Below are 60,948 nucleotides of genomic sequence, written 5' to 3'. Positions count from 1 at the left end.
TTGCTTGGCCTCCTTGGTAGAAGCCTTTTGATTGGCGGCTTCAACCTTGTCGGCCCAACTCTTGTTTGGACACATAGCCCACTCATGTCCATACAATCCACAACCATAGCACATCCTTTTTCCATGTTTCTTGCTCTTGGTTGTGTTGGCCTTGCTTGAGATGTGATTCTTTTGTTGGGCTTTGGAGGAAGCAAGGTTTGAACCCTTCTCAAGCTTCTTCACCATGTTATCACGGTTATCTTGAGAAGGTTGTGCTTTCTCCTTACCCTTCAACCAAATCACATCTTTCTTTAATCTTTGCACTTCTTCTTTGAGCTCTATGTTTTCTATAAGATTTAGCTCAATCGAAGATTGGCTTGCTTGAGGAGCACACTCATTAGTACAAGAAATATTTATTTGAGATGGTGTACTAGTGAGCGGATGTGTGAGAGGTTGAGAGAATTTTACCGATGTAATCACAACCTCATGAGCCACCTCAAGCATGATGCTTGATTCTACTACTTCCTCATGAGAGCACTTTAGATGAACATAATTTGCTTGTAGCTCATTGTACTTGCTTGATAGTTCATCTAGCCTTGCCTTGAGCTCGAAGTTTTCCTTCTCTAGTTGTGAAACACTAGAAGAGGAATTAGTAACTAAAGCATGCTCAATTGACAATTTTTCATACCTCTCATTTATTGCCTTTAGCTCTTGCAATTTGGAGATGAGAAACTTTTCTTGATTTTGAAGCGATTGCTCTTGCTTCTCAATCTCTTCTTCAAGCTCATCATTCTTTTCAACTATCTTCATGATGATGAACTTGTCTTTATGGTTGAGATGATCAAGGTTGTAGTTGTCTTCAACTTCAACATCACTCTTATCTTGATCATCTACTTGTGCTTTCTCCTTTTCTTGATCTTTCTTGTTATTCTTCTTCTTGTTTTTCTTGGCCATGAGACACAAGTGATGAGTATCATGAGATACTGAGGTTGACTCATCACTTGGTCGCCATCGGGCTTGAGCATTGCTGCAAACAGCTGCTTGCTGGTCTACTGCCTCGGCCATACCGGACACGTCCGGTATGAATACCGGACACGTCCGATACGTGCAGGCAGATAGCACGTCATGTGCTGCTTGCACTTCTTGCTCCAGCTCAGTGCTCTTGAGGTCTTGTGAGGCTTCTTTGCTGCATGAAGACACAATGGACATGCTTTCCATTGACTCGACCTCAAGTGCATCATCACATTTGGATTTTCCATATAAATCAAAAAGTCTAGTCCAAATGAGATGAGCACTCTCCGGAGGTGGTTGTCCGTTGAAGATTGCCTCATCTTGAACCTCTACACTCAATGTACTCAAAATAATATTAATAGCTTGAGCATTGAGTTGCACGCATATCTCTTCCTCTTTTGACAAATTTTTGTAGTTGCTCCAATCAACTATAGAAAGAGGTATGCTTGCATCCACAATATGCTCAACTAGAGGACTAATATCTCTAAAAGCATTGAGTACATGTATTGACCAAGTTAGAAAGTTTGAACCATTATTTTGGAGAAGCACCGGCTCCAACTCGATAGGCGTCGACATCCTTTTCTCACGGCGGTGAAGCTTTAGGTGAGAACCGGCTCTGATACCAATTGAAAGGACCTAGGATGCCGCCTAGAGGGGGGTGAATAGGCGTTTCTGAAAATTAACACCTTTAAATGCGGAAACAATTAGAAAGGGGAGTTTCCAAAATGGAAACTCCAAATTAAGAGTACTACCACCCCTCACAAGTTAGCCACGAAGTAAACAAAATACCGGACGTGTCCGGTATGTATACCGGACGTGTCCGGTATACACGATTTCTGCAGATCGGCCCCGAACTTACTCCTTTCGATTTCTATCTTCAAACCAAACTGCAGGCACCTAATGGAGATGACAATATACACACGGAGAACCTGCAGAACAGCTAGAGCAACACAAATATCAAATGAAATGCGAATTAAGACACGATATTTGTTTTACCGAAGTTCGGACTCGTTTGAGTCCTACTCTCCGTTGAGGGGGCTGCGGGCGACCCAGCGAAGGTCAGCCCTAGAGGGTACCACGAAGGTCACTCTAGCCGGAGTCTTTTCCAACTCCTTTTCCTCCTTCCACTAAATGATTCCGAGGCGGCGGAATCGACCGTTACAAACTTTCCGAGGCAACCACAATCTCTCGGTTGCTCTCCGGCGACGCCTAGCCATCTAGGACCGAAGAGTCCAAGAGTAACAAATGCGAATCACGAGATTGACAATATGAACAAGTGCTCAAGTGGTGGCTTGCTCTCTTTTTCAAATTCTTTCTCAACCCACAAATTAATTTTGCAATTTGGATCACACACTCACTAAGAGAGGGTTTAGGAGAGTTGGCAAGGCTCAAAAACGTGTGTCTATCTCAGCAGAATCAGCAGCCTCCAAAGGTGGAGGCTTGGGGGTATTTATAGCCCCCTTGAAAAACTAGCTGTTTTATAGCCGTTGCAATACCGGACACGTCCGGTATGCATACCGGACACGTCCGGTATGACTCATACTACGCCAACGGTAACTTAGTTACAGTGATGTTGTGAGGCATTGGAACTCCCGAAGAATGCCGGGACTTCCGACCGTCGGAACTCCCGACACAAGTCGGAACCCCCGACCCTCAGTAATTTTGAAGAACATGTAACTGAGTTAAAGTTAGTGAGGTGTCGGAACTCCCGACATATGTCGGAACTCCCGACCGTCGGAACTCCCGACTTACGTCGGAACTCCCGACCCTCACGGCTTTTGAAAACTAGCCGTTGGCTTCTGGTCATCCATACCGGACACGTCCGGTATGAATACCGGACACGTCCGGTATGACCAGGATAGTAAAACCTCCAAGTTTGTTGAAGTGCGAGACATCGGAACTCCCGACCCATGCCGGGATTCCCGACCGTCGGAACTCCCGACCTACGTCGGAACTCCCGACGAACCAATCCGAGAGCAACAATTTTACAGCTGCTGGACAAATACCGGACACGTCCGGTATTGCCAGACCAGCAAGAAATCAGTTAGGTCTTTTGTCGCTCAAATTCTCAAAACTCACATGGGTTGGCTTGAGCACTTATGAAACATTATCTATCAACATGATGCATCCCTCTTAATAGAACGGCATACCTATTAAACTCAAGATCAAAACAAAAATGAATCTATACCACTTGAGTTGATTTCTTTTGAATTTATGCCGTTCCTTCCAATCTTCATCAAGTAAGGGTGCTAACAAGTTGATGTTGATCTTTTCACTTGAGCATAGCCATCTTGAGCATGTGACTTGATTCCATTCATCAAATTTGAATAACCCCAAATGTATCAAGTCACTTCCATCAAATACTTCATTATAGATTTGATTCTTCACATCAATATGACCATCTTAGCTTGATTAGTACCTCAACTAAATGCAAGTACTTTCTTCTTCACCCTAGCTAGGTTCTTCGGCCGCCAAGCCGTCGCTTGCCCTTCACTCTTGCTTAGTACCTCGAAGCCTTTCCTTGCTATCTTCACCATCTCAAGCCATCAAGTCACATCTTGTGTTGAATCATCCATTCATATGTATTGTTATCTTTTTCATTTTAATTTAGCAAGCTTCAAATATGAGACCATTCCATATGCAATCCCTCATGTCTCATTAACAAATGATCACGTGCTTGCTTTCACATAGTACATGGAAATCCCACAATAAATAAGCTTTTACATGAATTCCATTTGCATTGTTGTCTTGTGCTTGAACTAGATTGTTTATACAATAACACATCATTTTGGCTTTCATTAAGTACCTGTGAGATAACCTATTACCTGTTCACACTTAGCAAACGGGTTAGTACTTTAATCACGTTGTCATTCAATCATCCAAAACCCACTAAAGGGCTAGATGCACTTTCAGGTTGCAACGTAATGTCACATTGTTGCTTGGGCAGGTGGATACTTGTCGTTGCGAAGCTCGACGCCGGCACATAGGTCAGCGCTGGCGTGCGGAGCTCGTGACGGCACGGAGCTCGCCAGTGCGGGAGCAGCGTGGGCAACTCGCTGGCGACGCAGCGTCACACAAAGGTCCTCTCCTCGTCTGCTTGCTGGAGCATCCGTCGTGGACGCTGGTGGCTATTAGCGTGCGCAAAGCTCACCCGCACAGCCATAGCAACCTCTACCCCGTAGTTTCGCATCAAAGTCATCAACTTCAGGCTCAGAACGATGGATAAGAACAATTCGGTGGAACCGACGTCAGTCCGACCGGATGCTCAGGCTATATCATTATCGATGCCAAACAGGTCCTTCATGATTTTTACCATGACTCTGGCTTTGACATAGCCAAAAAGATGGCATGACAAACAGGGTTTACTTTCGAATTTAAAATACTGTAAGGCTAATTTTATTTCAAAAAATGGAATCTGGATATAACACACTGAATCGGGTTTGAACCAAGAAAATACAATCCAAGGACATAGTTTTTACACGATCGATCGGTAGAGGAGTGAAATTGAGCTTTGTGAAGAACTGAAGATACAGCTGCTACCAGATATTAAGCTGAGCATAAAGCAATTAGATTACTTGACCAGATGGCGCACTAGCTTTTGAAATCTCTGTTGTAAAACAGGATAAAAATGCAGGGCAACTAGCTGAATCACAAACACAAGGCAACGCTTACAGCGCATTGGTTATGCAGTGAACAAGCAAACATGGTCCTTTAAAAGGAAAAAAAAAAGAGCTTTTTTATAAAGAGAGAAAAAACATGGGTAAACATATCATCATGATCCTTTACTATGATGAGCATTAATATTGCTGAGGAGAGTCGACATGCCCCTTTAACATACAGAGGTAACACCCACTACTGAATAACACATCTGACAGCAATACGATCTTTTGATGAACATCTTTTTATTATATTTTTAAGGAATAAAAAAGGGTAATGAACCAGTCATTTGATGTAAAAATGCCACCCCTCTCATTCACAACAGGGTTTAACAAGAACATGAACACAACCCACGGGCAAATGTCAAAATGGTGAAATAAAATTTTTGATGCTTGACCCGCACTGCCTGCCAGAGATACATCAGTCCATGGGAGTATAGGACACAGCTTTTTCTTCGGGCAAAAATTCCAGCACTCCTGCCATGTAGACTTCTATGCAGTCCTTTCTGATATACAAGAGAGCATGGACAATGAAATCCAAGACACATATTTACCTCAGGGTTTCAGATTCGATGCACATTTGTCAATGCATCTAGTATAGTACACCTGAATATCCATTTGAATTTCGACCCATGCCAATTGCCTTCCTCTTCTGTCACCACTATCCAACAAAACACTCTTTACTAGCGCTCACTCAAATGGATTCCTAGGTGGAAAAGCTCCTTGATATGTTGAACTCCTGTAATAAAGTGATGATTTAGAAAGTAATGTGCATTAACAACTATTGTGCAAGTATCAAGGAGCTTACAACATGTGAGAGTCTTGTCCTGCCACATAGGATAACCCTCCTGGACCAAAAATCAGATATGGTATTAACAGCGAGAATTTTCAGTCCTTCTGTGAATGTATATTTGTGCATCGGTGCATGAGGAGTTATATGAGCAAAGATTAAGTACCTTGAGGCCCAGAAGGAATATATGACATAGTGGAATTTTGAGAAATCCATGGCTCTGTTAAGCTTCCAGAATAATTTGTGGGAGTGTGAGGATCTGGTAATGTTTCTTGCAGTGAGGTCAAATCCATGAACTGAAAAAGGGAACCAAAAGGTGTCAGTGAATAACAAGAACAAAAAAAAAAAGAGTATTAGGCAACATGGGAACAACTGCATTCAGGTTAGCATGTCAAGAACCAAAGAATAATGTACACAGACTCTATTCCTGGGTTTGTATTCACATTCACATAATAAACGGAAAAAAACTAAAATCCAATGAATGGTTTCCTTTTAGTCTGAACTTGTGTGTTATGAAGTCACAAAGACAGGGAACACATTTCTTCCAAAGGGAGCCGAAGTTGCTAAAGGGATACATCTTAGGAAATTTTGGAGACTGAAAGTTCACGGTATGTCTTGCTTTAGGAGGGAGCCTATGGTCAAGGCCATCAAGAACTCAGAATTGAATTCCTTGTACTATAGCTCTGTTTGAAGAATTGCAGGCTGACTTAGGTTAGTTGGCTCTTTCGCTTAATTTATTTTGTATGTATGTTCATATTCCAGCCATGAATACTGTTGTTTCAAATAAGAAGCTTATAAATAGAAGGAACAAAATTACTAGCCCACATTATTCTTAATACTATTGTAAATCAGAAAGAAAAATAATAATACCATGTCATTGGCGTCAACATCAGATTCAAATGCCATGTCAAATGGGTTTGTTGATTTTCCAGGATGAGAGACCATGCCACCCTGAAATAAAATTCATGAAATTGTTACCGCGGTAAAATAATCCTGTTTTGACACTTGGGTAAACTGGTTCCAGTTCTGCACCAGCACTATGACAGGCAGATTACAAGAAATAAAGGGCATGCAAAGAAGCTAAATGACATTCGCAGGTGCCCATTAGGGTGATGTATGCATTGTGAGAGCCTCAGAATTCATAGTCCAAATTGTCTTGGTAAAATGTTCCCTCAATGTTTATCATAAGCTAGATAATGCCATGTCAAGTAGACCCCACAAACAAATATACGTTATATGTCGAAGGGCACAATTTTAATATGTCTGTTCATGCTTGCTCTCAGTAAAAATGGAACTGTTGCCAAACAAGAAAGCTAACTGGCTATCATAGGAAAGAACCTTAAATCATGGATAAAACATACCAAATGGGGCTGGAGTGATGAAGGAAACGATGGTCCAACCACCTCAACATGTGAAACATTGAAGCCAGAAAACATATCCCCAGGAGTTGGCCTTTCAGGCTCACCCCTAGCTAAATCCTAAAGAATGATTCAAAATATTGAGTCAGTCTTCATTGAGAAATATACTTTTTGAGTCGTTAACTGAAACTTATGTACCTGTGGAGTTCTGGCTTCAACATATGGACCACTTGGCATAGAGAATTGATGAGCTTCTACTTGAGGCATAGTATTAAATGTGAACAGATTATTTGATGTGCTCTGAGTAGATTCACCAAAGGCATTCCAAGACTATAAACAAGCAGGAGAAAGTTACTAAACATGTGAAGCTATAATAATCCATTAACAGCTTCATATGTCAAATGACAAAATTACCTGAGAATTTTCTTTGGGGACAGGGATCTTCACTTCCTCAGCATTTAAACTCCAGTTATCCATCATAGCCGGAGAACTTTGTGACCCAATCGCATTTGGTGGCGAAGTTGGTAATGTTGATTGATCAACAGATGGAGGGAATGCAGCAGGCACCTGACCTTGCACATTTGAAACAGATGTCAACGATCCATGTTGCATGTCAAAGAAAGCCCATCCAACATTAGCAGACAATGGAGCTGCTGATGGAATTTTCTGAACAGTAGACAAATGTGGCAAACGTTGGTCAAAGCCAGCAAATAGATCTATTGGCTGAGAGGGTGAGGATGTTGCTGGTTCCTGCAAAATTGACAGACTAAATAAATCTTGGTGCACAGCATGAGATGTGGCGAGTGCTTCAGCTGATGGTACCATGCCCTTCTGAACAACACTATGGGCAGGTTCTTTAGCAACATCAGAATGACTGGATACATTATCTGTATTATCAGAAGCTGGTAACTGTTCATTAAAGCCAGCAAACAGATCTATTGGCGCAGCAGATGTGACAGGCTGTTGCACAGTTGATTGATCAAAGAGGTCAAGAGGTGTGGAAGTCATTGGTTGTACTGGAGCACGCGTCAACACCACAGCTTCAATCTGAGTGCCACTATGTTGCACTGGTTTCCTGGTGGCAGCAGTTTGGCTACCTAAATCAGCATGTTTCTGAGGTACCAAGTTGTGATTGCTGGGTGGCGAGGCATACTGTTGTGTCGAACAAGCCTCAGGAGAAGCCACAGTCTGATGGTTTACAGCACAATGGGCTGACTTTTCTGTTGGTGCATCAGGCGGGTTACCTGATTCAAATGATTTGTTGGAAACTGAGCTACCATCAAATGATCCAAAACTTCCAGAAGAAGTTGTTCGCTGCACATGGAAAGAAGGAATGATTTATATAATCTCCACTATACTTGGAATAGTTTTCTAAGCCCAAGAGGCATTTACTGGAAAGGGAAGAGAACAGAAGAATAAAAAACCTGTGAACGTCGAACTCCATTGAAATCTATTTGCGAAGCTGCATTAGGGTATTTCTGGGATTGAGGATTGTCAGCAGAGACATTTCTTGAATGGTGGACTGAGGGACTGCTGTAGCCTGTCTCCTGAGAGCTAGGAGAAAGCACATCATTTCTAAAGTCACCAGTGCTTGAGGCTGAGAAGTCGGAAAACCTTGATCCTGAACTCTCATTAGCAAAACGGTCTTCATTCATCTGCTCTCGCAAACGACCTGGACTGAGTAGTAAGTTGCCAAGTTTCCCATCGAAGAGCGCCCTATCTGAAGGCCTTCTAGCAAGTGTGTCGACTTGCTTACCATATCGTCTATCTTCATACTGAAAATCATAGGGCGGGCTCTGGGAATACGAATGATAAGAGCTAGGTCTTCTCATGTCATTGACGTTGCCCTTCATACTCTGCCAGAAAAAAATGGAAACTATAATTAAAGCATATTCGTGGACTTTTCAGCAGGAATATGTGGACAACTATGGGAATTAGTTGGAATAGCGATATGGGCTATGGTAGTTCAAAGGTTACATAAACACAGCGCAATTACTTATATCTCCATATCTCTGTTCACTAGACTTATACAAAGGATAATACAATGTACTCACAAGACACGTCAGCTCATTACCTCACCATCTGTGGCTGGTTTGTTAGAGGATCCACTAGCATACTTCTTATCCACATAAACAGCCCTGATAAATTCTCTTATCCTATCTGGATTGCTGAAGCAAAACATAGATGAGAAACATAACATTCTTCGGATAGCATAAAACATAAGTACCCATAAAAACTCAAGAATGAAATGAAACTCACGTATTGGCAGGCAACCTCATTCGTTGCCAATCCCAATCCTTCAGGTAGATGTCACGTGCTCGCTGCAGTCATGACCTCAACTAAGTCATAAAAGATGAACGGGGGCTCTAGAGGTACAAGATAAAAATAGCTATGGGTTTTGTTTTACCTGGTTACCTCCCTGTTCAAGGGCCTGCACTTCTTGGGTAGTAAATTTGGACATTGACACCGACTTAACACGGTGAGTGAATTCACGGCTGTATATCACACCACAAGACGTCAAGAAGGTAACAACATCAAGAAGGTACATCAGAACTAAAAGCAGACTAAACAAACAAAGGTTAACAATGCACAGCAGGACTTGATTATCTGCTTCTCCAGTTGAAAACTGATTGCATGTGCAAGTAAAATGTCCAGAGACTAGAGTTGTAAAATGGCATGATGGAAATTTCCATTAGGGGCCGTTTGGATCCCATCATTTTAGAGGAATTGAAATCTACATAATGGATTAGGCTATTTGGATTGGAATTTGACATTCCATAACTTTCCCAAGCTCACAAATAAGCCTATCTCAAATTCATAGGGTGGGAGATGGAAATGGATTCTATGGATCACTATGCTATAATTCTATTCTCCAACTTATAACACACTCTTCAACTCACTTCCCTACAATAGAAATGCAACATATAAGTATGTCCCTTGTATGCCTAACAATAAATATACAAATATATTCCATATACAATTATATTAGCTTAATTAATCTATGCCTAAATTGTAATTATTAGAATGAATTCAATTCCAAGGATCCAAACGGGCCCTTAGGGAACCAACCGGAAAATAATGTGATAGCCCTTAAATGTAGATTTTCAGCCATGTCTGGGCAGCAGACAATACCATTTTGTTTTTCATCTAAAGCACATTCTTATTATTTGCCTTGTTAGAAGCATCACATACCAAAACCATACATTTCCTAGCAAAAGTCAAGAAGGTAGGGAAAAAGATACTCACTGGATTCCACTACATGACAGGCAAACGAAGGTCCAGAAATTGGTACACACATATTGTGGCCCCTATATATAACAAAACAAAAGTGGTTCAGATGAAATCAAGAGAACAGTATATAAAAAAACACTTGGGCAAGAAACTGAGACAAAATGCATCACTGGATAAAGTTTTGTGCTGAACATCAAAGGTAGATTCAATAACAGTTAACCAAATGGGAAAATCAACTCTACACACTATAAATATTACATAAACTGGTAAACGCAACACAAATAGTACTTACTGACAATTAAAGTACTAAAAAGCTCAGCAATTCAGTCAACTAAGCAAATTAATTGTCAAACACAAACAGAAGGTGCAGACAAAAGTATCGAAACCAGTAAGTAGCTCAAATAAATCAAAGAACTACCTATCAACATACGAATCAAGCAATTGTGTATTAGGAAACAGTAGCAACATTTAGAGTTTCACAATCAGGGACAAAACAGAAGTAGCACAAGTGATCGAAGTAAAAAATAGCAACGAATATGTCATGTTCTGATATCGAAAACAACATAGAAATAATCATGATCGTCCAACCAACAGGTACCGCTTGAAATTATAAGCCAACGAACCAAAGTTCACAAGGAACTCTATATTTTTTTGGAAAATCTGAGCTAACTGCGTAACATTTCAAACGACAGACAGATTCCACTGCCTCCCATATAACGATCCGCGAAGTAGAACAGCAGACGCCTCCCAATCAGCTTAGTAATTAGTGAACCAAAAATGCGCGAGGGTTACCACACTGTTGCAATTGATGCACTTGCGGTTGGGCGGCAGCTTCATGAGGCCGCGGATGATCTTCTCGTTCCTCTCCTCCTCCCTTCTGCTCCCCATCGTGCGCCGCAGAAATAAAAAAATCCCCTCAGAGTAAACCGAAGGATTCACCCGAAAAGACCGGCCGAAATTTCAACGGGCCCGTCCAGAAATTGGCGAGCCCTAGCTCGATTGAGGCCGGGATTCGGGCGCTGGTAGGGGATTCGAGGGGGTGGCGGCTAGGGTTTTGCGGAGGTGGAGAAGAGGAGGAGGAGGCGAATGGGAATGGCGGCGATGGCGAGCCTCGTCGAGAGAGATGGGAGAAGGAAAGGCGAAGCGAGAAAATTGGCTTTGGAAATTAGTGGCTGAAAGCCGACGGATCCGGGAGTTTTTTTTTTATAATAACTGCATGGAAAAAGATTTTAACGGCGTCGTGACGTCAAATTGAATTCCTACGAGAAACGACCGCAACGTCGACAAGCAAAGTACGCTCCGTGCGATTCCGTAAGCATAACGGTCCAGTGCGACCATTTGTCCGTTTCGTCTGGGACCATGATAAGCAAGCTGTACATGTCGGCTGTTTGTTTTGCACATCAGCACACATGCACATGAGTATCTTCACTACCAGATTAAGGATATTCAATTCCTTATATGTAGCTAAAGAGAATTGACAAAACAGACTTTTAGAGTGTAAAAGCATCTCCAAGATTTCCTAATAAAGCCTTCCATTCTAGGATTTTTGGTAAAAATAGAAAAAAAAATATCCAAGAGATGGGAGAAAATGTTGCTTTCTCCCCTCTATTTAATAAGGGATTAATAGGAGTTTCGAGTGATTGAGAAAAAATATAGGAAAAGGGATTGAGGAAGGGGATCTGTCGGAGTGGTTTTTTTCACTCTGTTCCTGTATATAACATTTTTTATGGAAAGATGATTGTTTTTCTCAATTTGGTGGAGTTACTCTTGAGTGCTCCCTTGCATCTTGAAATATCATGAGTTTTCGATTGTTCTAAATCCCACCATTTTAAGTTTAATCATTTTTATTGAAAAAGATTATTAACATCTTATAGATTAAGGAGATAAATTATGAAAACATAGGACTATTTGTAATGTTTTTTTAAGTATTTTATAATATATCTAATGATGAAGCTCATTTGGCAAAGTGTTGACTTTTCTAACTACCATCCTCTATCATGAATAATAGGTCATTTGGTTTTTCTAGGTACATCATTTTTGCTATGCACCTAAATAACGATATATCTAGATATATAATGAAAAATTATGTATCTAGAAAAGCTAAAATAACCTATAAATTAGAACGGGGAAGTATATAATAAAAGTATATATATCTAGACATAGATAATATTTAGATTCATAGTAAAAGCTATATATAATTAAAAAAGCCAAAACGATGTCTAATTTAGAATGGTGGGAATATTATGTTGTTTCTACAAATCCAGTCAAACTTAAAATTATTTAACTCGTAACAACTAAAAATCCTATACATTTTATAACTAAGAAAATAGTAATGGTTAGGGCTAGAAATTGTGTCCATGCCTTGAAGGGTGAATATGGCCATGTACAAATGAGTTATGACTATTTGTTAGTTGGCTGAAATTAGTTTGGATCTATTACTCCACGTGTTTGAATCATCTAGAATCAATTTTTAGCAACTAATAACATACATGAATCAAAACAAGCCTTGAGCCTTCTTCGAATGCATAATATGTATCCAACAAGCCTTGAGGCTACTTCGAGTGCATAGTGTCATACTACGCATTTAATGAGTATCACCTTAAACTTTTCGCTAATGTTGCATGAGGTTTATAAGAAGAAGAAAGAAGAAAAGAGTAAGGCCCAAAAAGAAAGTCTCCGAAGAAGCACACTGGTTTTGGATCCATTGTCATAGACACAATCCATGCAACAATTAATTTATTTATTGAAAAATTCCAAATTAACCCTAGTTTGGCCTATGTCCTGAGTTCAGTTTACTCACCTCGGTTATTTTAGCCGGTCTACCCCTTGACAAGGTTAGCTGGTGGACCCTATGTTTTTTTTCTAAGTAAATTGATATGTCAGTAGAAAACATAGTGATAGTGATCACTAACATGACCAAAATCACCTATCAATTAGCAGTAATGACGGAATAGTTCGTAATATCGTAGTGTAGATCATTGAAAATGCTATAGCAGGCTTTTTGCAATAATGATTCATTTGTAACATAGAAAATTTATAGAAATTATATACATAAATTTCACATGAAATAGTCTATTTTCATATAAGAACACATGAAACATAAAAAATAGACCTTAAGGACATATCGTGTACCTTTTTTAAAGCCATTTTTCAAGAATCTAAATGGATTCAAACGGGCAGCATCCTAAGATTCTAGGATATAAATACATATATGCGGACAATTTTGCTTGCGACTAAGCTAACATGCGAACATTGTGCTACTCACACGAGAGGCGGTGTACTTCATTAGTCCGAAAAATGCAATTCTTATTTTTTTGAGAAATTAAATAGTTTAAAATTCGACTAAATTATAAAATATTAAATTTTATTGTAAAAAATAAGTATTATTAAATTAATTATGAAATACTTGTTTATAGTAAATTTTGTTGGAGCTATAAACCTTAATTTATTTACTATAAATTTGGTTGAATTTAAGCTAGTTTAGCTTCTATAAATAAATTATATAGTTGTATTCTTTTTGGATGGATGGAGGGAGAGAGTATATATTGCATTATCCGCTGGGATAGTGAGAAGCACTTCACTAGCGCACCGCATACCTACGAACCACACACGTCAATTCTCGAAATTTCTTAGAAGACTGAAGACAGGCGTTGGCCTCTTCGTCCTGCCATTTGGACTAGTCGAACTGACGAATTGGCAGAGAGCTTTCAGGATAGACATGGCTGCCGCCTTTGCCGTCATCTCTCTCCTGCTGTTGGTCTGCGTCCAGGGCGCGGCTCCCGTTCTCGGCTTCACAAGGAGCGACTTCCCTGAAGATTTCGTCTTCGGATCCGCTACCTCGGCTTATCAGGTAACGGATGACCCCGTCCGGGACTCCCGTGCATGGATTCATGGGGCTTTCTTGCGTGCTAATCATAGGCGACTAATTTTTTTTAGTTACTTTGAAATGAATTGCTGCTGCAGTATGAGGGTGCCGTTGCTGACGATGGTAGGAGCCCAAGCATCTGGGATACCTTCACTCACGCAGGTTCGCACGTCACTCGTCGGTTGGATTTCTGGCACTGATGAAAAAACTAAAACTGGATACTAGTGACAGTGATTCATGCTTAATAATGCATTGATTTAGACTTTAGTTACTGTGCAGCCTGAGTGCCTGACTGGAGGATTACTGCCACTTTTTTTCATCCTTGATAACAGGGAGCATGCCGGACAAAAGCAATGGTGATATAGCCGCCGACGGGTACAACAAGTACAAGGTGAAAAACTCTGGCTGCTATCAAGCTGCTGGTTTCTTTTACTATGCTATCAACTAACCTTTTGTCTGATCTTTAAATATTTTTATTGAAAACTCTGGCGTTAAATATAAAAATTACTGTCCTTAATCTAAACATATAATTTGTTGCATCGAAGTACTGTTACTACTGATCCAAATCTGCATGCTGATTGTTTCAGCATACGGAAAGGAGCATTCTTGATTTGTTTCTTGCTTTGACCTTAACCATCTAATGTTTCAGGACGATGTTAAGCTCATAATTGACAGTAACCTGGAGGCATATAGATTCTCTATCTCCTGGTCCAGGCTTATACCAAGTATAACCATTTTTTGTGCAGAAACTTTATCATGTATGAAGCAACAAATTTCTAGGATCTTCGATTAAACTTTCTTAAATTAAATACACAGATGGAAGAGGTGCTATTAATCCAAAAGGGTTAGAGTACTATAACAATCTCATAGACAAGCTAGCTAGACACGGTATGCCTATTGCAAATAAATTTTGAATGGTATTTATATCTGGTAATTGTATGAACATAAGGAATATCAATAACTATTGGGTTCTTCAGGTGTCCAAGTCCATCTTATGATTTACCAGCTGGATCTCCCTCAGATCCTGGAAGACGAGTATGGTGGATGGTTAAGCCCAAAGATTGTGTAAGATCCAGTAATTTTTTCTGTTAGTGAATGATATTTTTCCCAAAATGAACTCATCTTGATCATCCATGCTACCACAAAACGCAGGGAGGATTTCACGGTATATGCAGATGTGTGCTTCAGGGAATTTGGTGACAGGGTTTCACACTGGACCACTCTGGATGAAGCCAATGTGGCTGCACTTGGGTCCTATGATATTGGACAAATTGCACCGGGAAGATGTTCTGATCCGTTTGGATTTGGAACAAAAAAATGTACAGTGGGGAACTCAAGTGTGGAACCATATATAGCAGCTCATAACATGCTACTGGCACATGCATCAGCTACCAGACTGTACAGAGAAAAATACCAAGTGAGCAATCTTGTACCTGAAAACATCACAGGTGTCTTAACATTAGTCTTGTATTGTTTCTCTTTTCTCGAACACGCAGGAGAGCTGAGCATCATTGCATTAGAAGAAGAAATGCACATAGTGTACAAACACACCCACCCACATACTTGTAAAATCAGAATCTTATATCGTGACATCTGAAATTGATCCTTATAATAAATCTTACATTTGAACACGTTTTGCTCATGAGCCAAGGCATCAGTTTCTCTTCTAACTACACCAACAACATTCCCTTTGGTTTCTTAAAATGTTTATATCAGTCATATATTTACGCAAGCATAAAATGACTGACTTGTAGGCTGTACAAAAAGGAGTTGTTGGCATAAATATATATACAATGTGGCCATACCCACTAACAAACTCCACTGCCGATTTAGAAGCATCTCAAAGATTTCTGGACTTCTATTGCGGCTGGTATCTTTTTAACTCTTGTTGCATCACAAATGTGGAACATTTACAGAGATAATCGAAAACAATATGTATCGATTGTAGGATACTAGAACCATTGCTGTTTGGAGATTATCCAAGTGTAATGAAGAAGAATGTTGGTTCTCGCCTTCCGTCATTCAGAGAAGTTCAATCTGAAGCCATTCGTGGCACTCTAGATTTCATTGGAATAAACCACTATTTATCTTTGTATGTGAATGACCACCCTTTAGAAAAAGGCATCCGTGACTTCGTACTGGACGCTGCTGCTGACTATAGAGGTAAAACAATTTGTCACTCGATACAGGATTATCCTTTTATCGCTTGCAATTCTTTAGATACATCCCTGGGACTTTTGATTCATTTATCTAGTGGCACATACACAATGGCCTACGAAAATTCAACATGGTGTCACATGGACCAAATAATTTGCTGATGCTTCTGAAACATATTCGCAAATGTTATGAAACCTACAAGCTAAATGCTGCATCTAACAAAAAGATTATTTGAAGCAGGTTCGAGAACGGATCCGCCAATAGGTCAGGTAAGGTTTTTCATCGACAATTTTTCAGAAATGCTGATGACTTGAGACTTTTCAGACATTATGCTGTGCAATTAGGAATTCCTGTCTAACATGGGAAGTTAGATAAAAACACACTGAACGGTCCTCTTATTTGAGTGAGTAATATTTGGAACTTTTTCAATGCTGTGACAGATACAGCCTTTTCATTTTACTGCAGCAAGCCCCAACATCTATTCCGGCTGATCCCAGAGGATTGCAACTTTTGGTAGAATACCTGAGTGAAGCCTATGGGAACCTTCCCATTTATATCCAAGAGACAGGAAAGTCTATTTCCCAGCTACAGGCCTCAAAATTCTAGTTCAGATAGTCTAAGAAGTACCTCTAAATGACTATGCAGATATCTGTTTCCGAAAACAAAAAATGACTATTCAGACATCAATGCGTTCTATATACCTCTCTTTCTGGAACACATATACTTTGTCTGGTAAAAAGTACTTGATGTTTTCTTACTTTTCATGATCTTCAATGGCCACTTTGACCACTATCATCTATTTTAAAATATATTTATAATATAACAAAGTTATAAGACTATGAAAGTGCCTTTTAAGACAGATCTATGTTATTTATTATGATTTTTATGTTTTCAATCTAGTATGTCAAAAGTTATTGACAGTCAAGTTTTAAAAAATTTGATCACATCTTGTTCAAAACATCAATATTTATGATCAGAGATAGCATTCGATTTATACTTTCTTCCCTCTCCTTTCTCTCTTCAGGTCATGCAACCACAAACGGTAGCCTCCATGATACTGACAGGGTTGATTACATGAAGAACCACATAAGCAGCACATTGACTGCTCTAAGGTGAGAGATATCAGATCACAAAGAGGGTTTTATGGTTCCTAGAAAGGTACCAAAATTATAACTTGATTAGCAGCTTTCCAAGGACAGGTAAAAAAGGCACAATAGCAGAACTCAGCAATGTGTATCAGTCAGTCGACAACTTTTCACTAATATTGTTCAGATACAATTTTTTTCAGGAAGAACTATTTTTCACAGAGATTTATTCCTCATCCTGTGTTGACGTGCAGGAATGGGGCCAATGTGAAAGGCTACTTCGTGTGGTCCTTCCTGGACGTCTTCGAGTACCTGACAGGGTTCAGGTCGCAATACGGCCTGTACCGTGTTGATTTCGAGGACAAGGCGCTACCAAGGCAAGCAAGGCTATCTGCTCGCTGGTACTCTAAATTCCTCAAGAACAAGGGAATCCGTGTAGAGGATGAGCTCGACGATGCGGGATCACACGTTGAGCAATAAGTTTTCTACAGCGATACATACATTCATTTGTACATCCTCTAGCGAGACTACTGAGTACTGTGCATTGCAATGGAAGAACACTTAAAAAAACAAATTCCATCAAAACCTGTACAGGATTATTCCAGGTAAATCCCTGGACACTAGTACCAAAAACAAGGGACCGTTTGTACAACTCAAGCCCATAGCTTCTTACTAGCTGTGGCAATGGGAAATCAAACATAAATTGTACATCATTTTTGTTTTAATCTCTGAGAACTGATCTACCAAAGGTGGTATTCCCCAATGCAGTAGCCACATTTACAACATCTGCTTCTGACAATTGGTGCCATCAACTTGATCCTGGATCCTGATTCCTACGGCATAGACTTGTTGAAATATAAAGGAAATTGTCCGTCTTCTGTTTCAACTTAATCTTTTTCGATTGAAATGGTTGATGCATACAATTCAATATGATATCAGAGTCAGTGCAATTAAATAAAAATAATTGTTGACCAATTGCTGATCCCACATATCAGTAATTGGAATTATTAGGTCTGCGACCTTTTGAAGTAGTGACCCATCCGGAGGTGTGATAATTCGTTGCATGCTATTCCCTTTTGCAGTAGTGATCCAACCCCCCTTTTGAAGTAGGGACCCACCTGAGGTGCGATAACTCATCACATGCTATTCCACTGTTCACTCGAAATGTTAATTGAAACCCCATTGCCGTGTTATTATTCGGAATCTACGAATCACTCCACATGTTAACTGAAACCCATCACCTATCCTCGAGATAATTCCATCTTTTAAAAATTGAGCCCCTTTAGGGCGAGTTGGGAATGAGGCCAAGAACTATTCTTGCTGATCAATCTTAATACAAATTAGACAATCATTTCGGCTGGAAACCGTTCCGGGTGTCCATTCCAAGGTAACCGAACAGGGCAAGTATACCGCGCCATGTATGAGAAATACCTCCTTTTGCTTTTGCCTTCAAGATGGTTTTGCCTGGAAAATACTTAGCATCAAGCACATATGCATGCACATAGAGTATCTGAGAACAGAAAGAACCACCACATTTGCCTTACTAGCATGGCAATGTTGCAAACATGTACGCCAGCGACGCCGGGTGAGCCGGCGCCGGACATCAGCATGGGCGCGCCTACCGGCTACGCTGACGACGCCACTGCTTCGACTGCCGCACGTTGTTTCCTCGAGCCAGATCCGCTAGCGGAGGCGCTGTGCGAGGGCGTAGAGCCTCCTGCTTGGGTCGCCTCGGTTGATCCGATGTTGGACGAGCTTGCCGTCTCGCTCGTCGCGAGCCGACAAGTGGTCACACCAGCGCCTGGGTGTTTGCAGGCTACGACAACCGTCTCTCAGGAGGTTCAAACTTCGTTGGTGGTCAGCCTAGGCATTCGGTAATACCAAACCGATCGGTTCGGTACTTCGGTTCCCACAAAAATTCAGTTCCTTGGAAAATAGGTACCGATCGGTTCCTTCCAAAAATCGGTACCGAGGAAATTCGGTTTCGGTACTTTCGGTATTTACCGAACCGTACCGAATTGATCACAGAGACATGTAATAGCAGGTCCAAAAGCTAATTTTGACATGATTTCATAGAGAATAATAGTGCAAAATAAATATACATATAAAAGTCCACAAAGAGTATAAGAGTGAGTACCACAAATACATAAGATAATAGTCTATAATAGTACACTCAATAATATAACAACACTCAAACTCAACACATTTCAGGTAATGTCGGGTTCATAAACCCGGGGTCCCTCGCGGACTGGCTTTCCAACAAAGGCTCGGCCCAAGCAGACAACGCACAACTCATGGGCCGGCCCAAGTATGTAAACAACAGGCAAGAGGGGCGATCCAATCACCTACCGGAAGATCGGGCCAAGGAGGAACGGTGCCCGTTTCTCCGACTCCGGCCACCTCTCCGACCGGAGCGCTCGCTTTGTTCTCCAGCCCACCTCTAGACGGCCTCTCCGACCGGAAGGCCTGGCCAAAGCACTACTTCTGACTCCAACCCGCGTCTCCGACCGGGGATGCGCCAAACCCCTGCTCACTGCTCTTCTCCGACTGGCGCGCTCAGAGCCGACTGGGACCAACCGACTGGGGACGCCCGCTCGATAAGGATCAGGAAACAGACGGAGAAAGTAAGGCAGGGCGCACAAGTCAAACCGCAATACCGGGGACCGAACTCTGTACACCTACAGAAATAGTACTATGCAACCTCCCTGGCACAACAGAGCCCAAGCAGTGTTGTAGGCGTCGACATTTTCCCCTACAATATTGTGGGCGCCATTAACTCCCATACGGTAAGCCCCTCCCTACATGCCTCTGGGCATCGACAGTGTTGTGGGCGCCGGCATTTTCCCCTACAGTATTGTGGACGCCATTAACTCCCATACGGTAAGGCCCCCCCACATGCCTCTGGGCATCGACAGTGTTGTGGGCGCCGGCATTTACCGTACCAAGCGAACATGGTAAAATCCCTTGCAAACCTTCAGGTATCAACAGTGTGACAGGCACCGACGTCTGCCATACCCGAAGAAGACAACATAACCTCCCACGTGCATCTGACATCCAACAGTGTTGTGGGCGCCTACCATCATCTGGTACCCGCCGGCGTGGGAAGCAAGACTTAGCAGCAAACATACTCCTTCCCTCTCGCTTGTAAAGCCATCCCCTTCATCTATAAAAGGGGATGCGCTCTCTTCCAACATTCAGATTCATTCAGATCGATCAAGTTCACTAGTTCACAACCACAGAACCACTAGGTTCGAACCACAAGCACACGCTTGAACACTTAGCTCATAGCGGGGCTCCTATCATTCTCGGCCCTTCCGACCGGAGTCCGACCGGACCTCTTGTACCCTCCATCTTTCTCCTTCTCGTTTGTAACCCCATTGCAAACTTCAAGCACCTGGGCTCAGGAATAAAGTCACCGACCAACTCAAACTAGACGTAGGGTACGTTGCCTGAACCAGTATAAACCATGTGTCATTGAGTGCTAGGCCACCTCCAATCACTACGTAAGGCAAAACTACAAATATTTACTTGTTGGTCACTTTCTGCACCGACAGGTAATTCGGTAAATTCGGTTCCCCGAGGTAAAGAACTGAATTTACCTCGATAATTTTGGTTCCTGGGAATTAGGAACCGAATAGGGTACCGAAAAATTCGGTTTCGGTATTTTCCAGTGTTTTCCTAAACGCTAAACGGTAAACAGTCGGTCACCTATCGTTTAGCCATTATTCGGGCTAAACGGTCCACTAAACGGGCTAAACGGTCAATTAAACGGGGTAAACGGACGATTAAACGGAAACGGTGCACCACCGTGTAGCGTGTACACGGCGTGTACACGGGCTACACGGCCGTGTAGGCGAACAGTGGTATTTTCGGTTCGGTTCTCGGTATTTTTTGCCCAGGGCTAGTTGGTGGACACTCGTCCTGCGGCGATGACTCCTCAGTGCACGACGGACTCGCCTCCATTGTCCCCCTGTACAGGGCACGCCTCCACAGATGGGACAACCCGTTGTCACGGGTGCTGAGGCTCTAGGGGAGGATGGTGAGGTCTGGCCACCTGGGTTCGGGCCGACCAAGCATATGGTAGGTACTTCTACGCCGACGCAAGACGGCCATCCGGACGGCCAAGCTACACCTGACCCTTTTACGCCGACGATGGACGACCAAGCGGACGTCGACGCAACGCCCACGCCGCGCGAGGCCGCTCGGCGCCTCACACGGTTTACCGAGGAGGTGCAGCTCAAGCGAAGGTCACCCTTAATCGACACTCCACCAAGGCAGAATGCGGCAACCAAAAAGCCCCTTCCTGCCAGGAGCAGACGGATTGCCGCTCAACCGCTGGCGCACATACCGCCCTCCCAGCGGGGCGAGGTACTCCTCAGGCAAAGGATGGGAACCCTATCATAGGTGACACCAACTTCATTCGCGTCCAAGCAAGCATACGACGCCATCTTCACAGGGAACTTGATATCAGGCCAAGTTGCAGCTCTGGACGAGTTATTTTCAACGACAACAATAGGGCTAGTAGAAGAGCCGCTCTTACACCGGCGCGCTCTTCTCGGATAACGGAGTAGGAGCACGCAGACCACGGCTCGGTTGTGTACCATTTATGTAATATCGAAATTTGAATTTGTATACTAGGATGGTCAAGTAGACCTCCTAGGGCGCTCGTCAGAGTGCGTCGTTTGTGTGGTTAAACTCTTCTTCTTACGGCGTGCGTATTCGAGAAAAAAATGTCGAAAACATGTAGATATCGAAATCCCAAGCGCCCTCCACTCAACACTTGTGCACGTATAGTATCTGAGAACAGAAGGAATCGCCACGCTTGCCTTATCAACATCATAACATGGAAATGTTAAAAACATGCGGATCTCAAAATCCCAAGTCCCCTCCGCTCATTGATCTTGTTATTAGTTCCTCCCAACAGACCCAATAAATTTTGCTTGTCTTATCTTGCTGGCTCCACCAATAGCATCATATTATGGTTAAGAAGATGTCTTGACCAGACTTTTGGTCAAGTCAAAGCACGACATATCAAATGCGGGTATGACTTGTGCAACCACCTTGATTAAAATTTCCTTCCTGACTTTGGACAATAGCTTTTCTTGCCAACCTTGGATACAAGCCCATACCTTCTACTTGATGTACTCGAACATGTGCTTCTTTGATTTCCCAATATACACTAGCAAGTCCAAAGCATTCCTCATTGCTTTCTAAATGAGTTATTCCCAACTCAGTTAGCACTAGTTGTTTGGGCATTTTTTCTGCACACGATCAGAAACTTTGGCCAGGATGAAAATTTTCGATCAGAAAAACGAAATCCAAACACAAACCCTTGATTGGAAATTGCCTCGTAATTTCCAAACTTGATCCGAAGTCCTGGCCAAACCCGGAATTTAAAATAGTTATAATCAAACCAACTAAAAACAAGCTCCAAGACCACCATATGCAAGGTTGTGACAAGTGTTTCTCGCAAGTTAACACTTAGGATTGGTTAATTTGAATAGTGAGAATTGTCAACATACTCAACGTTTGCATCACTCTTGATAAAAAGGCATATCTATACTTAAGATTAAAGATAAAATATATTTCAAGCTCTTGAGCTTGCATTATTCTTCATATGCATATTCTTTATAATATGTCTTCGCAAAGGTTTCCATCAACTTTCTTTCAACCCTTTGTGCAAATCCACCTTGAGCATGTGACTTGAACCATTTCAACATGTTTGAGTCACTTTTTACTTACGATATAACAACAATTTGATTCTTCAGCGCCAAAGTCGTCATTTGCCATTCATCTGCGCTTAGTATCTCGAACCCAACTTAATATACTCCTTTCTCCCATCTTCACACTTTGAGTCAAACTTTGATTTGCGCTAACAATAATTTCCCATTTGAAATCCGCCAATCCTTTTACCACAAAGCATATCTAATCACCTCATTTCGACTTGGCATACCTTCTCATGTTACATATGTTCATGTATAGGCACAAGACTAAACAATGAGACAATAGATATGCATGGTCCTCAAATTTAACGTGTTTCAAACTCACTTTATATCTACAACTTAAGACTTCATATCCTTAAAGACATAATCCAATGAGAAAATCGAGGAATCGTCTTATTACTGTCAACGTACAAAAATGAACATCCTATTGTCTTTGTTGTGACTACTTCTCTCGAGGCCTGATACCCTAACGAAGTCATCTCTGTGTTTATTTTAGCGGATAATATAAATCTTTAAATGTTTTAACATATTTGGGTATGTGTCCATACGTTGCACTGGGATCACGAAGTTTTGCCCATGCCTACCTACGGCGACTCACGTGGTTTGTGGTGTAGTTTGAGCTAATTTGATCATTTTCAGAAAATAATAAAAATGTAGAAGGGAAGGCATTTGATTTGTTTGATCAGCACACGTAAGCCAACCCTGCGACCTAACAGCAAAGTCCTTAGGGCAGTCCCAATGGTGCATTGATGATGGTTTCTATCCTCATTAAATGACTTGCCACGTAGGCAAAACGCTGATATGGCAACGTAATTAATGAAGAAAGAGAGCAAAAATCATAGAAATGGTTTCTTCACGAAGAAATCAGGTCTACTCTTGACCCAATGCACCAAGAAACCATGAAATCGACATTGGAGAGAAACCACCAGTTTCTAGGAAGCTCGTGTCGCACTCCCATTGGAGGAAGAAGATAGAGTTGGGAGAGAGAAATAGAAAATAATTATTACTTATAGAAATCATAGATTGAAAAACAGTGTTTTTTAGTGCGGCATTCTACGTTACAGAAACTACCGGTTTCTTTCGTTGGGAGTGCGCTTAGGCTGATCCGCCTAGAGCCTGGATGACTCACGTCCCAAGCAGGCGAGGAGGTCCCCGCGGCTTCTCCTAGCTCCGTCCCGACTCTCGACCATCTGCGTCTCCGCAACCGCCAACCGGTGACCCCGACCTTAGCCACGGAGGCAGAGAGGACCGAGGAGGGAGGAGCACAGGCACGGGCTTTGCTGCTCCTCCGCATCCCTTCATCGGCGATGCCTCGAGGATCCAGGACTCCCGCCGAACCTGGGTGGGGGCTCAGCCGATTTTGGTGAGCCATCCTCCTCCTCTGAGCAAACCACCGCGACGGATCACCCGGAGGCTATGGACTTTAGCGTCGGATCCAGGGCCGGCCTCGCGCTTCGTTTATTTACGCTTTTCTTGGCAATCCCAGCTTGTTTTTGCTTGACTTCTTTGTTTCGCAGATGCTGACTTATTGGAGGCTCATGAGATGACCTCTCTCCTGTTTGAGACTCCTACTGGTTTCGCAGTCTTCAATTTTTATGCAATCGGCCTCTACGTACCAAACGCCATAGAGGTATTTCGATTTTCGTTCCTTGGTTAATGCGAGGTACTTCGATTTTCGTTACTCGTTTAGTGATGATGTACCTGCTTCCTCTTGTTGTTTTATCCTTGTCGCCAGAGTATCTGGGTAAACTTTGCTGAGCATTTTCTTGCAGAAGATGTGAGTGCCCCTTCTTGCCTTCCCTTCTCATTATTCTCACTCTTTTTTCCCCTTATCATTCTTATATTACCTCAGTTGCTTGTCGCCAAACTACCAAGTTCTTTTTGCATCGAGGGAGGAATATCAACACAATCTTGCGAGCTGTTCAACAGTTGTTTACTATTATTAACTTGATCAAAGCTTATGTTGGTAAAGCATGTAGCATGATGTCATTATGCACAAAATTAAGCTAGTTTTGCTAAATGGTTGGAGTGAGTGCTAGGAGATTTCTAAGGAATTGATGCACGGTCTAGAATCTGGGGGTATATGTATGCGTCAATTTCTATCTAGTATCTGGCTAACTGGTACCTAGGGGTGATTATAGTGAACCTTGACGTTGTGCTACTACTGAAGAAAACCACCGCGTTCAGTTTTTAAAATACGCAGAACACATGATACTATCGCTTAATTATATTGCAAATGTTTGATAAATGAGGCCTTAAACAAGGTATATATCATTACAATTCAGACATAAGTATCGAGTTGAGAACAGGTTCCCCAGATTGAGACAGTGCAAGATATATGATTAATTGCTTCTCTTTGCTCCTGAACATTTTTTTTTATCAGACTGTTTGGCTGAATGAATTTCAAACCTTTGATGACAAGTCAAGTGCCATTAATGTTGATACTGGTGTTGATGAAAAGCTTACTATGATGATCATGAAGTGGCACCGCCCTAAGAAGAAATTGCTTGTTGGGAAGCCAGAATATAAATCTGTTAGAGTACGTCATGAGCCTATTGGGCCTGGGCTGACGGTATAGCCCGCTGGTGTTAGGGTTAATTAGAGATAAGGGTCGCTTGCTTAAGGGTCAAGTAAGTCTTGCTTGGGAGTCCAGTAAACCTAGGCGGCTGGGGCTGCGAGGGAGGCCGGAGGCCGGCCGGGGGCCTTGCCCACGGCCGAGCAAGAGGGAAGGGATTTCCTTCTTAATTCTCGCTTGATTAGATTGATACATCTTCTCTCCTTATATAGAGGTTTACTGGACTCCCAAGCAAGGCTTACTTGACCCTTAAGCAAGCGACCCTTATCTCTAATTAACCCTAACACTAGCGGGCTATACCGCCAGCCCAGGCCCAATAGGCTCATGACGTACTCTAACAAAATCAATCATTGAAAAAAGCTTGGTAAGTATGCTCCTTGTTTGCTTAAATGCGTGAACAAGTTTGAGCGCCATCTTTCTGTGACTTTTTCAGGGAATAAACTGCCTGCATAATGAACTTGTAATGGAGGTAATGTGGGGCATGAAGCATCTCATGCACAAACTGGTGCCCGGAGAAAAATCACAGCTGTCTATGGAGGACCACCTCCCTATGAGTCAAGGACTACAAATATTACTGCGTCGTTATGGCTTTGATGTCGAACCAGAGATGGTGCGTTCACCAATTGCCATACTTCTTTATAGCTCCCTGTCATTTAGTGTTTAATTTTACAATAGCTTGTGTACTCACTAAGATCCTTCGTTTCCATGGACCAAAGCTTTTCATGCAAATTGCCATTGTATTTATCTTTCTGTGATGATGCAATGCTCGTTGTATCCAGGTCAATGAGCAGATTGTTGCGACAGCGCGCGTCTTGTTTAAATGTGATGATGTTGAGAAGAAAGAGTATCAAAACTTGTGCCTCATTCGTCACTACCTTAAGAAGGTGTCTGGCATTGACTATGAGAGTTGGGACCCTCTCAAACTTGCAACAGCATTTAAGATCATCATATCAAGAAGTGTAGTTGGTGATTCTGATAAGGTACTTTTTCTGTGAATGTATTCTCATTTGTTCGGCAGTGCATTTCATGTATCACTCGCACCCGTGTGATGGGCTATCTTGTCTCTTTCAGATGTTTCCAGAAGACGTGATATCAAAGTTGCTGAGTGATGCAGATAAATATGATGCTAAGATAAATAAGGTAGCTTGCTTGAGAGCCTACAGTCAACTGGCGTCTGCCCATAGAGTTAGGGCTTTTAAAAGAAATGAATTGGATCGCTTGGTGAAGAAAGCTAAGAAAGTGTATCAAAGCTGAACTAGTGGAAGTTATATGTTTGTAGGGAATGCTCATCAAATTCTGATCGCATTCAGTTATGTTCAATTATACATGTCTGCTTAGTAAATCGATGCATACACATAACACGTGGGCTGATGTATACTCGTTCGATTCCTATATTCGGCCGCTGCAATGGCTATGGCTTACTCTGCTTTTGCTTCCATGATTCCATCCAAACAACGATGGGTCCAGTGCCACCACAGCTTGAAAATTCAGATCAGGTCAAAAGACGCCGTTAATCTCTGAAAATTCAGATAAGGTCAAATGACTAATCGAGCAGGAGCACCTGCGCGTCCCACGAGTATCCAAACTCACACTTCGGTTAGATGAACCCTAAAGTACTGCACCTAATAGAGGCATGGCTTGCGCATTTCTGATTGTGTTTACCTCTTAGCAGCCTGGAAGCGGGAACATACACTACGTAGAAAAACGTTTTTAGGGGCGGCTGGTATCGATTTGTAGGGGTGGTTTTGTCAGCCGCCCCTATGAAAAGGTGGTTAAAAATAACTGATTTGTAGGGGCGGTTCCCAGGCCGCACCTACAAATCGATTTGTAGGGGCGGTTGGTGTTATCAGCCGCCCCTACAAATCAATTTCCAGAAACGAAAAACGGGGCAAAAAAATAGCAATTTTTTTTTAACCGAGGAGGTCCCCGTCGGCAGCCACACACACCCTCACTCTATGGTAGAGTCATTTTTTCACGATTTGAAAAACAGGGCAAAAAAATAGCAAATTTTTTTTTAACCGAGGAGGTCCCCACCGGCAGCCACACACACCCTCACTCTATGGTAGCAGCATTTTTTCATGAATTTTGCACACTTTGCGTCGTGCCGGGATTAGAATCGGCGACCTCTCTCTCGCACGCCATCTCCTCTACCACTACACCTCACATTCACTTGTGTCCACAATCCATTTTGATTCCCCATGTATTATACAAAACTGAGCATAAATTGATTGTTTGAGGCCCTAAACTAATTCAAATGAAAAAGTTGTCAGCTACAAAGTTTTATTACTTTTCGAGATCTACAACTTTCATTTTGGTAGTTTCTTCATCCGAGGTCACTTATAAAAGTTGAATTTCAAATAATAGAAATTCGAACGTAGTTTTCCATGACAAGATGGTTTCAAATGAGAAAGTTATCAACTACAAAGTTTCATAACTTATCGAGATCTACAACTTTCATTTTTACTGTTTGTCCATCCGAGGTCGTTTAAAAAATTCAAATTTTAAATTTTTGGAAATTCAAACGTAGTTTTTCTTGACAAGATGATTTCAAATCAAAAAGTTGTCAACTACAAAGTTTCATAACTTATCGAGATCTACAACTTTTATTTTGGTTGTTTCTCCATCCGAGGTCGTTTACAAAATTTAAATTTTAAATTTTAAAAATTCAAACGTAATTTTCCTTGACAAGATGATTTCAAATTAAAAAGTTGTCAAATACAGAGTTTCATAACTTTCCGAGATCTACAACTTCTATTTTGATCATTTATTCATCCGATATAGTGGTAATAACATTGTTCATAAATGTTACACATCCCTCTTATTGTTTATGAAACTATAAGAGTGATATGTAAATTTTGTGAACAATGGTATTACCACTTTATCGGATGAAGAAATGACCAAAATAAAACTTGTAGATCTTGATAAGTTCTGCAACTTCTATGTTCATGATTTTTTCATCTGAAATCAATTAGTGTTCCAAAATAACGTTTGGCCTTCTCTATGTGCTCCTCTATATATTGTTCCTCTTTTGCCCCTCTCTTTTTTTCTTGTTTTTTTTTTTTTGCTGTCGTTGTTTTTTTTGGGAAATTTCGACTTTAAACTATTATTTTTTTGATATTTTTTCTTCACTTAGGAGCACAAAAGAAGTAACCATAGAAAATACGAGCTCAAACAAGTGAAAGACGTGGACTGTGGAAATTTCAGAAGACGTGCTCAAAATCAACAAAAAGCTTGTGACCACGAAAAGATGATCTTGTGACCACTTTTTAACCAATCAAAAATTTTTGAACCCCAACAAAGCTGGGGATGGACGCATCCAAAAAAAATTTCTGATCGATTTGCATATATGGAACGTCGAAAACGGAGTTCGTATCCGAAAACTAGACCAGTTTTAAGAATTGGCTCCGAATTAGAGGACAAAACGAGAACAATAATTTCAAACAGTATTTTCAAGTAGTAAATGATCTCGACTGAAAAAGTTGTCAACTATAAAGTTTCATAACTTTTCAAGATCTACAACTTTCATTTTGATTGTTTCTTCATCCGAGGTCGTTTACAAAATTTGAATTTTAGTGCTTACTTTTTAATATTCGGCGTCCATTTGTAGAGGCACTTCATTTTTGAGCCGCCCCTATAAATCAATTTGTAGGGACGGCTGGATATTGAGCCGCCCCTACAAATTAATTTGTAGGGGCGGCTCAATATCCAGCCGCCCATACAAATCGAGCTATTTGTAGGGGTGGCTGATAACACCGGCCGCCCCTACAAATTAATTTATAAGGGCGGCTCATTTGGCAACCATTTGTAGGGGCGGCTCTATCACCAGCCGCCCCTACAAAAAATTCGTCCCATTGCTAAAAAACGTTTTTACGTAGTGATAACCCACGTTCCCGTTCCCATGTTCCACGTTTCGGGAACATCTACGTACGTGAATGTTCCCGTTTCCACGTTATAAAACAATACCCTAAGTTCCCGTTCCGGGACGGGGACGGGAACAGGAACATGGCTGCTAAGGTTTACCTCCATGGCTCCATCGTTGGGTTGGCGACCAGCCGGAGCCCGCTGAATGCAAGTTTCATTTATTTTGGGTCATTGGGTTAATCTTAAATTTAGTAAAATGAGATATAATAGCATGACACGTAATTAATTTAGAAGAGAGAAATGAACTAAAGTGGCAAGTCAACATAACTAACTTAGAAAATTAGCTCCAACTAGGGTGAAGAACAACAAATAAAGTGAAGGAATGGAAGGAAGATTCCAACTATTTTGGGCCTTGGCGCCTTACGGCTCCACTACCCTACTGAGCCGGACGAGGCCGGAGCGGTAGTACTGTTATAAAACATACGGACTCTATCCTAAAAGAAAAATAGAAAGAGAAATCATAATCCTAGTCTATTTGTATATGGGCTCTTACTAAACTCTTAGGCCTTGGCAGGACTATATATACGTGAGAGCTCTATGTTGTAATCACCAATGTTTAGAGAAATAAAAGAATAGTCGCCATATCTTGTGTCTATTTGTTCTCTACTTTCATCTAATGTGTTGATCATGAGAGACGAAGAGGGAAAAGTCCTACCCGCTGGCAACATGTTTTATAACACGTTATTAGCACGATAAGCTCTACGTCAACATCGTCGTTGAAGCTGTCGTCGACCTCGACACGGACGCTCGTGTCAACGTCTACACCGTGACTTCTTCGACGACGTCGACACCCTCGACGTTGTTAGCGGAAAGGATCTACTATCTCTACCTGCTACCGATATGCACTACATCGACATGCACTGTCGCTGTCAAACAGACAGTTCTACGACAATGCCAAACACCCTATGCAGTATGTATCTAATAACCACTGTCCTACGCGGCACGTAAGGTAGATCAAATTGACACCCTTTACAAGTATGAAAGAATCGTATCTTGGAGCATCTGTCTCGACCATCGAGTTGGGTTTTGCACTAATTATTTCTACATGAAGTAGATATATGTACAAAAAGTACGTGCATAAATATGTATATGCAATTGCGTCTAGGGTAAAAAAAGAGAGTAAAATGCACTAGAGGTTCATTAACTTTTAAAGGGGTGTTATCAACTCTCAAACTGTATTTTCAGGTCCCTAAACTTTTCAAATGGTTCACCAGAGGTCCATACCCCTTTGTTTATATTTGTATTTTATAGAAACCACCCTCTATTTCTTTTTTCTTTACACACTTACCCCTCTCCGTTCTCCAGCCACCGCGCACTAGCTAGCCTACTGCTCCGGTCCTTCGATTGGTTGCTCCATCGATCTTTATTGAACAGCGGCCACGACTCCCTCGTCAGTAAACGACTCCCTCATCAGTAAAGCCATGGCATAATCCCATACGAACGCACCAGCCAAATCTTGCTCGTCCTACTCTACCAGGCGGCTGACGACGCTAGTGCTGTCGCTCTCGGGGACGACCACGACGCCGGCGTCCAGGCCCGTACCCAAGGAGAAGCGAAGGTGGAGTTTCCGGCGCCCGGCGGCGTCGCCCGGCCCAGGTCGGCGGCCAAGGACGCCGCACAGGGCCACCTCGAGCCCTACGACTTCCTGGAGCCGCGGATGGACCCGGACCAGCACGCTGTCGCCGTCACAATTGCCACCGCCGCAGGCGTTGGTGCGTGGCCACCTGGTGCGGCGCCAGGCCAGCCACACCATGTGCTGCATGCAGAAGCTCGTTGCTGTTGCAATTGCCACCGCCACAGGCGGTGGTGCGTGGCCACCTGGTGCGGCGCCAGAACAGCCACACCCTGTGCTGCATAAAAGATATAATGAGAGTAACTATGGTTATCTAATTTGGCTCACCATAGGTTGCATGTTTATATAGAAAAGCAAATGTTACAGATATAGATGGTTTGAACTAGAACTCCTGTGCGGGACAATACATCAATTCTAATTTAACTCTATTCTATCTATAGGAGTTCTGGTAACAACCATCTACATATTAGATTACAACTCTATCATGAATTATCTCTAACACCCCCACTCAATCTAAACTCTTCTAGCCACCTTGAAGTTTAAGATTGCGAACAAACGCATCCATCTTTGTAACTGGTAAAGCTTTTGTAAAACCATCCGCAAGCTGATCTCCAGAAGCAATGAATCGAACTTGTAGTTGCCTTCTCATAACTCTCTCTCGTACAAAGTGAAAATCAATTTCAATATGTTTTGCTCTAGAATGGAACACTGGATTAGCTGATAAATATGTTGCACCAAGATTATCACACCAAAGAATTGATGTGCGTTGCAATTTAATACCCAGTTCAGCAACAAGTTGCTCAAGCCAAATTATCTCTGCAGTAGCATTCGCCATAGCCTTATATTCTGCCTCTGTACTAGATCTTGAGACAGTTGGTTGTTTCCTCGCACTCCATGATATTAGATTGCTGCCAAAAAATACAGCAAAGCCCCCTGTGGAGCGCCTATCATCTGGATCACCTGCCCAATCTGCATCGGAGAAAGCACTAATAACTGATGACCAATTTTTTTGAATACGCATCCCAAAACCAACAGTATGTTACACATATCTTAGTATTCTTTTCACTGCAGTCCAATGAACAGATGTTGGTGCATGAAGGAATTGACAAACTCTGTTCACAGCAAAGGACAGATCCGGCCGTGAGATAGTCAAATATTGAAGAGCACTAACAATACTTCTGTAGCGAGTAGCATCTTCAGGACTGAGTGGGTCATCAGCATAATTTGACAATTTGTCAGATGCGGATAAAGGAGTGGTGCAAGGTTTACACCCGAGCATCCCTACATGTTTTAGAACATCCTGCACATATTTAGCTTGAGAGAGAGTTATGCCGTTTGCTTCTTCTGTGACTTCTATACCCAAGAAGTAATGTAGTTTGCCAAGATCCTTTAGAGCAAAATCCTCTTTCAAATGAGCAAGAAGAGTTGTTACTGCTTCAGAAGATGAGCTTGTAACAATGATATCATCGACATAGATGAGCATATAGATGGTTATTCCACGCTTATGATATATAAATAGAGACATATCTGATTTTGAAGGTACAAAGCCTAAAGTGATGAGTTTGGAACTTAACCTAGAATACCATGCCCTGGGCGCCTGCTTCAGTCCATAGATAGCCTTGTCCAATTTACATATGTACCCAGGCATTTCAGAGTTCTCAAACCCTGGTGGTTGTTTCATGTAAACTTCCTCTTCTAGAACACCATGCAAGAACGCATTCTGTACATCAAGTTGTCGAAGGCACCATCCACTTGAAACTGCAACAGATAGTACCAATCTAATTGTGGCCATCTTAACAACTGGACTAAAAGTATCCTCATAGTCAATGCCATATCTCTGTTTGAAGCCCTTCGCTACCAAACGAGCTTTGTATCTATCAATACTTCCATCAGCTTTGCGCTTTATTTTGAATACCCATTTGCAATCTATTACGTTGTGTCTTGATTTATTTGGGACCAGATGCCATGTGTGATTTCTATCAAGAGCTTGAACCTCAGCTTCCATTGCTCGTCGCCATCTAGGATCAGCGAGTGCTTCTTCAACAGAGTTGGGCTCGCCAATAGCACTGAAAAGGCCATATCTGATCATGCCATCATACATTTTTTCGGTTTAGTAATACCGCTTTGTAGACGTGTTTGATGCCGTGGTTGAGCTGGCGCATGCGAAGATGCACTGGGTGATGTAGGTGTTGGCGTGTGGTTGGATGCCGGTGAGGAAGGTGCATTTGCATCAACCAAAACCGCGTCGCCCGCGTGATCCGAAGGAGATTCGCCCGCGTGATCCGACGAAGCTTCGCTGAGGATGTCTGCGTCTGCAGTGGCAGGTACGATCGGATCAGATGGATCACCACCGATAGCTGTGCCTGAATCACCATCGGACTGGCTGCTAGGATCTGCTGCACCATGTTGCACTGCTCCAGGCATAAAGACTGGTTCACTAGGAACCTGTGAATCAAGATTGCCTGCAATATTTTCTTGAGCTCCACTAGCATTAGCCGGCACATTAGCATTAGTAATATCAGAGGCAGTGCAATAATCATCCCCGGGATTGAGTAGTGATGAAGGAAGGAGAACGATTTCTTTTCTGAGTAACGCGCCAGCATTAGGATGTAGTTTTGAAAACGGGAAAACGGCTTCATCAAACACAACGTCCCGAGAAATATATATACGGCCAGTAGAAATATCAAGGCATTTAAAACCTTTGTGCATGGAACTATAGCCAAGGAAAACACATTGGGTTGAATCGAAAAGATAATTTCTTGGAGTTATATGGTCGCAAATTGGGCCAACGTGCACAGCCAAAAGTGCGTAGATTGCTATAGTCAGGTTGTTCTTGTAGGAGGCGAGTACTGGCAACTGCAAAATTGATGACTTTGCTGGGAAGCAGGTTGATGAGATATGTGGCAGCAAGGAAAGCTTGATCCCAAAATTTTAGAGGCATGGAAGCGTGAGCAAGAAGAGCTAGGCCAACTTCAACAATATGCCTATGTTTACGTTCGGCAGCCCCATTCTGTTGATGAGCATGAGGACAAGATACACGATGCGTGATCCCAACTTGCTTAAAAAAAGAATTTAGTTTCTCATACTCGCCTCCCCAATCGGACTGAACGCAAAGGATTTTCTTAGAGAATTTTTTTTCAACAAGTTTTTGGAAATCTTGAAAAACATGAAACACATCAGACTTGTGCTTCAAGAGATAGATCCATGTATATTTGCTATAGTCATCAATAAAACTCACGTAATAATTGTAGCGCCCAACAGAGATTGGAGCCGCCCCCCATACATCAGAATAGATTAATTGAAGAGGAGCACTCGAAATTTTATTTGATATAGAATAAGGAAGTTGATGGCTCTTGGCCCTTTGACATGAATCACAAACTGACTCCAAACTCTTAGAACTATCACAAGGTAATTTATTCTGACTAAGAATCTTCTGAACTATAGGAATAGAAGGATGACCTAGACGACTATGCCATAGGGATGTAGATGGGAGATGAACTCCAAAAGCTCCATATTTCGACTCTAGCCCCTCTTTTGGGATGAGAGGGTACAAACCACCCTTGCATCTACCGTGGTGTAAAATCTTCCTCGTGTCCTGATCCTTGATAAGAAAGAAATCGGGATGAAATTCAAAGAAAGCATGGTTGTCTTTTGCAAGTTTATGAATGGAGGCTAGACTTTTTGCAGAGGCAGGTACATGAAGAATATTATTAAGATGAAGTTTACGTGACGGGGTATGAAAAATTGCATGTCCAATATTACTAATATTCATACCTGTGCCGCTTGCAGTATGGACCTTTTCCTTGCCACTGTATTTGTCATGGACTGTCATCTTCTCTAGCTCGCCAGTGACATGGTTTGTAGCCCCACTATCAGCATACCAATTTGTGTCAACACCATAAGCTTCAGTGGGTCGCCCACGATATTGATCATCTTCTTCATAGCGGAAGTAGCATTGTTTGGCTTCGTGATTATCCTTCTTGCATATTTGACATGGCATCCTTTTGTTGCTCTGCTGATTTTTGCCTTGGTTGCTGAAGTTCTGATTGTTTTGAGCTGGGCGCCCTTGATTGAATCTGCCGCCACCACGACGGCCACCGGTGCGCCCACGATTGCCACGTCCTCGAGATGCCACATTGGCCGAGGATTGATACTGTGCAGACCCTTGATACATCTCAAGTCGAAGATCATATTCCATGAGAAGTGAATAAAGCTCAGAAAGAGAGATCTCTCCTGATCGACCCATCATAGAAGAGACAAAAGGATGATAATCAAAATCTAATCCATTAAGTATATGAGCAACCACCTCATCATCGTTGATGCTGACACCGGCTGAAGCAAGTTCATCTTTAATATTTTGCATCTTGTTGAAGTATTCCGCCGTCGTGAGGCTTCCCTTCTTGACGGTGGACAATTGCATGCGCAGATTAGTAACCCGCGCTCTTGATTGTGCTGCAAACATGACCCCCAGCGCCTTCCAAGCTTGGGCAGAGGTCGTTGCAGTCGTGATCCCGGCTAGGACTTCCTTGGAGACCTGAATTTACCAGATAGCCAAGTAGCTGTTGATCTTTTTCCACCCATAAGTCATGCTCTGGGTTGGGAATCTCCTTCTTCTTGCCGTCGACTTCAGCTTCTATTACTTGCGACGGCTCAGGAATAGTTCCTTCTAGGATGCCTAGCAATTTGGCACCACGAACAGCCGGGAGGAATTGGGTTTTCCATAGAACAAAATTGTTCCGCGTGAGTTTCTCCGACACCGGGTGTCCGAGGAGCGATCTTGCGTCGTGAGAAGAAGACGACGCCATCTGTTGTCGCGAGAGGAGCGTCACAAAGACTTCTGCGTTGCGGCCCTCTTGTCGCGGATCTTCACGTCGGGGAAGGAGACGTCACGATCGCCTTGCGTCGTTGCCCTTTTTGCCGACGAGATTGGATTGTAGATCTATTTTAGGAAGAGGCGGCTCTGATTACCATAAAAGATAATGAGAGTAACTATGGTTACCTAACTTGGCTCACCATAGGTTGCATGTTTATATAGAAAAGCAAATGTTACAGATATAGATGGTTTGAACTAGAACTCCTGTGCGGACAATACATCAATCCTAATTTAACTCTATTCTATCTATAGGAGTTCTGGTAACAACCATCTACCTATTAGATTACAACTCTATCATGAATTATCTCTAACACTGCATGCAGGCGCTCGTCGCCGCGCAGAACAGGGCGTGCGTCCGGATGCTCGAGGAAGAGAAGCTCGTACGGACACCACGGACGATGCTGACCCTGCGCAGCTCGCCGCACCACCCCGGCTGGCACCAGCAGGTACGTGGCGATCCCTACGTTCTTGACACTTGACGCCGCTGTGCCGCACGCCGTCCAAACGAGTTGTACCACAAGATCTCGTTAACGCCGTCCGCGCTTACCGACGCCAGTGCGCACACGTACAACGGCTGGCACGACGACTTCTCGTTCGCCACCACGCGGGCCAGCCCGTACCGCTACGCCTACGCGCCGTCCAGGCAGCAGCAGCAGCACAACGATTGCTCGGATGATAAGCCCGCGGCGGACCACCCGCTGTTCATGCCCAGCTACATGGCCGTATCGTCGTCGTCGCGGCAGTGGCTGTCGGTGTCGGTGTCGTCGTCGTCGTCATCCGCCGCCGAGGCGGCCTGGCAGCCCATCAGGCGGCACAGGCCGGGCGTCGCTGGAGGCGCAGGCGATGCCAGGAGCGTGCGGGCTGGCGCTGAGGTACGACCCCACGCGCGTGCAGCGGTGCCCGTCGCAGGCCACCGTAGCAGGTCCAACGTCCAAGATCAGGCGGTGGCAGCTGAGCGGCACAAATCTAATGACGAGCGCGCAACTCTAAAACTCACGTGGTCATGCATGGTCCTGTTGTGTGTTCATCCATTGACAAGCGCAACACTAGAACCCACGTCATGCATGCTCCTGTGTGTACGATCGGTGTCAGAGTTACAGCTGGTGGCGCCGGTGAGGGAGGTACCGTGTTTGGGACCTGCCTTGCCATCGACCCCACGTGCTCGCTGTGCTCCCCAAGCGGCTGTGTGGCTGCACGCCGCCGTGCATGTTCACTGTGCTCTCAATACTATGGCCGGATGACAGAGAGGGGTAAGTGTGTAAAGAAAAAAGAAATAGAGGGTGGCTTCTATAAAATACAAACATAAACGAAGAGCTATGGACCTCCGGTGAACCACTTAAAATGTTTAGGAATAAAAAAATACAGTTTGAAAATTGATGAACCTAAATGACCCCTCCTAAAAAGTTAATGGATCTCTCGTACATTTTACTAAAAAAACAGTAAAAACTAATGGTGTACACGAAGTACATACTGTTTTTGTACATGAAGTACACACGTATATAACTATACTATGTACGCTACATACACTTGCGACAGTGGGTACCATGGAACTTGCACATCTCGGAATATCATGCTCCCGCACGAGCTTATCACGCCGCTGACACGGGCACGGGGCATCAACGTGGCTTGCACGCCGCTATAACGCCTGCGCCGACACCCGCGCTTGCGAACCAACTCATCGGCACCGAAATTACTACCGTGTCTCTTCTGCACAGCCGTGGCCGAGAGCCCGAGAACAACACTATGGGATGACGTGAACAAATCCGATATGTCGTGTCTTTGTTCGCACCTGTCGTGTACGCACATGGACAATCACCGCATGCAAGAGTTGTTCCATGCAGTGCCGCGCGCACGCATCGCTTTCGAGCACCGCAGCTCGCCATAGTTGCAACTTGCAGTTGTCGCTCCTCCCGGCCTGAACGCCGACCCATACGCACCGCTCGTCACCCATAGCTCGTAGCTGTTGTACACGCAAAAAGTGCAGCTCCCGCTGCCGAGACCTATGGCTCGCACGCCGTCGCTCCTAGTCCTAGCTCAGCAGTCACGAACGATTGCGTCTGCGTTGCGGTGAGACTGAAACCACCCATGTAACGGGACACATGAGCCAGGAAAAGACCGAGACACTCCTACCCCCTCAGAAGAGGCAGGCAATTTGGGATTCGAATTTTTTTTGAGAAAATCCAGAAAATAAGAGAGTTCGTATTAGTCTGAATTTTTTACGTTAGACCCATGAATCCTGCAGATTCTACATATAGATCTTGTATCCTTGCACAGTGTCTCGTGTTTTCTGGAAATTATGGAATTAAGATGTAGCTCTACATAAATTTCAGTTTTTTACAATAATTTTTCTGAATATCAACCTAAACTCTCTGTTTATGCATATTTACTATATTTCTTATACCAGCATGTATAAGAGTTCATATACAACTTTGAATCTGGAAAATGCTAGTGCAATCCCGTTATGAATTTTATAACATATTTCTAGTGTAATTGTTCAAAATTCTTATTCTTGCAATCACATGTATAAAGTATATGGACTCTCTAAGTCAGGTAGACCTTAGACTTGTCACCTTTGAGAGGCTCATATTTGTTTTCCTAGCATAATAAATTTTTAGGATGAACAAATACTTGGTATTAATTCTGAAAATTTGTATATACCATAATCCTGAAAAATGCTAGGACGCTTCTAAAAATGTTTTGTGTAACCATCCACTATTTTTTTGCACCTTGCTACTTGTTTACATGCAGTAAACCTATACGCACATGATGATTCCAGTTATATATATATATATATATATATATATATATATATATATATATATATATATATATATATATATATATATCTTCATGAAGAAGGAATATCTTAGACTTACCCTGAATGATAGAATTATATAGCATGATCAACGTTAAATTCTAGTAGGATATTCTACTACCACTGAAGTGGAGTAGACTCAGGTACTATAGTTCCTGGTATTACTCTCAAGAATGAGTATGTGGCCATAATAAATCTCAAAGGTCTTTTGGGACTCGCTGCATGAGAAATTTTAGAAGATATCCCATATTATAAATGCATAATATCAGAAATATTGAAAATTGAATTTTCAAGCTTACATGACCATACGAGATATATATGCTACTCTATAAACAAATACAATGGCCTGAAGCTTTGTATTAAATGTCATCGAAGACAAGATGGTAAATAAGATTTTATCAATGAATATTCTCAAAAAAATGTCTCTTATATATAGAATATCAAAGAGCAATGTAATACATGAAGTATTTAAATTTACCACCAGAAATTACTCAAATAGAAGTTGAGTTAGAATTTTTAGACAGCTCTATAAACCAGGATAAATGACTTGCATATGTTGCACTCCTAGAAGGATCATAATCAGATATCACCACTATGAAATAAAGCATGCATGAAGCTACTAAATGTCAAACATAGAAACTAAGACATGTAAGAATGGATAAGAATTTTTAAGGTTTCTCAAAAAGAACTTAAATCATGTGCTTACAAACTTATTTTGTCTTTAAAATTACTATCTAGAAGTATTAGTAGTAGCGATGGTGCATTAAGTTTTGATTCCCGTTGAATTAGGTGGAACTCATATACTCATAGAAGAGTTAACAATTTATTTATTAGCCTGAAGACTAATGCGAAGCATTTAATATTCTTAGTTGCAATTTTTACTTGCAGTAATATATGTCAATCTTGCATGGAATGAATTATGTTTTACATATAAACAATTGCCTATTGTCTATCTAAATAAGTTTTGCATTAATTTTATCCACAAAGATGCTTCAGTTAACCATGAATGTTACGGTTCTTTGTGCACTACTACCATGGAGGTAGAAGGGAAACTGAAGTTCCTAGAACACTTGAACAATTGGAGTATACTAGCATATTAACTGATCTTAGAAGAATCAATTTAGCCAAGAAATTGTATAATCCTAAAACTAAGTATTTAATACTTTGCCTAAGAACTAGAAGTTAAGTCCTACCCTAAATGTGTTGTACATTGAATAGTACACTGGATATGTCAGTGCGAAAAATGATCAACAAGTAAATATTTATAGTTTTGTCGTGCGTTGTGATCGGATGTGGCCTAGCACTCAATGACACAGGGTTTATACTGGTTCAGGCATCGTGCCCTATGTCCAGTTTCAGTCGGTCGGTGACTTTATTCCTGAGCCTAGGTGCTCGAAGTTTGTTGTGGGGTTACAAACGAGTAGGAATAAGAAGGGGGTGTCGAAGGTCCGGTTGAACTCTGAACCGAAGGGCCAAGAGTGACGGGAGCTCCAACGTACGCTAAGTATTGGAACGTATGCTTCGTGTAGCTTTAGAGTTCTAGAGCCGTGGAGCTGTTTGAGTGCTCAGAATGTCTAAAGCTTAGTAGAGAGAGAGTCGGAATGACCGTCCCCTGTTGGGGGAGAGCGTATCCCCTTTTATAGGTGAAAGGGATGGCCTTACAAGTGAGAGAGAGAGTGTGTGTGTGTGCACGTATGCTACTAAGTCTTGTTGCCCACGCTGTCGGGTACAAGACGGTCGTCGCCGCCCACAACACTGTTTATGTCAGATGCATGTGGAAGGCTTTACCGTGTTCGCCTGGTATGGTAAATGACGGCGCCCACAACACTGTAAGGCAAATGTCGGCGCCCACAATACAATTTGGGTTCTGACATGCCTAGAAGGTTGCAAAGCACCCTTCTGGTATGGCTTGGCCGTACTGTCCTGTAGGTGTGCAAGGTACGGTCCTCGGTATTACGGTTGACTTGAGCGCCTTGCCTTATCTGCTCTGCCTGATTCTTGGGTCCTCACCGAGCAGGCATCCTCGATCGGTCGTTCCTTTCGGCTCTAACCATGTCGGTCGGAGTCGGAAGCTGTAAGCAGAGGTTTGGAGTATTTCTAGTTGGAAAAGGGGGTCAGAGTCAGAAGCGAGCGTCGTCCCCTTCTTGGCTAGGCCTTCCGATCGAAGACTAGACCACTCTTCTAGTCTATCGTTAGGTATCTGGGCCGGCCCATGAGACGCGCATTGTCACAACGTCGCCTGCTGGGTCGTGCTATTGCTAGAAAGCGGGCCCATTGGGGACCCCAGGTTAATGAACCCGATAGGAGCCCTCGAGCCCTCGGACGATTCGGGTAGAATTGCCTAGGTTTTTTTGTTTTGCCAGCGGGTGCGCGCGAGCGCACCCGGTGGGTGTAGCCCCTGAGCCCCTAGGTGATTTAGGTAGAATCGCCTAGGGGGGTTCGACTTGCCAGCGGGTGTGTGCGAGTGCACCTTGATGGGCGTAGCCTCTAAGTGAGATTCGACCCCTTGCTGTGGCTGGGGTCAGGTGTCACCAAAGATCGAGGAGAGGATAGCGAAACTAGTAGGAGAAAATGTCTCCTGTTTTTCACACATACCCCCTTTCTAGGTTCTGAGCCATCGTTTCTAGGAGCATGGACCCAGGCGTCGGGCGTGGTCGAGGGATTGTGTGAGACGGAGTAATCATCCTAGGCGTCGAGCGCGGCCGTTGGGTGCGTCGAGGGGTCGAGCGAGACGGAGTCGCGGACCCAGACATCAGGCACGGCCGAGGGATCGGTCTAGACGAAGTCGCCAACCTGGGCACCGGGCGTGGCCGTCGAGCGCGCCGGGGGTCGGGCGAGATGGAGTCACAGACCCAGGCATCGGGCGTGACCGAGGGATCGGGTGAGATGGAGTCGCCAATCCAGGCGTCGGGAGCGGCCATCAGGCGCGTAGAGGGGTCAGGCGAGACAGAGTTACCAACCCAGGCGTCGGGCGCGACCATCGAGCATGGCGAGGGGCTGGGCGAGATAGAGTCGTGGACCCAGGTGTCGGGCGCGACCGAGGGATCGGGCGAGACAGAGTCACCAACACAGGCGTCGGGCGTAGCCGTCGGGCGCATAGAGGGGTCAGGCGAGACAGAGTCACCAACCTAGGCATCGGGCGCAGCCATTGGGCGTACCGAGGGGCCAGGCGACCTGAAACCCTGAGCACCGTTGGGCTCGGTAGGAGTCGGTTGAGTTTCGTGCATTACCCCATCCGCGGTTTCTGCAACCGGAGGGATTGAGCTAACGTCGCTTGCCTCGATGGCTCGAGTGACGCGCTCGATGAGCTCTCTAACGGGTATGTCCGAGTGGAATCTAGGTCCATTGTTCGTAATGGGGTCAACATAGCCCTCATGTAGCATTCCACTGCTCCTTAACCCGCCTCCCAGTAAATGCCTGAGCCATTCTGGAGACCGACTCAGGTGGCCCGCTGGCCTCCCCTCAATAGAGATTTTATGGGCATGGCTCGAGGTTAGGATTAAACGAGAAGGTTGAGATGCGTCTGTCTGCTTCTAAGCAGATCAGGCAAGGGCCGCTGGGGCTCATCTACGTTTTCTCCCCTGGCAAGAGCCAGGGGAGAAAACGCAGATGAGCCCCATGCGGCCCTCACCCGGTCTGCCCTGAAGCGGGGTCATCTCAACCTTCTCGTTTGATCCTAAACCTCTCATCAAACCCATAGAATCTCCATCGAGGGGAGGCCAGTGGGCCACCTAGGTCGGTCTCTGGAACGACCCAGACATCTGTCGGGTTGTAGGTAAAGGAGCAGTGGAATGTCACAAGAGGGCTATGTCGATCCCATCATGAATGATAGACCCGAATTCCACTTGATCATACCCGTTAGCGAGCTCACCGAGCGCGTCACTCGAGCCCGAGCGATCGAGGCAAGCGACAAAGCTCAGCCCCTCCGGTTGTGAGAAACCAAGGACGGGGTAACGCACAAAACTTAAACCGACTCCTACCAAGCCCAATGGGGCTCAGGGGCCTAAGACACCTAAAACTAACTACCTCGGCTATGCGGGCTGCACCAACGCTAGGATCCACAAGCTCTATCTCGCCTGATCCATAAAACTAACTACCTCAGCTCCGCAGGCTGTACCAATGCCAGGATCCGCGAGCTCTGTCTCGCCCGATCCCTAAAACTAACTGCCTCGGCTGTGTGGGTTGCACCAACGCCAGGATCCACAAGCTCCGTCTTAGCCGATCCCTAAAACTAACTGCCTTGGCTGTGTGGGATGCATCGACGCTAGGATCCATGACTCTGACTCACCCGATCCCACGGCGCGCAACAATGCCAGGATTCATGAGCTCCGTCTTGTCCGATCACTAAACTAACTGCCTCGGCTACGTAGGCTGCACCGACACTAGGATCCACGACTCTGACTCACCCAATCCCATGGTGTGCACCGACGCTAGGATCCATGAGCTCCGTCTCGTCCAATCCCTAAACTAACTGACTCGACTAAAATAGACGCACACACGCCTGCTGACAAAACCCCATAGATGATTCTGCCCGAATCGCCCGGAGGCTCGGGGGCTACACCCACGGGTGTGCTCGCGCGCACCCACTGACGAAATGAAACTTCCCCCACTGGCAACACAAAAACCCCCACAGACGATTCCGTCCGAATCGCCCGGGGGCTCGGGGGCTATACCCGTGGGTTTGCTCGTGCGCACCCACCGTCAAAACAAAAATCTCCCAGATGATTCTACCTGAATCACCCGAGGGCTCGGTGGCTCCTGTCGGGTTAATAAACTCGGGGTTCCTCATGGACCGGCTTCCTAGCAAAAGGCCCGGCCTAGTAGACAATGTTGTGAACCAACGCGCAACTCTTGGGTCAGCCCAAGTACCTAAATGGCATGCTAGAGGGGCAATCTAATCTCCAACTGGAAGGCCTGGCCGAGGAGGAGTGATGCCTGCTTCTAACTCTGGCCCACCTCTCCAACCGGAGCGCTCGCTTAGGTCTCCAGCCCACCTCCGAACAACATCTCCAACCGGAAGGCCTGGCCAAAACACCGTTTCTGACTTCGACCCATGTCTCCAACTAGGGATATACCGAACCCCTGCTCACTACTCTCCTCCAACTGGCGCAATCAGAGCCGACTGGGACCAACCGACCAGGGATGCCCGCTTGGTAAGGACCAAGAAACAAACATAGAAAGTAAGGTGGGCACTCAAGTCAAACCATAATACCAAGGACCGTACCCTGTACACCTATGGGACTATACCCTGCGACCTCCCTAGCATGACAGAACACAAGCGGTGTTGTAGGCGCTGACATTTATCCCTATAGTGTTGTGGGCACCATCAACTCCCATACCAGGCAAATATGGTAAGGCTCTCCCCACGTGTACAATAAAACTACAAATATTTACGTGTTGGTCAATTTCTGCACTGACAGAATGATTTTATGGATGAATGTGTGAATGTGTGTATGAGAAAGGATGAATGAATGATCATGCAAATAAATAAAATAAAAGGTTTGGTAAAGTTACCTTGATGACTCAAGTGATGGGTTTGAGGAGTTCCCATCGGATATGTCCGAACAGGATCCGTGTCCATCATTCGTGACGGAGACGGCATAGCCCACATGGGGCATTCATTTGCTCCTTACCTGTCTCTCGGTAGCTACCTGAGCCATCTGATCGACTCGGGTAGCCCGTTGGTCTCTCCTTGATGGAGATCCTGTTGTTGGGCCCTTCCAAGCCCTGCCTGGGAAGGCGGAGGGCCATTTGCATGCGATCGCGCCTTATTTCCTACGCCTGGGCTATGGTAGTGGTGGGCCATGCCCAGGCCATGTCCCATTTAACTAGGTGTCATTTCATTGGGCAAAATGAGTCCCATCAATCAGGATGCGTCCCACCGCATGCCTGTCCGCATTAAATAGGGGAAGAGGGAGGGTTTTCCTCCCATTCTTTTGCCTTTCTCCAACTACTACCTCTTCTCCTTCCTTTTTGCCAAGCTCGTTCATGCACCGTGGCGGTTTCTAAGAGAGAGGGTAGAGCGAGGTAGAGGAGAACTCATAGATTCGTTCGTGAATCTAGAGCGTGATGTCAAGCTAGAGGCTATCCAACGTGGACGAGGAGGTGCTAGCTACCTTCGCCAAGAAGGGGCTGCTCCCATTGAAGCAGGTGGCGCATTGGAGGGCTCCTGCATTGGGGGAAGTTGTTCTGTGGCCATGGGCCAATGAGGTTGTCACCTTCCTCACCTTCCACGAGCGTGGGCTTGGATTTCCTACGCACTGGTTCCTACACGCCCTCCTCAATGAGTGGGGCCTAGAGCTGTTGCACCTCGATCCGACTGGGGTGCTGCACATCACCGGTTTCATGACCGTCTATGAGGCCTTCCTCGGGATGGAGCCGCGTGTGGACCTTTTCCGGTGGATCTTTATTGGGCGAGCCTTGTCTGAGGGGAAGCCACCCAGGACCAGGCTGGTTGGGGGTTTCGTCCTGTAGAAGAAGCCAAGGCCGTCAGGCTCCTACCCCGCATACTCCCCCTGCAACTCCAATCTGGGGTGGCATGGGGAGTGGTTCTACATTAGGAACCCAGTGGAGGTGCCATTCCCGTCGCTCACCAGAAGAAGGCCAGAGAGGTGGGAAAGCTGGTCGTGGGGTCCCTCCAGTCAGTAGAACAAGCTGGAGGTCATCGAGGCGGAGCTTCAGAAGCTGGTGTAGCATGGCCTCGATGGGCTATGGGTTTTCCACACCTTCTTCCGCCATTGAGTTGCCCTACTGGTGGAGAGGAGATGGCCGATGTGGGCATACTCTGGCCCAACAGATCCTGACCGTGCATCACCAGAGGAGTTAGCTAAGGATGAGGTCTAGAGTCGACTCGACCGGGTGTTGCAACTAAGGGACAAAGACTCCCTTGAAGGAATGCCTGAACCTCTTCATGCCGTGAGGATATCCAATCTGGTATGCTCCCCTCTTCTTATTCCATGACCTTTTTTCTCTTGCTCTCCTTTGTTTTGACTTCGAGTTGTCCATTTCGTAGGGACTTGCGGGTTATAGATCCTAGATGCATCTTTCGAGGGGGCCGAAGGGCACAGCTTGTCAAGCTGCCCTAAAGGAGGCAGCAGTTGCCAAGAAGAAGAAGAGGACTGAGAAGGCTCGAAGGAGGCATGAGAAAAAGAAGGAGATCACTCGGTGGGTCCGGGCGGGTTAAAGCCATAGTGACGTGGAGGCAGAGCTCGAGTTAGAGGAGCCCACAAAGATGGGTGGCGATGTGAGCACCTCCGAGGATGAAGGAGACCGGGGCATCATAGCGACCATGAGCATCGTGAGCCTACGACTACATCCGTCAGTGGTGGGCAGGATGTGGAGAGGTACGGCGATGTTCCCCAATCAAGGAAGTGCGCCACGAGCGAGAGGCAAAGCGGGCGCGGTCGATAGGCCCTTCGGAGGCATCATTGGCTTCACACCCCCCCTGCTCTGAGCGTGGTGGGGCACGCTAGCCAATTGGAGGAGCATGCTCGTACCCCCACATCTTTGGGGTCGGCGTGTGTGCATGGCCCACAACATGGGGATGCCCCGTCAGTTGCTCCGGTGGGAGCGCCACGAGCCGACGATTGTGGCCATTCGTGGGCTGATCAGGAACCGGCGTGGTCAGCTCCTCCCTCAGTCTATACGAGGGGGCATGGGTCGCGACCCATGAGTGGTCCTCATTCGATGGGCTCATCGCCAGTGGGTCGGGCTTCAGGGCTCTACAACTTTTGTCTAGGTATGTGTCTATATTTCTTTTCGATCTCACGGCTGAGTTTTTTGAGCGTGACTGACCTGTACTCATTTGACAGCGGCTAGGGACTGGCGGGACTGGGAATTGCCCTACCTCCCATGCAGGAGGAATGGAGACCCAGCCTATAGCGAGTCACGACGAGCGGCGGGGAAAGCCGATTAGCGATGGTGTGCCCTTCTCTTCTGGGGGTTGCGTCCTCCCAGCCAGTCGTGAGTATGGCGGGAGCGGCAGCGATGGTGATGGCAGTGATCTATGTGGTGACGGTAGAGGTTGGGTCGGAGGTGACCCTTGCGATCCCTCCCCCAACAACTATGGCAGAAGAGAAGAGGGAAACCGAGCTCCCTACCTCGCCCAGCGGAGGAACGCACGGCTCACCCTCCTAGTCAGAGCTGGAGGGGTCACAAGGAGACATGGCTAGGCTAGGGGCAGAACATCCACCGGCAAGCCATGGAGTCTAGATAGTGGAGGTCCCCTGCTCTAGTGAGGCAGGCACTAGGGTGGAGCCACCAGCCGTCCCGTCGTCACAGGAGTTGGTGATGATCCAATCATCGCATGATATCGCGATGGCTGGATCTTCCAGCGGGTCAGGGGCAACCCGCAAGCTGGTGTGGCCCTGACTCAGTGACCCGACGAAGGCTCAGTTCGTCCTTCATGATGAGGAGGAGGTGAAGCTCTAGGACTTACTTGGGGAGAGAGGACTCTCGATGGAGTTCAATCTCGCCCAAACCAAGGCGAGGCTTAAGGAGGCCTTTGAGTGGGTCAAGCTCGTCCATTAGGCAGTTACGGTCAACCTACCCCGCATTGTAGAGGTGTGTTCTCTACATTTTTTAGCATTTGTCCTTGACTCCTTGGTCTTTCACTGGTTGTTTCATCATGTTTGCTTCTCGCTTTATAGGGTTTGGAGGCAACATTGATCCGTAAGTCCCGTTTCCTTCATGAGGAACATGGTCAGATGGAGCAGGAGGCAGCGATGTCATGATAGGTTGATGAGCTTTAGCACCAACTAGAATCTACCCACTGTGAGTCCCTAGATTGGGTGGAGGAGGCGTTGGGAGCACGGGCTATGGAACTGCTCGCGATGAAACGTGCGACTGCTGCCGAGCAGGAACTGGACGCAGCAAAGGTCCACTTGGTGAGAATCGAGGTGGCACTCAAGAAGTCCTTGGAGCCTCTAGAGACAGAGCAGAAGGCCTAGTCAAAGGCTAAACAGGAAGTTGTCATGCTCTGAGGGTAGGTGCTTGGTGTAAAGGAGTCAAACGCTCGGCTACTCAAGAAGGTGGCCCAGCAAGAGGAAGGACTCTCCATCCTTGAAAGCACCCACCTCGATATGTGTCTATTCCTCCTTTGGTTGATGCCTTGGTTTTTCCTTTCCTTTGCTTCTGAATTTGTCGCCCTTTTTCTAGAACTAGGTGGAAAAATTGGTTCTCTAGAGCGAGAGCTGGAGACACCCAAGGCGACGATCGGTCGGAGCATAGAGGTATTGGCCAAGTCCCTTGAAGAGCGACATGCTCTCGAGGGGGAGCTCGACCAGATTCGCAATGTGCCCAGGTGGTCATTTCTGAGGTGTTCGGGTCGAGGCTAAGCACCAGTACGCCTGTCGTCCAGCTGGCGAAGGTCCCGAATGAAGTTCGGGCGCTCATCTCTGATGACATGTTCTACGGGACATCGGGGGTGCTAACCTCAGTGGTGATGCACTACCTAGATATGGACTTTGCCACCATCTATAGAGGGTACGCCAATGGCTGGAGCGTGTATGCAATCCATGCGCTTGGGGAGAGCTTAGTGCCATATGCACAGATGGTTGCTGAGTAAGTCTCCGCGCAGTGGGTGATGAAGGCTTGCCGTTCGAGCGTGGCTGAAGGCGTGCGCCAGGAAGATGTCATCCCACCTGTGGGAGGTGTGGAGACCGGGTTGGAAGAGAGTGTCATCCCACCTCCGATCGAGCTGAATGTCGTCCCGTCAAAAAGTGAGTTGCACTTATCCTCATCGAACGTGCCGTCAGCCGATGCCGTCGGGCGGCCATAATAGAATTTGGAACAGAAACAGTCAGTATATGTAAAAGATGAGTTCATGGGGGAGCCCCTGTGTGAATAGTTTTTTACATTCATGAACACTTTAATTTCATTTTGTGATGGAATCACTTTGTAAGGGGAAGCTTGTCCCATCCGTCCTTGTTTTTACCATAGCATAGTCTTGTTTTTATCCTTTCTTTTTTGCACCTACCCGTTTCACTCGTAGGCTGCAACCTTAAGAACCCGGGCGTGGTCCACGAGGCTTAGCTACTCAAACCATAGGTTGTGGCGGAGTGTGATCGGTCGGGAGTTTAAAACATAAGTTATGTAGGGTAATTAAAGGAATGGACTACCATTTCGCTCGGGTGATGCCCTTTCATTTGGGCAAAAAGTATTACTATATGATAACAAAAAAGAGAGGTGGTATCGCCCCCTTGTGGAGCCCCTGAGTGACCTAGGCCAAGAGTGCTTAGTCTAGGGTGCTTGTAGGAGCAAACGTTGAATGAAAGAAAATAGTAAGACCGAGCTTTAGGGGAAGAAACAACATAACTATTCGATGTTCCATGTGTTGGTAAGAATGTCACCGCTGTCATTCTTTAGTCAGTAGGTGTCGGGGACCTAATACCAGGGTACCCAATGAGGTGGAACTGATGAACCATTGAACGATTGACACTCCCGATCAGACGAGAACGTTACTACGTCTCTTGTCCGAAATAATGAGAGACTGATTCAACCTCGCCCGACCCCTAAGGGCTAGACTCCGCCTCGCCCGACGGCCGAGGACAGACTCCGCCTCGCCCGACCCCCAAGGGCTAGGCTCTGCCTTGCCCGACGGCTGAGGGCAGACTCTACCTCACCCTACAAGTACACCCTACTCCATCATAAGGATGAGCATAGGGTATGACTTGACACTCGAGTCAAACACAACACCAAGGACCATGCCCTGCGCCGTGGCAGGAAAAGTATCGCCGGGGAACAACATGATAGGTGCTTTAGACCATTCTAGCATTGTAGAGTTCGAACAGTATTGTAGGCGCCACCTTCAGCCCTTAGACACGGAACCCAACATAGACATACGACAACCACTACGGTCCAGGAAGAGACCTGTCATAGAACCAACCAATTTATAAGAGTACAAGTACAATGGCAGCCTGCAAGCGGTCGCACTATCATACTTGAACCCAAATAAACCCAGTAGTCCGTCGAGTACCACGACGGGTCTCGATAAACGATTTACAACAACCAAGATCGTACATGATTCAACATATATGCCACATATTACATAAAGTTCACAGATATATTTTTCCATCAGAGTACGAATAAAAGTTATTACAAACCGAGTTTGATAGATAAAGCGGAAGCAATTAAGTTCGAAAATAAAGTTTCTAACATAGTTTGATACAGTGCCAAATAGGATCAAGGTCCACAAAAGCAAAGACAGGGATTAATAAAGAAGCCTGCCCAAGGCTTACTTCTCATCCACGGTGGGATAGAAGCAACTCTTGCAATAACCATGATACACAGTGCCATCTACAACAATGGGAAATAAAACCCTGAGTACGAGAAGGTACTCAGCTAGACTTATCCGTCATGAACCAGAAATAAAATGACTCCAAGGATTATGCAAGGCTGTATAAGTGGACGTAACTCGACAACATTTTGCATAAAGGCAATTGACTCATTGTATAATTACGATTCCTTTATCAAGTTAATTATAACTATCCATTTCTAGATTAGCAACTATCCTGTGCCAAACATGTGGTATATCAATTTAAAAGCATACAATAGTAACCATAGCAGGTATTGTAATTCCATATTCATTCAAACCATCATGTTCCATCATATAGTTACTACGATGTTGGGACTAGCCAAGTTTCTCACTATCTAAGAGAGACGACAATTCGAATCGATTTCAATCAGCTAGGAATTTATTCCTAACACAAACCCAGGTCTACCAGCCACGATAGCCTTAGGTCACCTTTGGTACAACTCAGGTCTACATTTCACAGGTCCGTACCGCGTCGTATAATCTGGAACACCAGATGCCAGGACGTTCAGGCCTAGCCTACCCTTGGGCTCAGTCTGATCGTTCCCCGAAAGGAGCGCACAACAGAATGGGTCCCGGCCTGAGTTGAATTACTCAGCTTCACGGTCGGAACGAGTTATCCGGCCAGCTAAGTGAGAGGCATGCGTTCAATCTTGTCAGAAGTGCCAACAACGGTACGGTCCTTAATCGACACAGACGGGGATAGATCCACACCCAAGACCTCCATGTCTTGTTGCTTCTCTATCGACATCCCGCCCGGTCTCAATTTTCTTTTACCCCATGGTTCTGTTCCACGATAGCAAATATAGCCAACCGTGCTCCGGTATCCACCTATATCTCGCAGGTGACAGGACATCACCCGACTTCTACCGGTCTAAGCATGGCTAAGCATATATTCGATCCTGGACCTATACCAGTTAAAGGTGTAATATCTGGACAAGGAATGTACATGCACCAAGTGGTTCTATTCAACTCTTATAACCCAATGCATCAATCATAAGTACTTAAGTAAACATTTGTAAAATACTAGGAGACTTAGAATGCTTCGGGGCTTGCCTTACAGAAAGGAAGTGGGGCGGTGGTCAGGACAATCTGGGAGCTCTTTAGGATTCTGCTCCATGCCTTCGGGAGCTGTGGCTTGAGGATTCTCCTGCTGGTCCCCTTCCTCTGCTTCTTCGAATTCTAGCAACGTTATTTCTTCCTCCGATCCTAGATGCATGAATATGGCATAAGTATTACGAATGCATATATGTTAACAAGTGCATCATGTTTATTGAGTAGGTGTAGATCTCTTTTCGATTATTAAATTAACTACTTCCACAATGCATCTACTATGTCACAAAACAGCAGCTACTTGTTTCACTCATAACTGGAGTTCTACTAATCCAAATGCAGTGATCCTAGACTTTCTGGAAATCTTATCAAATTATCTACAACTTTGTTATTAAGCATTTTTACAGCAAACATCATCCCTATCATGCAACTTATCGAACTACAGAATCTGTTCGGAATCCTTTTAAATTTGCATTTTGAAGCAATGATACTTCTACTTCATGTAATCACTCAAAGTTTGACAACATAAAGCCTACCAACAGTTGAAGCATACCAAATACATTGAAGACAATATAATGGTGAAGCCCAAACTATTTATTTAAATGCCTTTATTATTTTATTTAGATATCTAGGTTAAATAATAAATATATACCAGATGTACTTCATAAATTCTCAAAAATTTACAGTGCCTTACTAATGCTATCAAAGGACTACTGTAAAAGTTTCATGCCATTTTATTCAACAAAACACTCTATACAAAAATGACAAGACAGAAAGGCTTACAATAGCCAAAATAGAAAACCCTAGTGAAAAGTGTCAAGCAATAGATTTCCTATTTTTCTTAGCATCCGTATGGTACTAGGATTACCCCCAACAAATTTCATGAATTTTGGATTTATAAATAATTTATAAAAATTCATACAAGGATTAACTATTTATAAAAGAAAAATCTATAACTATGAATCTGCACATGAACTGATCCTCAAATTTTTACCAGAGTTCGTACATGACAAGAATAGCTTACCACAAAAATTTCATAATTTTTGGAGCATAGGAACTCTAGATATAAAATAAACAAGTTTGCATGCATTCAAAAACACATTTCAAATCTCTATTTAAATCTCCCAAAATTTCTACTGTAAATGTCAAGAACATATTTTTCCTAAATACTACACTTCCTAAGGAACACTACCAAATTTATTTCACAATTTTTGAAGCTACCAAACTAGAGATCTACAAATTACAAAACACACTCAAATCTGGAATATTTGAACTAGCTTTAGAATAAAGGGTCGCTGATAGCAGGGACCCACGCGACAGTTGGACCCACGCGTCAGCGATGCGAAAACAGAGCAGCGGCGCTTGCGCAAGCTTGCGCGGCCACGGCTCATCGACGGTGAGGTCTTCACCGTGTGACCTACGTGACCTAGCGCACCGGTTGAGCTACTCGGTGGGACCTCTCGTCGGGGCTATGCACGGCGGCAGTGCTCATGGCAGAGTGGTGGCGCTGGACGATGGCGGCATGTCAGAGGAGGCCACAGTGAAGCAAGCTCAAGCTTAGACGAGCATACGTGACCCAAGACAAACCCAACGTGCTAGCTAACGCCGGGAGAGGTGGACGGTGGCACTCCGGCCACGGTGACGGGGCTAGCGGCGGAGCTCCGGCGAGCACTTGCACGGCGCAAAGGCTTACCGGGCTTGAACAGCGGGCACTGGCTGGTGCAGGGAGTCACAGGGAAGGCGGTGAGGCAGTTGCGGTGGCAAATGGGCGGCTCAGCGCTAGTTGGAGCTGGCTATGGCGACGGTGGAGGCGGGACGAGCTCGGCTGTCGCTGCGGTGAGGAAGGAGGAGGCGAAATGGGGAAATGAGGGCGTGGCTGAGTGCGGGTGGACGCTAGGGAGTTGAAGGCATGCTCTGGCCTAGCTCTGCCGCATGGGGTGGGGCGCTGGCGACACGTGGCCAGCCACGACGTCCACGCAGCGTGCGGACTCTGTTCCAGTCGGCCACCGAATCAACCAATTCAGTCGGTTCAGTCGCACTAGGAGCAGCCTGACAGCGAGTTTTCCTGGCCATTTCACCGCTAATCCGTGGCTCCAAAGCATAAACTGTCTAAACGAAAATCATAGCCCTGTGTACCAGCTTCAACTTTGGTTAAGGGAGTATGCTCTAATTCGCAACCAATAACAAGTAATGTCATCACCAAGATGGGTTTGTCAGGCTGTCAGTCGAACAAAGACTTAGAAAATTTCACAAGTGTTGAAATGTTGATTTTGCTGATTTTTGTGATCTCAATTCAAGCATGTTAGGAGATAAATTAGTCAATGACCCAAAAATAAAAGTTGTTCCTTATGTCACATACTACAACTTCGCTTTAGTGATCTCCTCCATGCAAGGTCTCTAACACCTAGTTCAAACTTGGTCAAACATGTCACATTTAAATGATGATACACATCAAAGCATGGCTTAATGACCTATTTACCCCTAACCATGAATATCAAAGTTGTTCATAATGATACTCTAAACATGTTTAAGCAATTTGCAAGGTCATTCAATCATTTCATGTAGTAGTCACTCATAGGGCTAGTTAGTGTAATCACATTAAGCTTAAGTGTTGGTTCATGAAATGTGACCATGATAAAGTCCTATTTGCTAACCTAGGTGTTGATATATGTTTGTGTGACTCACATCCACCAAGTACATGTGTCCGCTCATGATCATATGCATAGACACATGGAGACATGAAATAACGAGAAAAGTTGCATATGTTAAGAAACATGCGATAACAAGCAAACGTTGCAGATGTTTCAATCTAATGTTTCAATTGTAAATGCTTGTTTATGAATGCTTGATGATCATGCTCATGTTATGCAAGTCAAGTTATGCAAGGCTAACACCCGAGGTGTTATAGCCCCTCCCCCTTATAAAAATCTCATCCCGAGATTTGCAAGACCTACCATTTTTGGAAAAATGCGGGATAAACTTCTCGTAAATAATCTTCTCTTTCCCACGTAGCATCTTGTTCACTATGATTGTTCCACACCACCTTATAGAACTTAATAATCTTACTTCATGTCACTCTCTCCATCTCCTCTAATACTCGAATTGGCTTTTCTTCATAGGTCAAATCCGATTGAAGCTGCACGTTGGTGGGTGCAATAGCTTCTTCAGGTACTCGAAGACATTTCTTCAACTGAGAAACATGGAACACATCAAATATTGCACTCACCTCTGGTGGAAGTTGTAACTTATACGCAACATTTCCTTTTCGTTCCAAAATTTTGTATGGCCCTACATATCTTGGTGAAAGCTTCTTTTTCATCCCAAATCTCTTCACACCTTTCATGGGCGATACTTTCAAGTATACATAGTCACCCACTTCAAAAGTCAGTGGTCTTCTTCTTCTATCGGCATAACTCTTTTGTCTCGATTGAGCTGCCTTCATATGCTGTTGGATGATATGTACTTGCTCTCCGGCTTCATTGACAAAGTCAATACCAAAGTATCTCCTTTCACCGGGCTCAATCCAATTCAATGGAGTTCTACATTTTCTGCCATACAAGGCTTCAAATGGAGCCATCTTGATACTCGCTTGATAACTGTTGTTATAGGAGAATTCAGCTAAAGGTAACAATTTCTCCCATGAACCCTTTGAAGATATAACACAAGCTCTAAGTAAATCTTCTAGGATTTGGTTCACTTGCTCTGTCTGTCCTAAAGTTTGTGGATGGTATGCCGAACTTCTGATTAGCTTGGTCCCCAAAGCCTGGTGTAAGTGCTCCCAGAAATGAGCTATGAACTGTGGTCCTCGATCTGAGATTATAGTCCTGGGTACTTCATGCAGTCTCACGATCTAGGAAACATATATCTCAGCGTATTTTTTAACTATATACCGTGTGTTCACGGGTATAAAGTGTGCTGACTTGGTGAGACGATCAACAATAACCCATATTGAATCATGACCTTGTGGCATCATTGGAAGGCCTGTGATAAAGTCCATGCTGATTTCCTCCCATTTCCATCCTAGAATAGGCAATGGCTGAAGTAGTCCAGCAGATTTCATATGGACAGCTTTTACTCTACTGCAGTTATCACACCTAGCAACATAGGCTGCGATCTCTTTCTTTATCTTAGTCCACCAAAAACGGGGTTTCAAATCTTGATACATCTTACTACTACCCGGATGGATGGACAATTTGGACGAGTGAGCTTCATCTAAAATTTGATTCCTTAGCTCATGGTCTTTTGGTACCACTAGTCGGTCCTCAAACCATAATACACCTCTTTCGTCCAATCTAAAATATTTGGTTTCTTGCTCTTGCATTTTTCTCTTGATGTGACTTATTCCTACATCTGTCTGCTGTAGCTCTATGATTTTGCTCTCAAGTGAACAACTGATCGTGATATTGTGTAGTACAGCAGGATGTAATAAGTTGAATTCGTCTTCCAATAATGCTTCCACAGTGTTGCAATGGGACTTTCGACTAAGTGCATCGGCTACTACATTAGCTTTACTCGGATGGTAATGCACTTCTAAATTGTAGTCCTTAATCAATTCCAACCATCTTCGTTGTCTCATGTTCAGCTCTGGTTGGGTAAAGATATACTTGAGACTTTTGTGGTCAGTATATATATGACATACATTGCCCAACAAATAATGTCTCCATATCTTTAATGCATGAACAACTGCTGCAAGTTCTAAATCATGTGTAGGGTAGTTGACTTCATGTTTTCTCAATTGCTGAGAAGCATATGCAATAACTCTTCATTCTTGCATAAGCACACATCCCAAACCTATTCCCGATGCATCACAAAATACATCAAAAGGCTTTTCAATGTCTGGTTGTGCTAGCACAGGTGCTGTAGTCAACAAAGTTCTGAGGGTGTGAAAAGCTGCTTCACATTCTAGTGTCCAATTATACTTCTCATCCTTCTGAAGTAGTCTGGTCATAGGCTTAGCTATCTTTGAGAAATCTAGAATGAAACGATGATAATATCCTACTAACCCTAGAAAACTCTAAACTTCATGAACTGAAGTTGGGGCTTTCCAATCCATGACCTCTTGTACTTTTGATGGGTCTATAGAGATTCCATCTCTTGATAAGATGTGACCTAAGAAAGGTACCTGATCTCAAGTCAATTTTGGAGAATACCTTTGCCTTCGCTAGCTGATCGAACAAGATGTCGATGCGGGGCAACGGATATTTGTTCTTGATGGTCACAGCATTGAGTGGTCTGTAATCTACACACATTCTCAATGACTTGTCCTTCTTTTTCACAAACAAGGCTAGACATCCCCACGGAGATGAGCTAGGTTGGATAAGACCCTTGTCCAATAGATCTTGCAATTGAACCTTAAGTTCCGCTAACTCATTGGGTGGCATTCTATAGGGCCTTCTTGATATGGGTGCCGTACCTGGCACTAACTCAATCTTAAATTCCACCTCCCTATCAGGTGGTAAGCCTGATAATTCCTCTAGAAATACATCTGGAAACTCACAAACCACTGGGATATCACAAAGTGTGGTGGTTTGGATAGCACAAGCTAAATGTTGGAGTACAAAATTGCAGGAGAGTGGTACTAGAAAAGCATTCCCTCCTGTGGGTTCTCTCAACATAATAGTACGGGTGCTACTGTCAATAAGAACACCATGATCCTTCATCCAATTCATGCCTAAGATTACACTTATCGATAACCCGGGCAATATTATCAAATCCGTGGTGTACTCCCTCACTTGTATAGAGATGAGTACATTTTTTACTATCTTTTTGGTAGTAATAGTACCCCCTGCTGAACTTATGTTATAACCCCTTTTGCTTACTTCAATTATTTCTTGATCATGTCTAGATGCAAATGCTTGACTCATAAATGAATGAGAAGCTCCCGAATCAAATAAAACAACAGCGGGATGCTTGTTGACGAGAAACATACCAGCCGTGATAACTTCTCCAGCGGGCACTTCCTCAACAGCGGTATAATGCACGTATCCCGGACGTGCCCTTGCGTTTGCCTACCTCTGATTGTTCTAATTTGGGTTGCCATTCTTCTTGGGGTGGGGGCATTCCTTGGACCAATGACTCAGTTGGTTGCAGTTGAAACATGGTTGATTATTCTGAGGTCCTGTGGAGCTTCCCTGACTGCCAGTTCCTTTTGGTAAGGCAATAGTGAACGCCTTATGAAATGGTTTCTGTGGCCTGTTATTCTGAGCTTTAGGTGGTGGAGGCCTAAACTTGGGTGCAGGTGGACGGAATTGTGGCCTAGCTGTGATAGGCGCTTTCGACTGGGAAGATCCTGAGGCACCTGCCTCATATGCCCTCTTGCGACCCTTAGCAACGGCATGCATGTCATTGTGGTTTTCTTGGGTCAAGGCATCACTAATAAACTCATTATACATGGCACACATAGAATTTGCCATAGTCTTCATCAGTTTAGTACCCAGACCTCGCTTGAAACTCTCTATCTTTTTCTCCTCGGTATCCACAAAACCTAGGGCATATCTGGACAGGTTGTTGAATGTGTGCATATATTCTGTGAGAGTCTTTGTTCCTTGAGTGAGCCTCATAAATTCAGCCACTTTTATGTGCATCAGGCCCAGGGGAATATGATGTCCCCTAAAAGCCGGCTTGAACTATTCCCAGGTAACTCGCGCGTTAGCAGGCAAAGACAATAGGAAATGTGTCCACCAGATCCCTGCTGGTCCTTGCAGCTGATGAGAAGCATACTCAACTTTCAGATGCTCTGTGACCCTCAGCAGACAAAATTTCTGCTCAATGGTGTTGAGCCACTCGTCAGCCTGCAGTGGTTCCTCAGCCACCTTGAAGATTGGAGGCTTCGTATCTAGAAACTCCTTAAATGTACTATGCTGATTTGGCTTGGCCCCTGGTTGATGTGGGTGGCCACGAGCGGTGTTTTGCGCGATGAGGCGCAAAGCTTCCTCCATTGTCCTTTGGCTCCCCAAGAACTGGGTAAAGAACTCCTGAGTAGATGGCAGCGGTGGGGGTGGCAAGTCATCATGGTTGCCATCCTAGCTGCCACCAGCTCCAGCATAGGTGCGCGTCATCTGCGAAGTTGCAACAATAAGCGATTATTGTTTGATGTCAAGAGATTGCAGATGAATTATGTACTCATGCCAAACTGAAATTACTGGAGAAAATTCTCAAAATCACAATAAAAACAGAGGCATAACAATTCATTCTCGCAACATGACATCCCCAATTTGACCACTTATCGCGCTCATAACGCATGCAAATTTAAATTGTGATTACCAACAAAGGACTGGAATTGCATTGATGTTCAACCAAACATGCGATAGTCGTGCGATTAACAACATTACATGGTAGTCGGATTACTACTACCAAATTCCAGCTATAGGTCCATTACATGAATAAAGGTGATACATTGGTCCTTCCACTAAGTACTAAGCGATCTAATCCTCATCATGATCACTATCGAGGTCAGACGTAGGATCATCTCCTTCCTCAGGCTCCACTTCTTCCTCTTCCTCGTCCTCCTCTAGATCCATCTCTGCGGCTCCAGGCAGAACATAAGGGTGGAGCTGGTTATTCAGCTGATGAACCTCTTCATGTAGGTTATTGTTGTATTCTTCCGCATTGGCCAGCTGCTGCTCTAGCTCAAACTGTCGAGCTCTCAGAACATCTTCTCTGGACTAGGCTGCATTCCTCTGGTGAGTTAACTATGCCATCTCTACATTGAGCCTCTCAATCTCGGTGTCGTGCTCCCTCTGAAGCTGACGTCGGTCCTCGCGGGCATGACCAAGAGCACCAGACACACGTCTTAGGCTACCTTCTACTCCATCTAACACCTTCATCATTGTGAACATGGTGCTCATGGCAGGGTTATCACTGTTCTGCCCTTCTGCTACACCAATCTCCAAAGATCTTCCTCTTGCCTGCTGCCATGAGTCAGTGGAGGGGTTACCCCTCGGAAAGACTCCAACCAAAGCGGCTACCAGCTCCCGAGGAAAATGATCCATGATATCCCTTAGGATCCCAAATGTTGAATCTTGCTCTGATGCCAGCTGTCGCAGAACCAACCAACTTATAAGAGTATAAGTACAATGGTAGCCCGCAAGCGGTCGTACTATCATACTTAAACCCATATAAACTTGGTAGTCCGTCGAGTACCACGACGGGTCTCGATAAACGATTTACAACAACCAAGATCATACATGATTCAATATACATGCCACATATTACATAAAGTTCATAGATATATTTTTCCATCAGAGTACGAATAAAAGTTATTACAAACCGAGTTTGATAGATAAAGTGGAAGCAATTAAGTTCGAAAATAAAGTTTCCAACATAGTTTGATACAGTGCCAAATAGGATCAAGGTCCACAAAAGCAAAGACAGGGATTAATAAAGAAGCATGCCCAAGGCTTACTCCTCATCCACGGTGGGATAGAAGCAACTCTTGCAATAACCATGATACACAGTGCCATCTACAACAATGGGAAATAAAACCCTGAGTACGAGAAGGTACTCAGCTAGACTTATCCATCATGAACCAGAAATAAAATGACTTCAAGGATTATGCAAGGCTGTATAAGTGGACGTAACTCGACAACATTTTGCATAAAGGCAATTGACTCATTGTATAATTACGATTCCTTTATCAAGTTAATTATAACTATCCATTTCTAGATTAGCAACTATCCTGTGCCAAACATGTGGTATATCAATTTAAAAGCATATAATAGTAACCATAGCAGGTATTGTAATTCCATATTCATTCGAACCATCATGTTCCATCAAACAGTTACTACGATGTTGGGACTAGCCAAGTTTCTCACTATCCGAGAGAGACGGCAATTCGAATCGATTTCAACCAGCTGGGAATTTATTCCTAACACAAACCTAGGTCTACCAGCCACGATAGCCTTAGGTCACCTTTGGTACAACTCAGGTCTACATTTCACGGGTCCGTACCGTGTCATATAATTTGGAACACCAGATGCCAAGACGTTCAGGCCTAGCCTGCCCTTGGGCTCTGTCTGATCGTTCCTCAGAAGGAGCGCACAACAGAACGGGTCCCAGCCTGAGTTGAATTACTCGGCTTCGCGGTCGGAACGAGTTATTCGGCCAGCTAAGTGAGAGGCATGCGTTCAATCTTGTCAGAAGCGCCAACAATGGTATGGTCCTTAATTGACACAGACGGGGATAGATCCACACCCAAGACCTCCATGTCTTGTTGCTTCTCTATCGATATCCCGCCCGGTCTCAATTTTCTTTTACCCCATGGTTCTGTTCCACGATAGCAAATATAGCCAACCGTGCTCCGGTATCCACCTATATCTCGCAGGTGACAGGACATCACCCGACTTCTACCGGTCTAAGCATGGCTAAGCATATATTCGATCCTGGACCTATACCAGTTAAAGGTGTAATATCTGGACAAGGAATGTACATGCACCAAGTGGTTCTATTCAACTCTTATAACCCAATGCATCAATCATAAGTACTTAAGTAAACATTTGTAAAATACTAGGAGACTTAGAATGCTTCGGGGCTTGCCTTACAGAAAGGAAGTGGGGCGGTGGTCAGGACACTCTGGGAGCTCTTTAGGATTCTGCTCCATGCCTTCGGGAGCTGTGGCTTGAGGATTCTCCTGCTGGTCCCCTTCCTCTGCTTCTTCGAATTCTAGCAACGTTATTTCTTCCTCCGATCCTAGATGCATGAATATGGCATAAGTATTACGAATGCATATATGTTAACAAGTGCATCATGTTTATTGAGTAGGTGTAGATCTCTTTTCGATTATTAAATTAACTACTTCCACAATGCATCTACTATGTCACAAAACAGCAGCTACTTGTTTCACTCATAACTGGAGTTCTACTAATCCAAATGCAGTGATCCTAGACTTTCTGGAAATCTTATCAAATTATCTACAACTTTGTTATTAAGCATTTTTACAGCAAACATCATCCCTATCATGCAACTTATCGAACT

The 60,948-nt window shown here is 44.3% G+C and overlaps 3 protein-coding genes, 1 non-coding gene and 1 pseudogene across 7 annotated transcripts; 3 read left to right on the top strand and 2 right to left on the bottom strand.

Moving 5' to 3' along the window:
* Nucleotides 1–4,747: 4,747 nt before the first annotated feature.
* Nucleotides 4,748–11,186, bottom strand: LOC136457233 (probable ADP-ribosylation factor GTPase-activating protein AGD14). 2 transcript variants are annotated; one of them, XR_010759700.1, is made up of 14 exons: nt 10,818–11,186; nt 10,041–10,102; nt 9,202–9,289; nt 9,054–9,115; nt 8,869–8,962; nt 8,219–8,650; nt 7,209–8,108; nt 6,993–7,124; nt 6,798–6,914; nt 6,307–6,387; nt 5,603–5,732; nt 5,455–5,494; nt 5,201–5,385; nt 4,748–5,123 (listed from the first exon to the last, which is right to left on the bottom strand). XR_010759700.1 is itself a non-coding variant. In XM_066457293.1 (13 exons), the coding sequence occupies exons 1-13, from the start codon at nt 10,911–10,913 to the stop codon at nt 5,337–5,339; spliced, it is 2,283 nt and encodes a 760-aa protein (XP_066313390.1). In that variant the 5' UTR covers nt 10,914–11,186; the 3' UTR covers nt 4,748–5,336. The 2 variants fall into 2 exon arrangements, 1 of the variants encoding a protein (XP_066313390.1); XM_066457293.1 differs by having other exon boundaries at nt 4,748–5,385.
* Nucleotides 11,187–13,621: 2,435 nt separating this feature from the next.
* Nucleotides 13,622–17,845, top strand: LOC136457223 (beta-glucosidase 5-like). Its single transcript, XM_066457278.1, has 13 exons — nt 13,622–13,875; nt 13,989–14,052; nt 14,223–14,281; nt 14,540–14,615; nt 14,707–14,778; nt 14,868–14,955; nt 15,043–15,307; nt 15,645–15,760; nt 15,839–16,053; nt 16,288–16,316; nt 16,513–16,616; nt 17,073–17,159; nt 17,387–17,845. The coding sequence occupies exons 1-13, from the start codon at nt 13,744–13,746 to the stop codon at nt 17,610–17,612; spliced, it is 1,533 nt and encodes a 510-aa protein (XP_066313375.1). The 5' UTR covers nt 13,622–13,743; the 3' UTR covers nt 17,613–17,845.
* Nucleotides 17,846–23,992: 6,147 nt separating this feature from the next.
* LOC136457228 (probable nucleolar protein 5-1) lies at nt 23,993–26,791 on the top strand. Of its 3 annotated transcripts, XM_066457285.1 has the most exons (7): nt 23,993–24,218; nt 24,373–24,485; nt 24,591–24,632; nt 25,239–25,394; nt 25,864–26,040; nt 26,210–26,410; nt 26,502–26,791. In XM_066457285.1, the coding sequence occupies exons 2-7, from the start codon at nt 24,399–24,401 to the stop codon at nt 26,682–26,684; spliced, it is 846 nt and encodes a 281-aa protein (XP_066313382.1). In that variant the 5' UTR covers nt 23,993–24,218; nt 24,373–24,398; the 3' UTR covers nt 26,685–26,791. The 3 variants fall into 3 exon arrangements, with proteins under 3 accessions (XP_066313382.1, XP_066313384.1, XP_066313383.1); XM_066457287.1 differs by lacking the exon at nt 25,239–25,394; XM_066457286.1 differs by lacking the exon at nt 23,993–24,218 and having other exon boundaries at nt 24,441–24,485; nt 24,708–25,394.
* A 3,451-nt stretch (nt 26,792–30,242) lies between these two features.
* Nucleotides 30,243–36,787, top strand: LOC136461422 (protein IQ-DOMAIN 19-like; annotated as a pseudogene).
* On the bottom strand, nt 35,110–35,248 carry LOC136462089 (small nucleolar RNA Z247). The gene has a single exon (XR_010760610.1). It is a non-coding gene; the product is annotated as a small nucleolar RNA Z247 (small nucleolar RNA).
* Nucleotides 36,788–60,948: the final 24,161 nt, after the last annotated feature.

The sequence above is a fragment of the Miscanthus floridulus genome, chromosome 6, assembly GCF_019320115.1.
Source record: "Miscanthus floridulus cultivar M001 chromosome 6, ASM1932011v1, whole genome shotgun sequence".
Lineage (NCBI taxonomy): Eukaryota > Viridiplantae > Streptophyta > Magnoliopsida > Poales > Poaceae > Miscanthus > Miscanthus floridulus.
This window is presented reverse-complemented; position numbering and strand designations above follow the sequence as displayed.

Bases quoted from the DNA above. Each gene is read 5' to 3' on its own strand.
- LOC136457228 (XM_066457285.1), top strand. From the start codon at position 24,399: ATGACCTCTCTCCTGTTTGAGACTCCTACTGGTTTCGCAGTCTTCAAT. The intron at 24,486-24,590 runs GTATTTCGATTT...CCTTGTCGCCAG, and splicing joins ACGTACCAAACGCCATAGAG to AGTATCTGGGTAAACTTTGC. The intron at 26,411-26,501 runs GTACTTTTTCTG...TGTCTCTTTCAG, and splicing joins TAGTTGGTGATTCTGATAAG to ATGTTTCCAGAAGACGTGAT.
- LOC136457233 (XM_066457293.1), bottom strand. From the start codon at position 10,913: ATGGGGAGCAGAAGGGAGGAGGAGAGGAACGAGAAGATCATCCGCGGC. The intron at 9,116-9,201 runs GTAAAACAAAAC...TCATGACTGCAG, and splicing joins TTGAACAGGGAGGTAACCAG to CGAGCACGTGACATCTACCT. The intron at 5,495-5,602 runs GTACTTAATCTT...TTTTTGGTCCAG, and splicing joins TATTCCTTCTGGGCCTCAAG to GAGGGTTATCCTATGTGGCA.
- LOC136457223 (XM_066457278.1), top strand. From the start codon at position 13,744: ATGGCTGCCGCCTTTGCCGTCATCTCTCTCCTGCTGTTGGTCTGCGTC. The intron at 16,054-16,287 runs GTAAAACAATTT...TATTTGAAGCAG, and splicing joins CGCTGCTGCTGACTATAGAG to GTTCGAGAACGGATCCGCCA. The intron at 16,617-17,072 runs AAAGTCTATTTC...TCTCTCTTCAGG, and splicing joins ATTTATATCCAAGAGACAGG to TCATGCAACCACAAACGGTA.